The 71,890-nt window shown below is 32.4% G+C and overlaps 6 protein-coding genes across 8 annotated transcripts in view; 3 read left to right on the top strand and 3 right to left on the bottom strand.

The window, feature by feature from the left end:
• Positions 1 to 11,199, top strand: part of LOC112278861 (uncharacterized) — a 12,876-nt gene extending 1,677 nt beyond the window's left edge. Inside the window, exons 3-37 of one of the 2 annotated variants that reach the window (XM_024512717.3) lie at positions 185 to 292; positions 516 to 632; positions 826 to 970; positions 1,063 to 1,313; positions 1,578 to 1,814; positions 2,146 to 2,219; positions 2,373 to 2,490; positions 2,602 to 2,685; positions 2,945 to 3,040; positions 3,225 to 3,326; positions 3,433 to 3,492; positions 3,665 to 3,760; positions 3,963 to 4,064; positions 4,296 to 4,409; positions 4,736 to 4,822; positions 5,182 to 5,310; positions 5,532 to 5,730; positions 5,834 to 5,965; positions 6,175 to 6,227; positions 6,479 to 6,562; positions 6,672 to 6,740; positions 6,922 to 6,998; positions 7,219 to 7,288; positions 7,426 to 7,575; positions 7,756 to 7,791; positions 8,074 to 8,218; positions 8,478 to 8,542; positions 8,862 to 8,927; positions 9,075 to 9,168; positions 9,442 to 9,478; positions 9,621 to 9,678; positions 9,902 to 10,012; positions 10,141 to 10,208; positions 10,330 to 10,396; positions 10,535 to 11,199. In XM_024512717.3, the coding sequence (XP_024368485.1) occupies positions 185 to 292; positions 516 to 632; positions 826 to 970; positions 1,063 to 1,313; positions 1,578 to 1,814; positions 2,146 to 2,219; positions 2,373 to 2,490; positions 2,602 to 2,685; positions 2,945 to 3,040; positions 3,225 to 3,326; positions 3,433 to 3,492; positions 3,665 to 3,760; positions 3,963 to 4,064; positions 4,296 to 4,409; positions 4,736 to 4,822; positions 5,182 to 5,310; positions 5,532 to 5,730; positions 5,834 to 5,965; positions 6,175 to 6,227; positions 6,479 to 6,562; positions 6,672 to 6,740; positions 6,922 to 6,998; positions 7,219 to 7,288; positions 7,426 to 7,575; positions 7,756 to 7,791; positions 8,074 to 8,218; positions 8,478 to 8,542; positions 8,862 to 8,927; positions 9,075 to 9,168; positions 9,442 to 9,478; positions 9,621 to 9,678; positions 9,902 to 10,012; positions 10,141 to 10,208; positions 10,330 to 10,396; positions 10,535 to 10,732 (3,699 nt within the window). In that variant the 3' untranslated portion in view covers positions 10,733 to 11,199. Of the gene's footprint in view, positions 1 to 184; positions 293 to 515; positions 633 to 825; positions 971 to 1,062; positions 1,314 to 1,577; positions 1,815 to 2,145; positions 2,220 to 2,372; positions 2,491 to 2,601; positions 2,686 to 2,944; positions 3,041 to 3,224; positions 3,327 to 3,432; positions 3,493 to 3,664; positions 3,761 to 3,962; positions 4,065 to 4,295; positions 4,410 to 4,735; positions 4,823 to 5,181; positions 5,311 to 5,531; positions 5,731 to 5,833; positions 5,981 to 6,174; positions 6,228 to 6,478; positions 6,563 to 6,671; positions 6,741 to 6,921; positions 6,999 to 7,218; positions 7,289 to 7,425; positions 7,576 to 7,755; positions 7,792 to 8,073; positions 8,219 to 8,477; positions 8,543 to 8,861; positions 8,928 to 9,074; positions 9,169 to 9,441; positions 9,479 to 9,620; positions 9,679 to 9,901; positions 10,013 to 10,140; positions 10,209 to 10,329; positions 10,397 to 10,534 lie in introns of both variants that reach the window. The other variant, XM_024512716.3, reaches the window with a different exon arrangement.
• Positions 11,200 to 14,647: 3,448 nt separating this feature from the next.
• LOC112274347 (uncharacterized) lies at positions 14,648 to 15,976 on the bottom strand. The gene is made up of 3 exons (XM_024503773.3): positions 15,801 to 15,976; positions 15,565 to 15,636; positions 14,648 to 15,405 (listed from the first exon to the last, which is right to left on the bottom strand). Exons 1-3 carry the CDS (start codon positions 15,862 to 15,864, stop codon positions 15,239 to 15,241), a joined length of 303 nt encoding a protein of 100 aa, XP_024359541.1. The 5' UTR covers positions 15,865 to 15,976; the 3' UTR covers positions 14,648 to 15,238.
• Positions 15,977 to 17,394: 1,418 nt separating this feature from the next.
• LOC112279114 (protein NPG1) lies at positions 17,395 to 21,051 on the bottom strand. The gene is made up of 6 exons (XM_024513244.3): positions 20,450 to 21,051; positions 20,069 to 20,327; positions 19,107 to 19,942; positions 18,605 to 18,985; positions 18,352 to 18,499; positions 17,395 to 18,151 (listed from the first exon to the last, which is right to left on the bottom strand). The coding sequence occupies exons 1-6, from the start codon at positions 20,636 to 20,638 to the stop codon at positions 17,814 to 17,816; spliced, it is 2,151 nt and encodes a 716-aa protein (XP_024369012.1). The 5' UTR covers positions 20,639 to 21,051; the 3' UTR covers positions 17,395 to 17,813.
• An 11,429-nt stretch (positions 21,052 to 32,480) lies between these two features.
• Positions 32,481 to 34,023, top strand: LOC112278925 (expansin-B10-like). Its single transcript, XM_090256988.1, has 2 exons — positions 32,481 to 32,954; positions 33,066 to 34,023. The coding sequence occupies exons 1-2, from the start codon at positions 32,795 to 32,797 to the stop codon at positions 33,092 to 33,094; spliced, it is 189 nt and encodes a 62-aa protein (XP_090113114.1). The 5' UTR covers positions 32,481 to 32,794; the 3' UTR covers positions 33,095 to 34,023.
• On the top strand, positions 33,296 to 33,721 carry LOC149989686 (expansin-B1-like). Its single transcript, XM_090256223.1, has one exon. The coding sequence runs from the start codon at positions 33,296 to 33,298 to the stop codon at positions 33,719 to 33,721; it is 426 nt and encodes a 141-aa protein (XP_090112349.1).
• A 25,460-nt stretch (positions 34,024 to 59,483) lies between the features above and the next one.
• LOC112274988 (uncharacterized) lies at positions 59,484 to 64,607 on the bottom strand. 2 transcript variants are annotated; one of them, XM_024504903.3, is made up of 6 exons: positions 63,948 to 64,607; positions 62,974 to 63,353; positions 61,404 to 62,726; positions 61,199 to 61,299; positions 60,624 to 60,744; positions 59,484 to 60,530 (listed from the first exon to the last, which is right to left on the bottom strand). In XM_024504903.3, exons 2-6 carry the CDS (start codon positions 62,974 to 62,976, stop codon positions 60,102 to 60,104), a joined length of 1,977 nt encoding a protein of 658 aa, XP_024360671.1. In that variant the 5' UTR covers positions 62,977 to 63,353; positions 63,948 to 64,607; the 3' UTR covers positions 59,484 to 60,101. The 2 variants fall into 2 exon arrangements, with proteins under 2 accessions (XP_024360671.1, XP_090113112.1); XM_090256986.1 differs by lacking the exon at positions 62,974 to 63,353.
• Between the last annotated feature and the right edge of the window lie 7,283 nt (positions 64,608 to 71,890).

The raw sequence follows: 71,890 nt of genomic DNA, 5'->3' as shown, positions 1-71,890 counted from the left end.
ATAAGTTGCTGCTTCCTGTTGCCACTGTGGAGAATATCTGTTCTTTAATTTCAGTTATTCAAGCGTCTGGGTGTTCGTTTTCTCAATACTATATGCCTGTGATATTTTTCATGTGCTATTTTGCCGAATAGTCTCAATATCTTCATAGAATTTTTTTTGACCAGTTGTTTTTGTCGCATTTCAGCCGGATAGAGCTTTTTCACTTAAACTACAAAGCCTGTGTCCCACGATCGTTGGAGATGTCTGTTGCACACCGACTCAATTCAACTTATTGCGGTCTAACGTTCAGCAGGTCTTTCCCATTTATTGCCTTGTTGGTTACAACGCTGTTGCAGCGTCTGGTGATCTACGTGCCTCTTTTCGGTTTAAAATGAGCAATTTTAATGTTTGCAATATATTCCCTTCCTTAGTATGTCTTAGAAGATATTCGTATCTTTTAGACACAGTTATTTAGAACATTTGTAGTCACCTGTTTCGATCTGACGTAGATATATTGGTCCTATCTCCCTTGGCAGGCTGTTCCTTTTCTCACTGGATGTCCTGCATGCTTGCGGAATTTCCTCAACTTCTTCTGTGAATTCTCGTGCTCCCCTAACCAAGGCTCCTTTCTTAATGTAACTGCTGTCAATGGGGTGAGTGCTATTCTTTGAATTTACGAAATGTTCATGTTCTAATTTATTTTAAAATCGTGCTGTTTGCTTGACAGTGTAAAGGTGTCTTTTGCAGTTGTGGAAACGGGTTGATGTCAGGATACTCTGGATTAAATTTGCTTTGTGTCGAAGCTCATTTTAACATCGTACGTGGATTTGTGTGGCGCAAGGACAGGCAAATAATGCCGTTGCTGCTCTTGAGTTCTTTATCACCGACGAGTATGGTCGCAAATTTTATGACTCGTGCAAGGATGTCAAGTTCACTTCCATGAACATTCGTTCCATGGACTTTATTGGAGGGGGCGCTCAAAATTACTCGGGTACATTTCAGTCCTTCTAGTGTAGCCTAGAGTGTATTAAGTTGTGACTCTTTTCTTACTCAACATCTGACTAACATGTGTTGGTGGTCCAGAGTGGTTTGCGTTTATGGGTAAAGAAGCTGCTCCTTCTTTACCAGGCTCCCCTTATCCGATCAGTTTCCGCACTGATGTCAAGGAAGGCAATCCTGCAGTAACGCCTTTCAATTCTTCCGTTATTGCGTGCTCCGATCCTTCCTTCGAATGTTCGTGTGGGGACTGTCCCTTGGTGAACAGCTGTGCTGAGCCAAATCCACCTGCTCCCTCTGAAACTAAAGGATGTCATGTTCAAATTGCCGGATCCCAGGTATTTATTGAAGGATTTCTGTTCTCGTGCTGCATTGGTGTTTTAACATGCGAATCTGATTGCTTATGGTATTAATTTGTGACCAGTTAGCTCACTTGCGGATTCTCAGTTATCTTCAAATATCACTCACGATATCATTGTGACTCATGTGATGTCGGTATCTTTCGGGATTTATAGTAGCTTTTTTGTTTCTTTTAAATCTTACAAGCAACTTTCAGGGCTTCATTATCACTCTTTTACAATCACCTCTGATTTATCGTGCAGGTTGCATGTTTGACTCTGGCCGTGATCATACTTTACGGATGCCTTGTGGTCATCATATTGGGCTGGTGGTTGATGTTCCGCTCACCACGGAAGGAAATGAGTTCGAAAGAGCGACTCAACCCAGATGCTCAAAGTGATCTAGCTAACAAAGCACAGCAAACTGATGTTGATTCTCAAATTCGCTCTCCTAATGAATTAGACCGACTTGATCCAAAGCATCAAAATCATCCAGCTAAGGTGCAGGTCTACACATTTTCTTGCTATGTTATACTTTCAGTTTTTATGGTATCAACATTTTACAAGAGGCTCACTGTAGCTTTTCGTACTGATTTCGAACGGATGTGAATTTCATTATTATTTAAATCGTGGTGCAGCGTACAACCCTCACTTAAGTAGTTGTGGCTAGCGAGATTACGTCAATGTATCATATGTCCACATCCTGCGCCGTTACATGTGGTAGATAACAATTCTTACTCGGGTTGTATATTTTGGCACATGTCTTCAGCTGGTTAAATTGCAATTATCAAGTTTCGTGACTCTAACTGAACACGATTCCTTTTACATTTAGGAAAATGAAGCCGTATCTCGGCTAGCAGGAGCAGGAGCACCTTTCATGGTAACTTTCTTGTCCAACAGATTCAGGTGCTCTGAGCCTTTCCTGCTGCCCCAGTTCTTTAATTTATATCAGATCTGTTTCCACTGTAGATTGATTTAAGAAATTTTCTGCACTTCTGACCATTCTTGTAAGTTCCTCGGAGTACTGTATTTTGATTCGAAGTGTTTGAATATATACAGAATATATGGGGAGTTGGTCGCCTACAATACGAAGAAGGTCTTGGCAATCGCTATTGTAATAACAGTAGTTCTTTGTTTGGGCTTGATCCGCCTTCGCGTTGAGACACGTCCAGAAAAGGTAATGTGACGCTTTCACCACATTTTATAGCTCAGTCTTCGCGCTGTTGCTTAATCGTGAGGTTTTAGAAGATTGGTCATCCGATACAGTTTGTGGAATGTCCTTTTGTAGCTTTGGGTAAGTTATGGAAGTAAGGCTGCAGAAGAAAAAAAGTTTTTCGACAGCCACCTAGCGCCCTTCTATAGAATTGAACAGGTACGAAACTTTCATGTTTACATATAATTTCTGCAATTAAATATGTACACCTTAGATTCGTATTGAAGTATCTGTTTGAAATTATTTGCACTCTAATTATTCTGGGATATTAAATATGTACACCTTAGATTCGTAACTTTGATTTCATTGCACTCCAACTATTCTGGGATGTAATTCTCTTATGCATATGGTAAAGATATTTGTATTATCTGCAATCACCAGTTATGATTGTCAATTGCCTGATATTTTTGGTGTGCAGCTCATTCTGGCAACAGTTCCAGGAAGCAAGGATTCGCCTCCACCAAGTATTGTGACAGACGCTAATTTGAAGCTTCTTTTCGACCTTCAAGAGAAGGTCTGATGTCGACAATTACCATCTTTCTTCACATGCTCTTATTCTGCAATTTCTTTCTGCATTTCTTGCTGAGGAGACACATACTAGCATCACCGAATGTTGTGGAGCCTAATGCTCTGTATATATTATTCGTTTTGAACACTAAGCCCTACAAGACTTGCTTTCTACTTTGTCCTTTGTGTAGGTTGACAATGTGCGAGGGAACCACTCTGGAAAACTGATCTCCCTTCAAGATATTTGTCTCAAGCCTCTAGGAACACCGTGCGCGACTCAAAGTATACTACAGGTGTGAGTTTTTCTATTTCTCTTAAGTCTGGCTGCCACTTTTTTCCGATTGTGTGTTTTTGTACTTGAAAACTAACGTATTACCGGTTTATTGTTAAAATCTGCAGTACTACCAAATGAATGTTAGTACATTTCAGGATGCCTCTCACGCAGAGTTCTGTTTCCAGGTATAACACCACAGAATTTCCTAATTTTTTCTTCGTCTCCAAGCACGTTTTCTTGGGCCACATGGAATGTATTTAGACGTTGACAATGTCCTTGCAATTTTTGTTAGGAACACTTTAGTTACTGTTTTCGTCTATACATGGCAGTGAAGTAGTTGTATGGTGGTTATGGCAGTACTATTCATCATCTGAGACCTGTCTCAGTGCTTTCGGTGGACCAGTAGATCCTACCACCATTTTGGGTGGTTTTACAGGGAATAACTATACCCAGGTCATTTGATCATCCATCCGTGATTGCTGTGGATTCTTATTTTAGCGTTTTCGTTATCAGTATTTTAAATTGGTTTGACTGCATTCTGCTAACATTATCTAATCAATCGTCCTCAGTTTATTGTAACTTCACGTGCTGATAGTTTTGTACTTAACCTTATTCATCATCCTTTTGTCCTGATAGTGATTGCCGTTTCTTACAGGCTACAGCTTTGGTGGTGACTTATCCAGTTATAAATGCAGTTTCAGGAGAGGGAAATGCTGCTGCCATAGCCTGGGAAAATGAATTTATTCGCGTTGTTAAGGTATTTGACTTATTCCTATTTGCCCCTTGGGTGCAGTCTCATTAAGAGATTTAAACATTTTGCACGATGATCACCTTTTTGTCTATATTGACATGTTCTATCTCTTGCGTCGTTTGTCCCACAAACACAAGGCTATGTATGAACCTTGACATCATGAAACATATTACTCCAGAAAGTATTATTAAGTATTCACAATAAGGTACTCACACTCAAAATTGTGTATTTTCTCAGGAAGAGATTGTGGGAATGGCAATAGCAAATAACTTAACCCTTTCTTATTCTTCTGAGAGTTCAATTGAGGCAGAGCTGAAAAGAGAAAGCTATGCAGATGCTCTGACAATTGGAGTAAGTTAATCGTGACCTATTATTCCTTATTAAACTATCTGCAGTTATGCTCTGTGCATAAGCATCAGTGTGGATCATCTCTTGCCCAATTCGAACGTTTTTGTTTCTGATGTATCAACGTAATATGATATTTATAGTTTGACTTGTACAAATTTTAAGGCCCTCTACCTGTAGCATGCATCTGTTCCATGACTTCATTGTTTTGTTGCTTCAGAACCAAGTCACTTGGCCTCCTGATGATGGTGGTGATTGTGGCAAGTGTTAATGGTACTTGTGGATTGATGCACAACACTGAAAATCTGTTTTTGTGTGCATGTTTTTGGCAGATAAGCTATCTTGTAATGTTTGTGTACATTGCCTTTACGTTAGGAGATTGGAATCCTTCTGTTGCTCCATTTTACGTGACTTCTAAGGTACAAATACTCCTTGATGTGTTTTTTGCTATCTCTTTTGGGGCGTAAGGAATTTTCTAGAGGCCACAGCTCTTTTGAATCCACAGAATTAATTGGATATGATGCAGTGATTTCGTTTTTGGCTATCCACTGTTACGGTAGTTAAGGTCTGTAGATTTTCACCTAGCATTTATTACGATGGTTTGTTGCCATTGAGTGCGGAAAACCTCACTTCATCGTGATGCATACTTTGAATCAAAATATGGCGCACAACATGTGGAAAGACGGAAAGAAAATTCTAGTTGGACAGATCGAAAGATAATCCGCCAAACGAATACTGATACATTTTCTACATCTATGTCTGTTGGATTTCTTCAAAGGTATTACTAGGATTCGTAGGAGTGGCCATCGTGGCTTTCTCAGTACTTGGATCCATTGGGCTTTGCAGTTATTTTGGAGTTCACTCCACATTAATCATTGTGGAGGTCATTCCATTTCTTGTTCTTGCGGTATGTGATGTTACTTTCTCTACCTCGGCCATTCATTTGTTCGTTTGTATGTAAGCCCTTCGTTTGAGTGGGTGGATTTTTGGACGGGGACAAGTCCAGCTACATAAGCCTTGTCATGACTAGGAGAAGCAGAAGTTTCGCACTATTTGTTACGGTGTATTTATTTAAAAGATTGAATTCATTTTCCAATGGGTTCATGTGCGCTCTTCCTTCACTGGCAGGTTGGTGTGGACAATATGTGCATCTTAGTACATGCTTTAAAACGTCAAGACCTCAATTTAAACTTAGAGACTCGTGTAGGGCTCGCCCTAGCAGAAGTGGGTCCTTCTATCACTCTTGCAAGCGTAGCTGAGGTTCTGGCTTTCACTGTGGGAATCTCCACCCCTATGCCTGCTTGTAGAGTGTTTTCTCTCTTTGCAGGTACTAGTTCTTACCGAAGCTTTTGTTGTAATGACTTTTGTTCTACAAATTTATGTGCTGCTGTGTAACCTTCATCTGATTTCATTCTGGATGTAAATTGCAGCGGTAGCGGTGTTATTGGATTACCTGCTACAAATCACTGCGTTCGTGGCTGTTCTTACTCTCGATTTCCGCAGAAGTGAAAGTGGTCGTGTAGACTGCGTTCCCTGCATTCATGTTGGAAGAAAGGAACCAGGTGACGTTTCATTGGGTGAGATTTTTCTCCAATAGAGTAGAAATCAAAACAGACAATTGTTCCAATTTTCAAAGCCTTGTGGTTGAAGTCTAATGCATCATATGAAGCAACTTACAGAGGATGCGCCCAATCCCTCAGAACCAGGATTGAAAAAGTTTTTTCGCTTGTATGAAGTTGACTGCTAAGACTCCAAATATTCTTTAATTCAGGATTACCAAATGAGCAACGTCATAATCCTGGTTTGCGTCAGCGATACATGAAGGTACAGTTTTCAGATGGCAACCTTTCTTTGTTCTTTGGTATTTGTTTATATACTGGTGCACTGCTTTTCAATTCCACTACTCTCGCTGACAATGAGTACTATTGTGAGGTTATGAATGCAAGTATTGTGGATGTAGCGCAAACTCACATGATGACATTTGTTATGATATCCTGAGAGCCCCGTCCAAAATAAATTTATTTGAAGAATGTATTTACCTCACTTGAATGATTCCTATTTTGTGCAACCCGCAGAATTATCATGCTCCATTTTTGAGTATTCCAGCAGTAAAAGCCTCTGTCTTGGCCATCTTCTTTGGTTTGCTGTTCGCTAGTATTGTAAGTCGCTGCGCTCACTTATGTCCTTTGATGCATAAGATTGATAGTTTCAAACTTATCTTCGGAATGGCAGCTTGTGTGATGTTTCCACTTATTCTCTTGAATACAGGCAGTCATTCCAAGAATTTCAATCGGTTTGGAACAGAAGATTGTTTTGCCAAGTGATTCGTACCTTCAGGTTTGTGCATGATCGCTACACATCTTGCATGATGGGTGCACGTTTTATACCATCGTAACTTGATGCTATTGATGTAAAGGTTAAAATTAACAGTACAGCACTGTAAATACACTATGCACTGTGGTTGTCTTCATATCATGCCATTTACTCGTGCCGCTAAAGCACAATTATTGATTTGCAGGGCTATTTTGACAATATAACTGAGTATCTTCGAGTTGGACCACCTGTATACTTTGTTGTCAAGGATTACAATTACAGGTTCTTGGAATCTATTTCCTTACAGTTTGTTCACCATGCTTTGTTCACCATTCAAAATGTTGAAATTCAAATTCATCATATAAATTGAAATCACCGAGGAATTAGAGTGTTAAACGATTTCAGTTTGTCTTTGGTAGAGCGAATGTTAAGGTGTACCAAGTGCATGCATTTCTGGTGTTGATGTGCGAAAGTCTCTTACACATCCTTTGGCTATTTGCAGCATTGGTAGCAACCAGACGAACAAGTTATGCTCCATCAATCAGTGTGATCCGAACTCCTTGCTCAATGAGGTAATCCTTTCAATCTCCACGCAGAAACTCAATTGCTGAGTGTAATACTGCAAACGTAGTTGTATGTAGTAGTATTAATGAGACAACCATATGTTCCTGAACTTGTACTAAACAGGTGAATCATTTTCTGTTCATAGATCTCAAGAGCAGCTTTGTCGCCTCAATCGAGTTTCATCGCTCGACCGGCTGCATCTTGGTTGGACGATTTCCTGATATGGCTGTCACCAAACGCCTTTGGGTGCTGCCGAAAATTTCAAGATGGAGGCTATTGCCCCCCAGTTGATCAGGTACGCTAGCTTGCAATCGGTTCATACGAGTGGGATTCAAGTTTAAGGATTTTTGTTGTTGATGTTACTTGGAATTAGAGTGCAATAGGACATGAATGGTATAAACGCTACATGGACCTAATTAAGTATTCTGTTCACCAAAATTTGAAGTACTATACTAATTTGTGGTCTTGCTTACAGTGTGGACTAAACAACACATGTAGTGAATGCACTACGGTAAGTCAGTCAACGTAGTTTTAGTCATTAATAGTCCGAAGGGTTTCTTTACTCGTAGATTTCCTCGATCTTCAGTCTGGACCAGTTGTGCTTTTCTGTGATGATTATTGAATGCTGTTTTTGGGTTGATCTAATAACATTTCATGTACTTCAGTATTTTTCGACGCTGTCCCTTTGCAATTTCAGTGCTTTAATATATGATATTGTTATGACCTACAAATTTGCCCTTGTTGATCTGCTGATGAATTAATATTTTCTATGAATAAACAAAAATTTGTGCAGTGTTTCTTGCAATCGGATTTAGTTGAAGGACGACCATCAACTGAGCAATTTCGGAGCAAATTACCATGGTTTTTGGCCGCACTTCCTTCTGCGGATTGTTCCAAAGGCGGCCATGGAGCCTATACAAACAGTCTTGACCTTGCTGGTACTCACCTCAACTATCACCTGTTCTACTATACTCTCAACTTCAGAAGTAATGACGCTGATGAGTGAACTTGTAACACAAAAATATGTCCAAATGTCGCAAATGATGGCTCTGGATCTACCCACATATACTTGTTGTGTGCTGTCATTTATTGGTGCTTTTTCTTTGCACAAATATTTCCGAGTGTATTGGTGAACCCCGGAAATTTTCTTATCCTGGAATATATTGCATGTTATTTGGCATTATCACAACTCTCCAGGATACGATAGTGGGATTATAAAGGCATCCGAGTTTCGTTCGTATCACACTCCTTTGAACAAGCAGGTATGAAGACCAGTTTTCATAAGTGTATGCATAGGCCCATGATATTATACCCTCTATTTCTCACTGTAGTGGTGGCCTCGCTCTAACAGTGTTGATATGGAGGGTGGGGTCGTTGTTCTATTCGATGATTGAATTACATATAGTAAAAATTCTGAAAGAGGATTTTTTGTTTGTAGGCCATGAATTGGTGGGTTGTTAATAAGGATCTCGTGTTGGTTTTCATTCTCTTTATTTTGGAAACTTGGTCTTCTTGCTCCAGTTTTTATCTTCTCTTGGTTGGTATTGGCATTGAATTGGGTCCTTACTGAATTTGTTGCAGAGTGATTTTATTGATGCACTTCGTGCAGCGAAGAATTTCGCCAAGAAAATATCCAAGTCTTTAAACGTAAGTTGTCATAATTCACCTGAGTGCATTTGTTTCTGTTCTTGTTTATGTTCATTATGATGCTACGACTTGAAGGTTGTTCAAATAATAACAGCGACGTTTTTCAAATTACTCTACCGTTTTACAAGTGTAATGCTGCTTGTGCAGATTGAGGTGTTTCCTTATTCAGTGTTCTACATATTTTTTGAGCAATATCTGGACATTAAGAACACTACTGCTCTCGGTCTCTCAGTTGCTTTGGGTAAAGTCATCAGTTGCTCCTTTTGGTGCATGCTTAACCACTCACTTAAAAACAATGCTGAGGGTGACACAATATTTCCTTAGATGATCACTGCAAATACATTGGATAGTGTTGAATGCATTGAGTGAGCTGCACTTGAATTGTACGGAATACATTTGTTGTACAGTACATGTGGTATTCCAGTAAAGAGCGAAAACTTGGATATAATCTTGTCCTATTAAGACCAAATTTGAAATGGAATTTAACTTAGTTCTGGTTCCTCGTGTTTTGCAGCGGCTGTTTTTGTAGTTTGCTTGGTCATTACCATGAGGTTCGTTACTGCTCTAATCCTTGATTTTGGTTACCATTTTTCGTTACAAATGACATGATACTTCTTGGTGTCTGATGGAAAATCCAAAATTAGGACTACCAGGTTTTTAAATCTGAGAACTTTGCATGTGTCTGTTGTGCAGTATTTCAACGGCTATAACTATCATATTTGTCATCTCAATGATAATTGTTGATCTGATGGTGAGTTTTATGTCTTCCTATTTCTTCTAAAATCACCATACACCTACCATTTACATGCTTTGAGGAATGTGGTACTTCACGTGTATGCATATTGCTTTAAGAATGAATAGATCTTCCAACTATCGAGTAAGTTGGCCTGTCAAAGCCAGACATCATGCAGTCGTGACTTTTGGTTTACACTACTAATTTTCTCAACTTGCTGATTATTTTGCGCTGTTTGTAGGGCCTCATGGTGATATGGAACATCCAACTTAATGCTATATCTGTTGTGAACCTGGTGATGGCTACTGGCATTGCCGTCGAGTTTTGCGTCCACATCACTCATGCCTTCACTGTAAGCACCTCTATTCTTTTTTGGGGATTTCCTTCGAAGATATACTTCGTTTTCCTGCATCAATAAATAAATGGAAATTCTGGTAATCTAAGCTCATTGGCTAGGGTCATCAAATACGGCGTGTGCAGATGAGCACAGGAGATAAGGGAGAGAGAGCAAGTAAAGCTCTTGTTCTGATGGGAGAACCAGTCTTCAGGTACATTTCCCCAAAGAAAAAAACGTTATTGCATCTTCTCCAACATAGCCGCTTTTTCGCGTGAAGTTCATATTAATAAGTTGTTGAAGTCATTGAGAACCAATTTTTTAAATTTCTGCAGTGGAATTACTCTTACGAAAATGGTGGGAGTTTTGGTGCTAAATTTCGCACAGTCTAAGATTTTTAAGGTCAGTGATCACCTACATTCCTTTCTTTTTAGCTTACCACAACTTGTCTGCTGCTTTTATACCTGGGTACATGATGAAAAACTTGCAAGTCCTGTGCAGAAGAGAGCTAATTTTATCCCTCAAATTGTAAATTTCCAGGTGTACTATTTCCGGATGTACCTTGGCCTGGTTGTTCTAGGCGCGTTGCACGGGCTTGTTTTCTTGCCCGTCTGGTTGAGCGTGGCAGGTCCTGACCCATTAGTTGAGCAAAAACTCCCTTCGCTGTGTAATCGTTTCTGGCGATCTGTCGCCACTCGCCGGCCTGGTTCAATAGGCACCGACTCTGCAGGAAAGTAAAAGGAACAACAAGTGCATATTATTTTGCGTAAATTATCTGATATAGGTAACGTTCTTTGTCGATGGTCGAAGGAGGAATGAGAGCAAACGAACGAAGGTGATCGGTGGTAAAGTGCATCTTCTCACTTCCCTTGTGTTTCAGGGTTTCACTACATTGCCTGTCTGGTTGATTCGCCTCATCCATGGACTATGTGACTGCCTAGCATCCATCACTTTCAGGCTTATATATTGTGAATCATGGCCTTCATTTTGTATACTAGTCTGTTCCAGATTCCAGCTATATTAGGTCTGTAATAAGCAAGCGCGGTTGTTGAGTTTCTTCATGTTGTCTAGCAAGGTCGGTATTGGGTGCAGAATGCTCTTCCCTTAACACGATGACAATTTTGTAGATAGAGTGGTTTTTTGCATCAGAATGAAATCCTGAATGTTACGTGGAATAAAAAGTTTATTAGAAAAACAGCTTTAAATACTGTCTCTCAAGAAATGCCTTTTATTTATCAATTATTTACCTTGGAAAAAATTCATAATTTTTGTAATCACAATGATGAATTAAACTTGACTTTAAATAATTTAATTCCTCTATTTTTTTGTTTATCAAAATTCAGAAAATATATTAAAAGATCAATAAAACAAGTCATATATTCTTCTACTATTTCATTATTTTTTATGTTAATTTTTATTCTCTTATTTTATATTTTAAAAGAATACATATCCAAAAAAAGATTTGATATACTTGAAATATATATTTTTACCACTAAGAAAAATAGAAAATGATAAATTAAAAATTTGGATGAAACTTATTAAAAATTACTTTGAAACTATCGTTGTCACTTAAATCACTTTGTTTATTAAAGATCCTCTTATACAACAAACAAACGAACATAATCCGAATTGAGGACATGAAGATGGCACTAGTATACTACACTATAACACCTTATTTGTTAATGTAGCTTATTATCTTGTAATTGCTAAACTACAATCCAAAGAATATATATAAACACATTTAATACAGTTCTTCTATCAAAAGATAAGAATCTACAACTCTACTAGCAACACCACAAAACTATATACATTGATGAAACTTGTGGGAGTTTGTAACAAAAAATATCATTACATTCACAATAAATTTGATTTTTTTTTAAATCAACACATAAAGAAATACACAAATAAATATATATATATATATATATATATATCAAAATGATTTTTAAATTATTACTATTAAATTTCGTATTTTCACATTTGAAGGCATCAAGTTCATTTTACATACTTTAGAAAGTTATAAAATTAAATTTAAAAAATAATATATACTAAAGTGCTAAGGTCCTCTTACTTCTAATGATGACAAATTGTAGAAGAGCTTCATGTGAACTAGCATGATCTAGTATATAAATTCTTCTATTATAAGTCTATAATCTTCATGGAATAATTTCACTAAAGAAAAATCTTGCACTATTTTTACACCATAAATATTTTGATACTCCCCTTGGCTATTTTAATATCCTCCAAAGTTGCTCATCTATTATTTGAAAATAGATGAGTGGATGACAAGAAGACAAGTGATAATAAAATATTTTATATTCTTAAACCAACCAATAAGCAACTTTAAAACCATTAAAATATAAATAAGATTATTGTATCTAAAAAAGTCGTCTAATTTTATGGTTTCAAAAATATTTATAAAAGATTGATTGTTTTATCTCAAACACAACAAAAATATATTATATTAAGATATTGTAATAATCTAAATATATTACTTGTAAAACTGAAATTAGAATATATATATATATATATATATATATATATATATGGCATTGCAAATGCCACCACAACATAATCAACATATTTTTTTAGTTAATTTTAACTCAATCAAAATAATTATTTAATCCAAAGGTTTCAAAGATATTGAACAAAGTGGCATGTGATGGGATTGCAATAGTAGTAGCAATACAATCTCTTGCAATTATTGAACATTATAGAAACAATATATTGAAACACAATAAAACATATGAGACCAAATATCAATAAATTGTAGATACTATAAAACAAATAAATGCTATACTAATTCTTTATATAGACTAATAGATTGTGGTGATAATAAGATGTTTTTGTTGTCCAAAATGTTACCAAATAAGAAAAATATTTGGTAATTGTAAATTCAAAAAATATACTATGAGCACTTATGCAAACTAATTTTCTCAATAAATGTTTTTTTTTCACAATACTCAATCAAATTATATAATTCTTTTGTTGTAGTGCAACCACTTCTGTTGATTAGATTTGCTGATTATAATTTCTGGAGAGATTGCTTAATAAACAAATAAAAGCTTTTTATCTTTATTATTATCACATACCATTATTATAAAATATAACATAATTTAAAGTAGATCAAAAAAAGAATATGTCTCATTTAAAATTTAAATTTTTTATTAAAATTATGAAAATACAATATATATATTTATAGAAAAATATGCAATAATTATTTAAATTACACTTTTGAAATTTTTAAAATAATCTAGACTAATAATGTTTGTAAAACTATTATGCAAGTTGGTTTAGAATAGTATAAAAGAATTTTTAGTTGTATTGAAAAAAAATTATATATATATATATATATATATATATATATATATAATTTAGTAGCATAATTTTTCTTTTCAAATTATGTCAAAAAAATTTAATTTTAGCCTTGGTGGTAAAACAAAAAAAAGCCATATTACTGCTTCAAATAACTTTTAGTATGGAGATTATTGTTAGATATTAGAAATTAAAAGCCAAATTATTTTTGTAAAAATATAAATATTAAAAAAAATGGCATTTAAAAAATCTAAAATATAAAAATTCTTTACATAATTTTAATAGTATTTAATAGGTAAGTAGTTATAAAATCAGCATGTATTTTTGTTTTTATTTTTTCAAGATTTTATATTATTAAACATACACTTAAAACGATAAATAAATAATTAAATAAAATAAATATTAAATCCTTGTACATTTACCTTGTATACAACTTAAATTTTATCCACTCTAACCAAATATTATTATATATTAGAAAGAAATTCAACAAATTTTTTTTAAAAATTATTAAATTTTGATCCAAAAATTATTGTATTGCACCAAAACACTCATTAATCTTTATTAATATTTTTTAATCTTTTTATTTTAAAATTTTAAAAAATATATAAAAGAGTATATATATATATATATATATATATATACTTCAAATCTAAACTTCTAATTAACTACAGTAAGGTTTTAGACATCTTAAAAACAGTCAAATAATGATTATTTTTACAACTTAATTTATCCATCATAAGCATAAATATACAACTGTGTGGCTTTTAAGTAAATAAGTTATTTTGTACAGCTTGTTATATTTTTTAAAATATGTAATTGTGTTTAGCAATTTAAAAGTATCAAATCATTAAGAGAGAATTTTAAATACATCATATGTTTTATCATCATATGATGTTTCAAGCATTGACCTTAAAGTCAAATAATTATTCTTAATCTAAATTTCCGTAATAAATTATCATGTGTGTACATATCTATATATATATATATATATATATGTATATACTAATTTTTGTGCTAAAACTTTGTTTTAATAGTCAGCAATTAGACTCATACCTTACTTCTATCACAATCTTTATTTTTGTTACTATAATATTTTATAAATAACTTTAATGTTGTTTTTTAATTTCTTGTGTGATATATATATATATATATATATATATATATATTTTACATACATCTTAGGGAGAAAAATCACATTCAATAAAATATTCCAAGAATGCAAATATGACCATGAAAGAAATCCAAACGTTTTAGAATATTTAGCTACAAAAACTAAACTTGTAATTTTAAGACAAATTTGCATCTAAATCCAACGTTATCTTTCTTTAAAAATGAAAATATTCAACGTAAGGAATAAATTCCTTTCATTTTATTGTAAATTATTTGTTAGTGATCTACAAAACATGAACATGCCATTCTTTGTTTTTTTATGGAATACTGTGAAATACACGCTATGCAAACAGTAGGAAAAGCACGTGTTTGTAATGTGGGTCAGGCTGGAAAATGTGTTGTATCTCTTCACAAGAACACACACAACAACTAGAGAGAGAGAGAGAGAGAGAGAGAGAGAAATCCTTTGTTCGATGGTAATCCCTGCATTGCAGTTTAGGTGCAGAAATCACGTTATGGATGGACAAAATTATGGAGACGGTGAGAATGATGGGACAAACACCATAGCCAGGATTCAGTGCACGAGAGCACACCCATGCAGACAGAAAACACTAACTCACAGACAGAATTGAGAGTATGTCTCAGGACTATGTATTTTTACATACTACTTGTGCGTATTCACTCGCAACAATGTCAGCACTCATGGGACCGAACTCCGTCACCCACTTTCAGAACACTTAACTGGAATGGAATTGTCCATAGAGTTCAAGGGCACAAGAATCTCAACGATCAAACTTATTGTGTTCGGCGGTGGCGTGGTCAGAAGCCGCATGACTTAGTGGAGATGCCATTGACGACTATGAAACAACCAGAGACTTCGGGCAGGCAAGCCTCCATGGCCAAGCAGCTACATCCTGCCACTCCCCCCACTTCGCACTCCACTTGTGTGTTTGAATGGCAGTTCGCCCTTATACCTGGCCAACAAGCTTCACAAAAACAACAACAGTCACCACCACCCTCCCTGCTAGATCTCCACATTCCATGTAGCAGACTGATCGCATGATCCTCAGAAACTGCAAGGATCAGGTGACTAGTGTGCTCCAAATCATAAGACCAACTTGCATGAAAGCGGAACGTGGTATTACTCTGCTTCAATGAGCGCCCATGGTGTTCCAGTCCCGCTCCGTCCAAACGAACTCTGCTGCTCCCGGCCATCTCTGCCACCAAATTTAACCACGTTGTGAAACGTCATGAGCACGGTGATGACTAGCATGGATGACCAGTGCATGCCAGGAGACAGGAGTGATTTGTTTTCTTTTAGGGAATCAGACTTCCTACACCTTGACAACGAATGTATACAGAATCGAAAGAGTTTCCGTACGAGCTGTGAACAAAAATGTCATAACCATAAGCGCTTGTATCCATCTCAGTTGGCTGGTGGCCATGATGCGGGGAACGAGGAAGAGCTCTAAATTAAGTCACAAACGAAGATAAAAGCCATGCACTTGTGCGATTACATCTTGGCCGCCTGTGAGCTACAATATTGTGGGTCGTGTTTTATACTGTGGGCGTGTGGCAGTTTGGTACATGAGCTTTTAGTGACCGTATGGGACGGCAACCAACCCTGCAGAAGAAAATGTCGCCACGTAGCGAAACTGAAATGGAAACATTCTGTCAACAGTCCTTTCTCGTGCAATTCACAATGTGCTCTAAGATATGAGAGTACACCATATATAAAAATTCTATCTACCCTTCATATCTACCCATTCTTCATTTTCAATTAGACAAGTGCAGGACAAGGTTGATGCATTGTACATGGCATCATCACCTACTGAAATACTGAATACTCTGAGTTTGTTCACGGAATTGATTTGTGTGACGTTCAGGTCACAGTTGCTTGCTCCGCCACCAATGCAGAATGTTCTATGACTGTTTAGCAAGAACTTAATTCTGTGACAGCTACTGTGAATTCGTTGCGGATAACCACCTTCAATTAAGTCGGATTAGTTGATATGAGTAGCACTGTCTGACGATCCGCTATGTTACCCTTGATCATGCAAGCAATAACTAGTTCGAACTGGTTTCGTTTTCATTTTATTGGGTACAAGAGGGTCTTGGTTATCAACTGTCAATTTGCACAAGGATTCCTTCGGAGTTATCATCGGAAATACCGAGCAGTCTACATTTACCATAACAACGAGCTCATTCCAAATATAAAAAGTGTCATTGCTCTGTCAGGTGATCAAACGTTGTTCGGATTCCGCAAGTCTATGCTAACGGAATCTACTCGCGAACCGGATATACAAGCTTGAGAATTCTGGACTCAGATTGTCTTTCATGATTCTAATGCGAACCATGACATCCACCATGGGCTCCACGAAGCCATGTCAGGGGCACGCCAGTCCAATGCCTCCATACCCTGCACAGTATGTTCCAGTTCGACAAGTTGGAAGAATAGGCTATCTGGAAACAACTTGCAACATCCGCCAAACAGCCTCAAAGGTCTCTGTGTGAGGTATACTCCTGTCATTGGCCCTCAGATCCTAAAATTCAGGCCGATCGATGTAGTTTTCACTAAATTTGTAGGAGGCAGATTAACAATTGCCTTCACTTTCATATAACATGGTAAAGACCAAGCAATTCTCGTTGGAAATACTTTTTTAAAGCCTCGCAACATCGGACACAAGAATATTCACCGCTTAATCTGGACCAAAAGCCTACATTGTATGGCATTGCTCGTATTGCTGGCCAAACAGATAAAATTGTAAGTTAAGCTACAGGGTTCTACCACCAGACAAGAGAAGGATCAACAGACCTAAACCTAATTCAGGGCATTCCGTTTGAATGTGAAAGAGCTTAGCTGTCTAAACCTTGTGATCTGTGATGAATCTGGACAATTAGCTGGCTAGCCACAGCACACTGCAAATAGAATGAAAGGATTTGAGATTGGGGACACATTTCTCCGACACGAGATATTTGACAAAAAATAAATAAAATGCTTCCTGTGAAAGCCACATTAATGAAGTTTTTTTTGTATGTGATTTCTCCTACCGTCGTAAGTTCTTCGAAATCAATCACCCCTCCAAAACCTGGCAGCGAGAGCTGACCTTAGAAAGGGGATCCTACCTTTATGTACAATCAGTTCCACTAGGAGCTGTAAAAAATAATTCTACTTCCAATATGTTATTTTCTTCAATAGGGACCAGACAAATGTTTTCAAGTGTGCAACATGACTGTTTCAATATCAAAGGAGCAAAACATCTACTGAGGTTTCTTAGCTAACTAAGAGCACGTGTGGTCAAGAATTCTCGAGCCGGAGCATTGCTCACTGAAACCCATTCTGAAACCCATTCTGAAGGGGCTCGGCCAAAGTAAGCCGATCGAGTTGATATATTTACCAGAGTAAGGCTGGAGCAATCGAAGAGAACTTTTCAACTGGTGAGGACTGCTCCAACACAAGTGCAGCTTGGAAGCTCTCAGCAGCTTCATGCCTTCGCCCCTCAGCCTTCTGCAACATGCCCATGTGGTACCAGGCCTCCTCATGGGTGGGCTCTGCTTCTAAGGCTTCAGCAAGATAACTCTTCACCACTGGGATTGCTAACACACCATTTACTTGCCAAAGAAGAGCACCAAGCTTAACTTTGCTGTCAACATACGTTAAGTCTACAGCGAGGGCATTTTTATGACATAGGATGGCTTCTTCCAGTAGATCCTGCTCCTCACGAAGCAATCCTACAAGCCCAAACATACATGTGAGATAAGACTTGAGAAACATGAGCAATTAAACAGGAATGACAAAAATTAGACTCTTCTGAAGGTCCTGGATTTCTTCTCTCTATCAAACCAGCACATGATTTCAAGACCAATGAAAGGTTTCAAAAGGGCTTCGGTATGACATCAAGTGCATTACTAAGTCAAGTGTAGATTCTCACCATTGTAATGCCAGTTGGCTGCAGAATAAGAGTCGAGCAGTACTCGAGCTTTCTCAAGACATGTTTCAGCATCTCCCCATTGCTTAAGCTGTATGTACACCTGAGCTAAATCATGCCACACATCTGACTCTTCTACCCTTTGACCCCCCTGCACATTTGCAATCCAATTCCATTCGTTTTAGGGGATATATCACACCATTGCACTTCAAACAACCAGAGTCAAGCAATCAATTGAATTAATTTAGTGTATGACCTTTCCCCTGCCAATGGTACCAAGTTCGTGCTCCTTTTTCTCCTCTTGCAACAGTGCAAGCAAGACTTGATAAGTTTTGACTGCAAGCAGATGCTGTCCCAGGGCTAATTGGACCTTAGCCCGAGTTCTTAACAAGGGCCCCTGCTCCCATGGAGATGTCTCCTCCAAAGCAGACTCCAATATTACATCCGCTTCGGCATGCCTACCTTGAGCTGTTAGCACCAAAGCCAAAAACCTCCATCCATGAACACGTGCTCCAGCTCCCCGATCAAGGCAATATTTGGCGCAATCTAATGCTAAGCTTGATTTTCTTTGATTAGCAAGTTCAAGACCAAGGTCAAAAATGATGGCAGTGTCTCCTTTGTCAAGAGCAGCAGCTTCCTGCGAAAAGAATATGCTGTGAAACTTTGAATTGTAAGAACTAACAACGTTTGAATAATTGCATCACATTGTAAGTGAGATCGCAATTACACATGGTCAGAAAAGTGGAAAAGCAACTCACTTGTAATGCTTCAAGGGATTGTCCGTGCAGCTTGGTTTTCATAGCATCCGACGGCGTAAGTTGGACTTGTGAACTAAGTGCAACACCCTGAATATGCAATGCACAAGCTCGGTATGATACGGCGCCTCGGGGCAGGCTCGACATAGCGCGTTGTGTATACTCGACCCCTTCACCACAGAGCTCAGGCTTACCAGCACACAATTTGGCTGCCAAGAGAAGCGAAGGCACGTCCTTGGGTTTCTCCGATTCCACTAGGGATTTCCGCATAAGGTCTAGTGCGACTGAGTTTTGTCCAGTTCCAGCATAACAGAGCGCCATGCTGTACCACCGATCAGGTCGAGACAAGGTTCCTGGTAGAAGCGCCTCGTACTGGTGAGCAAGTGTCTCTAGTTGGCCACATATCGACAAGGCAAGGGAGAGATGCTCAAAAACAGTGTAGTCAAAGTAGCCTTGCTCTTTGTTCATTATGCGAAGAAGTATCATCAGAAGCAATACGCCCTCTTCGGTATTGTCTTTTGGGGTAAAGGCACCCTCCACGTGGGCCCCCAAGCTCGCACGAGGAGCCTCAACACCCCCGTACAGAAGCAAGATTGCAAAGCTTTTCATGATGTGCACCAGGTCGTGGGAATCTAGACACCAGGAGAAACGCAAAAGCGAACGCCGATATGCTACCACTGCATCGCTGGTCCGATCCATTTCGAGAAGAATCTCAGGTAGCAGCTTCACGGATTTCGAGAGCATTTGAGCGATCCTAGTATTTCCCCATTCATCAGGCAAACCCGCGGGTGTTGCTGTCTCCATCGTATCAAGCACAAGTTTGCATTCTCGGGTAGCGTCTGCAAATGGTGACCTGAAGGTGTGAGCTCCTAAACTTCACGAATCAACGTAGTTTGAGCTTGACAACTGCAGCAACTAGACACAGAGATCAGGACCATAGCAATACTTGTCGGAAATTTCCATACCCGAGAGCCGCCCAAGTTCCTGCAAGCACTTGGCTTTGAGATATAGCGCCTCTAGAAGCAAACTGGCACCATGTAAGAAAGTGCCAAGAGCATCAGTACCCTTTGCAGGTTTTCCTTTCTTCTGCTGTATTTTGGAATCTTGGATGAAAAATCGCAAGCTTGTACCGAAGTTGTGAGCCTGAATGTCTTCTAAAACTTGTAGGGCTCCTTCGTAGTTTCCCCTATCGTACTCTAGACGACCAAGCAATGCTCGTGCCTCCTGTTGAAGTCCCAGACAACAGTGCTCAGATATGCTAACACTACAATCGAATCGTCGACGCAAGAATATCATCGTTGAAAAATCAAAGACCAACCCTGGCGGATGCAAAGGACAAGATGTACCTCATTATTGATGGAGAGTGCCTCTCGGAGGGAGACCTCGGCTTCTCGGATGCTACCTTGCAGAAGCTTCAGCTCGCCGTCTCTCAACTTCTCAGAAAGCTGTCGAGAAACATTTCGAACCCGAAGTTGAGGAGTCAAAGAGCCCCTATTTTCATCGGACTTGAACTGATTATTGCAAGTGCACAGCATGGTTTCAGCTTCAAATACTCTCGCTGACCTGCCGCCTTTCAGTGCGATCAACTCCTTAGAGCTTTGCAGTTGTTGCAACTATCACAGCCAAATCAAAACTACATTCTCAGCATCCTTGCTATTATCCATCATCAGGCACCCTCGTCCACATGTTCTTGCCCAACCTAAACTGTTGCGATTCCATTGTCCTCGACTGGTGTATGAGAACTAAAACAAGTCTTCCACCGAGGCTTGAAACCGAGCAATCGAACCACGCCCGACAATGCAGCCTCAGAAGCTGAAGGTGGGGACATTATCGAGAGGGAAAAATCAATAACCACTCATCTAATCTTCTAATGCAAGATGAGGCCCTCTCTACAAAAACTACACATCGAGTGCCCATCGACAAAAACCACACCATCGACCTAAAACATGCCGAGTCCCTACTCTCACTCAATATATAATATAAATATAAATGTATATAATAACTAAATAAAATTTTAAAAATAAAAAATAAAAAAATAAACCGCAAAACACCCTCCCACAAACCACGAAAACCTCGATCTTCGCCAAACAGGGTTGGCACCTCAAACCCCCCAAGAATCAGAAGAGAGAAAGCGACAACCAACGATTCTCAACACGTTAGCACCTACAAAGTAGGCTTGTATGATGGCATCCCTCCAGTAAAGGAAAGGAAAGTGAGAGAAAGTCTAGGGGGACACACCACACGGAGGAACGGAAAGGGGAAGAAGCATGTGCACAAATCTGCTTCGAAGACTACCCAAAAATACACACACACACATACACACGGGGACCAACAGTGCAACACTACTGCTGCGATGTGGCATGTAAATCAAAACATGGGAGAATGAGACAGCGAGGGACGGAAGGGAAGAAATAATGCAAAGGAGGGATCCTAAGCAGAGAAGGAGGAGGGAAGGAAGGGCCGGCTTGGATCTGGTAACAATAAGGACCCCCACTCGCATGGAATCAAACCAAAACAAAATCAAAATCAAAACAAACGCCCTTTCCTTGCACTGGAGCTGAGTTATGCCCTCGCTCACTGTCTTGCCAGGGAGCACATTACCCACTTATTATTATTGTTGTTGTTTTATGATTATTATTATTATTATTATTATTATTGTTGTTGTAATTAATGTGTGTCTGTTGCTTTGTAATGAGACCCTGCCATGGGCACCCATATCCATCAAACAAAGTGAGCAATTTCTCTTTTGGGATTGAGCCGACAACCTTTCCGTACTAACTTGGTATGTTGCTATTCAATGACATTGTCAGTTGTATTCAAATGTTTTGTGTGGAAGTTTCAGTTTTCTTTCCTTTTTTTTTGTTGGTTATTTATTTATTTTCTATTTGGTTATAGATTGGACTTTCTAGTAAAAGCCAATGCTGTTTAATGGTTCTGCTACAAGTGGTGTTCCATAGAAATAGAATAGTGATGTTTACCTTCAATGAGTTGTGGATGTAGTCGAAGTATTACTTTCATTATTCTTTTCTTGTGCATAGTATGTGTAAATGTTTTACATTCCTCCATCAATATATATATATATATATATATATACATGTATTTCTTTTATGAACAAGAGATTCTTATTTTTATTTTTCTTCAAAAAACATTGTGGTTTGAGATAATTCTGTGAAATGTATGCTTGGTGAAATTATACAATGCACATTCTATTCATCAACATAGTTCTTTTTAACTACATGGATTTAGAACAAATACAATTAAGTTTTCAGATGGTTTACAATATAGTCAAAAAATATAAATATAAATATTCAAGAGACGTCTTGAAGTATTCATAAAAAAGTTATTATTATTCAATCTTAGAAGAAGAGGGGGGGGATATAGAAGGAAAGAAATAAAGAATAAAATAATGAGGGATTTGTTTAAACTACAAATGAGATCTTAAAAAAATATAATATTTTTAGGAAATTAATAAATTTTGAATTTTTAGTTGTAAATGTTTTATAAAATTAGTAATTAATCTGATCCTGTGCACTAACTACTAGTGTCTTTTGTGCATTTAGATAGCTTAAAAGTACACCATGGTAGTGAAAAATATCAATACGCTGAATTATTGCCTAAACAATTACCATCACATAAATTTTATAGCTTTATCAACTTAATTATTTATAAATAATGGTCTACACTTTTTATAGATTCTCTCTCTCTCTCTCTCTCTCTCTCTCTATATATATATATATATATATATAGAGAGAGAGAGAGAGAGAGAGAGAGAGAATAAACATAATTTTTTTAGTATATATATACTACACGCCTATCTTGATGGTTACATGTTATGTCACAAAATGCATCAAAATTAACAATTTTCAAAGAAAAAATTACTGCATAAATAAATACATTTTGATCAAGATAAAGATTTTTTTAATTTATTGTTAACTTTTGTAGCTAATTTATAAAGACACCTTAAATGTTTATGTACAAATCTTTTTGCATTATTTTGTTACAATCTACTATTTCTTTACCTTTTATCATTAATAAAAATAAACAATAAAATTCATTTAGTACCATCTTCACAACTATCTTTTAAAAATTGATATCTTGTAAATACATACATAAATATTTAAATTTGAATTTGAATTTTATCTTTTTATATTTAAGACTTCACTTAAGGCATCTACAAATTATTTTGTCTTATTTAATTTGGTTTACAAACATTTTCAACTAAGTTCTGAGTATTTAATTAGGAATAAACAAGCAAAAAAAAAAATTAGGAATCTATCTCTAATAGGTCCTACTATACAACATAGCTAATGGATGCAAGTTCAATAAACCCTCATAATTTGCTCAAGTCTATTAGGACATTGCAAAACAGAGTTAAGCAATCTAAATTTTTTCCAATCACAAGAATCCACACTTCAATATGAAAAACCTTAACTAGTTATATTTAAGAGTTGAAAATGTTTAAATAAAGTAAAAGGCAAAAAAGTAAGAATTGATAGTAATTTTTTGAACCTTAATAAAGATAACATTTAATATTAAAACAGATATTTTTTTGGATATTACTTAGTTGTTGAAATCTCAAAGCAATGATTTTAATACCATACAGTATGAGATAGAATCAACACTCAAAAACATTATAGAGTTCCAAAAAAAAATTATACTAAATTCTTTACTTTACATAAAATAGATGCTAAATTCCACAATAGAGTAAATGTAACTATTTTTAGAGTTTTTGTTGGATTTTGTTTACCATCAAAACTTAGACAAGTGCAACTTTTTCAAGGTGTAATAGCAAGGTGCTCCAACAAAATGGATTTCATTCAACTACTTTGAGCATAATTTATATAATCATTATTTTAATGTAATTTTTTTAATAATATATAATAAATATAATATCTATAAAAGATTTATGGATCTAATTAAACCTCAATTTTTTATTTAGTTACTAGTGATTAAACCCATTGGCTTTGCCAATATTGAGTACGTTTTTAGCAGCCAATCAAAAAAAAAAAAAAAAAAAAAAAAAAAAAACAACAACAACAACAACAACAACAACACAATATAACATACCTTACTGTGATTAAAAACACATTATGCCTCTTATTGCTCTAGCCAATAGGATTTTTTGACACTACATATAAACATAGGGTGCTTGGTTTTTATGTGTGTGTGTATAAATATATATATATATATATATATATATAATAACGTTTTGAAATTCATATACCATTTTTCCTTATGTAAAAATAATATCTACACTTACATTATAGTTATATGCATTGTTTTATATATATATATATATATATATATAATAACGTTTTGAAATTCATATACCATTTTTCCTTATGTAAAAATAATATCTACACTTACATTATAGTTATATGCATTGTTTTATATATATATATATATATATATATATATATATATATATATTAATGTTATTTATATTTTAAATTATTTGTTAAATACTGATTTTCTATGTTGTAGTCTTTTTAATTTGGTTTAATAGTATTTGCCAGAAAATATTCAAAACCTCTCTTTTAGAAATTTTAGCTTATATAATGGCATATTTGCTATACATAAAACAGATATGTATGATATATAATCTTTAAAATAGTTATAAATTTGTTATTATTAAGGATATTTTTATTAGATTTACATGCAATATACACATAAATATCAACAAAAAAATTGCTCCAATTTTTTGGCTTCTTTTTCATCAGAAATTAAAATTTACAATTAGAGATTGTTAATGTTAAATAATAAAAAAATTCCAATTCTTATAAAATACATAAATTTACTAATAATTTACTATAAATAGTTATAAGACTTTATAGAGTTGATTAAAAGAATATCATAGAAACACTATAATTTTCTTCTAAAATATTTATTTAATAAAAATAATAATCCAAAACAAATAAAAATAAAATATCTCAGAATTTCGTACGCATATTTTTTTTGATTATTTTAACATTGTAAAATACATAATCATAGAAAAAAAATTGCAACATAATCAAATGCTTTATCTTTTTTTTTCTTCTTTAATTCTCTGATTTTCATATTAAATATATTTTTATACTAAAATTATTTCTTCATTAGTTATTTTTACATTCCAATTTTAATTTATTCTTCTTTAATATTGATATTATAATTTTATTTAGCATACAATTTTTAATTTTAAGATTAAATAAAATTAAAATATTTAAACTTCTATTCTTTGAAAAACAAATATTATGATAATTATTTTCTTAAAAACATTTCTTCTACCATTAAAAAAAAGGCACTTCTTTTATTTACTTACATTAAAAGTTGAAATCACTTTATTCAAAAAAATTGAGTTATTTTTTACTGTTATTTTTTAATATTTTATACATCAAAAGTTATATACTATATTAAACATCAATGTATTAGATAGAAAATAAGAGTTTTAGTTTTCAGTTCTTTTTCTTGCTCAATGTGAGTGTTTGCACATTTGAAGAGATAAATTTCTTGTTAAATGTAAGAATTTATGTGTGATTATAAAACTAATATATTTCTATTTCAGAATTTTCAAAAATAAGTATAAGAAAAAAAACAAATTAGCTTGCTAAAGTCCTCATAGCAAAATTGTCAAAAATAAAAATAAATAAATACAAACTAAAGTATTATTAATATATTTATAAATTGTATTTTTAAGTATTATAGTTTGGTAGCGATGAAAAAATGAACTGTATAGTCTGAAAATATAAAGAGATTATTTAAAAAGTTATGTATGATATATTATATTAATAAATCACATAAAAATTATAATTAGTTTTATTATAAGAATCCAATCTAAGTGAAAAATAATATTTATTTATATATATCATAGAGTAAACATTATAATATTTTATAGTTCTATTATCAATATGATACATTACAAATCAAATAAAATATTTGTAAAAAGTCAATGTAACTTCATGAAGTTAAAATATCTTAAAAATGTTTAAAAGATGTCGTAGAATGGCACAGCATATACTGTTAAAAAAAGTAATACAAGAAGTAAAGAATGCATTATTATATGATAAATAAAATTTACTTAGAATTTCAATAATCATTCTTTAGTTATTAGTTTCTAAATCAAATTTATTAAAACATATATAATTTAAATTTGATAAGTCACAATTTAAAAAATTATATAAATTTTTATAATTTTTTTGTAAATACATATTAATATCAATATATAAAAGATAGTATTATTTAATTTTAAATTGATAGTATAATATTCAAATTTTTATAAAAGATTAAAATCACAATAGATGTTAATTTTTTTATTAAGTACAATAAATTAAAATATAAAATCAAGCTTTTGAAAAAATACATCTACAAATATAAAATAAATACTCTTATATATATTTACATATATCAAAATATAAATTAAATAAATTTTAAATAATACATAATCTATGTAGTTAGACATATAATATAACAAGTGCCATAAGATTTTATATTTATTTTCTTTTATAATATTAATATTTTTATGTGGTAATTTTTAAAACTAATAATATTACGAAAATTATTTAAAATAAAAAACTTAAATTTGAACCTAAGAAGATATATCTTCAATCAAAGTTCAAGTTACAAAATATTTCAATATTATGAAGAACATTGGATTAATATATTTTGGAGGTTGATAAAAATATTTTTAATAAGTATTCATATATATATATATATATATATATATTAATTCTTGAAAAAATCCTAAGTTTAAGATTCCATTTAATTTAATTTAATTTCTAAGGAATCAAAAATTAATAATCAGAAATTATTCATTTTTTAATTTTTTTTTTGTGGATCATCGTTTTGTAAATAATAGAAAGGATCATGCATTCCTTTTTGAAAACTAAACTATTTTGTTTGTCACCATGTGTTTCATGTGATATGTATATCTATAGACACACACATACATGTGAGAGACAAATTTACTATTCAAGTGCAAGAATGTGCTTTTTTATATTTAGGTTCATGCATACTTTGTCCACAATTGGATCTTTCCTGCTTGCGAACGACAATTACGTCTGCAGATCCATGCCTTTCAACATCAGTTCTTATTTCTGCAAATATTCTTTTTGAGCAATCCACAAGCAGTAACACCATCCATCATTTCCACCCATCTTTTTGAGCAATTCAGAAGAAGTTACACTTTTTACAGTTGACGTCGTTTTATTGCAATCCAAAAGATTCATAGCCAACAATTAGATTCTGATTCCGTTTTGTTCACTGCAGTCGAATATGACATGAAAATTCAAACATAAGCATATGTATTTGTATATGTATATACTCACAAACGCACATCCTGCTCTGAAATTGGAGTCCTCGACGTGCACTATACCATCAACACTGAAAACCATGTCTAGTTAAAACTGTTGAAGTTCAGAATCCACACTTGAAGTTGTGGAATCCTGCACTAGCTTTTTCCAAACTTGACGTCGATGACAGATGCCCTCAGAAGCCTTCGATCGTTAAAAATTATGGTTCTGATGAGCCTTGTCAAGCCACGGGGAGTATACTAGATCCACTTCCAAGGTTACCGATTGAATATTTTGCTTCGTTCACTTTCTGTAATTCTGATCTCTTAATGAAGTAAGTTGAAGGTTGCAACCTGTCGCCTCTCACGAATTCACTGAGTCTCGATAGCGATCCTCGCCACAGTTCAGGACTGATCTCCAGGCCGTTCCACGTACTTCAGCGCAAAACGAAAGCCAGAGAGCACTGCACCCGGCGTCAACATTGGAGGCAATGTCCTAGTTAAGGTACACACAAGGAACACAATAGTATAGGATATTGTACAACGCAAGATTTCGCGGCTGGTTAATGCAGGTCGCCATACGAGTGCCATGACCCACCATCTTGATTTCAGTGTGGCTGATTGCAGCCACACTGAATCTTGGCACTACCAACGCTGCCGGCACTCCCAAAATGACCAACACCACCAGGAAGCCTGCCATAGTTATATGGATTTCTCAAACGACTGAGGAAATGGCAGCTTGACTTAGCATACATTGTACCGACACATGGTCCGATGTGGAAGCTGGATTCAACCTTGAAAACAAACTCGATCTTCTCACTCTTATGAATCTCTTTCGTTGAGATCGTGCACAGCGCAAATCGTGTGACTGATCAGACCCTTGATTCAGTGCACCATATTGGTTGCGGTGAACTTGCATGTTCCAGTCAATCCTTTCATAGAATTCCAGTCACCCAATGCACACCTCGGCATTTGATGGAATTCCTCATCATCCGTCATGACAGCATGTAAATTGCTACCATATTACAAGGATTGCAACAGAGAAAGCGCCATCGAACGGATCTTCATAAAATTATCATCCCTTTGTTTGAAAATTATAGAACATTTCTTATATTACAGCCACTTGTTGGGCACAATTTCCATATTCTTCATCTACATGTTCCTTAACCATGCAAACTATTTGTTTCCATTTGTGCACACAACATTTTCTGAACCTAATACATCTTCAAAATCTTGGTCTTTAAAAAGTTTACTAGTCATTAATGAGCAATTCTCGACTTGGATTCTTTTGATATATCCCTCATTTTCAAAATATTAATTTGTAGAATTATTGCCCCTTCTTTTTCTAAGACATTTGACCTTGCTTTTGGAATAATAGAGGCAACACCTTTAAGTGGTAACTTCTTTATATTAGGCATGACAGAGCCAAGACCTACTACTCCATGTGCACTCACTTTCATTAGCATGGTGATGATCTTCAACCCCTAATTCATATATAAACAAGTTTTGCATAAAGTTTTATTCTCTATAATAAAAGAAAAATAAAAAATCTTAACTTTGTATATTCTTTTTATTTAATCACACATCACATACAATTGAAATAATTTTAATCTTAATATTAAACTATTAATCAACCATTGACATGTTCTCACATCTTAAGTTGTGACATACACATATAAAGGTATTTAGTGTTCTTGTGATTGAATTAAATGGTTGATCATTCTTGTAATATTTTATAAAATCTCCAAAAATAATTTGCATTGCATGTTATTTAAGTTCTGGTCCATGTTTTTGGTTACTTTTTCTACAAATTCATCATTACTTTGCATATAAAATTAATTAAAGTTTTATATTATAACTTTGCAAAGTTTAATTTTTTAACATGAGAAGATATGGTTTTTTCAAGTTCTTTATGCTTACAATCTATAACCTTATAAATTATTTTTTTATCCACCATATTGTGCTGGTTTGAAGATGTATTATCTTTAATTAATTTTTTATTTTAAACTTTAATCTTCAAATCCATCAAGAAAGTCTTTATATTAGCATAGAGCATGTTCAAAAAAATTTTGTTCTACACCAAGTTGCCGAATAGAATTAGAGCCTTATCTCTACAATGGTCTCTAGAATCTTGAATCAATAGTGGACATAAACTTCAAATCTTTTTTAAGAAAATATTTCTTTAATTAATTCATTTTTGTTTTTGAATTGGTCTTTTTTAATTGTTGCATGGCTAAAGCTCTTTTCCACATGTAGATCTTAATATATACTATTACACAATGTGACATCTTAACAACTAAAAGTTGGTGCACTGCGGTATTATTCATAAATTGTAGAGTCTTTTTAAAGTCTTTAGTTGATTGCACCATGATATCAATATAATTATCACCATAATTACTATTCATCATATGAATACTATGTTCAACTAGAACTTCTTTGCTACTTTTTTATAAAGCCATTGAATGCTTCTTTAAATATAATATTGGATTTAAAATAAAAAAATCAAAGCAATGCTAATTCATGAATTAAAAATAGCTGTGAAAAGTGATGATATAGATGTAAAAATACTATTTTAATAAAAATATAAATTATTTATTATATATGTATGTAAGATTTTTTAAAATTTTTATAATGAATAAAATTTGGTTTTTATACTTCTATGTAAGAAAAAATATCTTGTATAAAAAATTATTTTCATTAGATTCTCACATTAAAGGTAACAACCTCTACATGATATATTGAATTGATAAAGTTGCAATCATACCTTGTTTCAATTGAAGTCTACCTTTATGTGTTCAACCATCTTCATCCTTAAACGTTGTTATATATATATATATATATATATATCCACTACAATATTTTCAAAACATATAATTATTTTCATCATTACACATATTACATCTTTAATATTTACATCATAACTTTCTTCTATAATCTTCTTAGATGTATTTTTTTTCTTTATTGAATGGCTTTTCAAGCATAAATTTGAGACTATTTTTATTTGTATAATCCTTTTCATATGCATCAAGTTCTGATATATTTGCATCCAAACACTTATAGTTGATATTAAAAATAGATCATATTATTTATATACCAATCTAATTTGGATTAATTTTATATATATGTGAGACTTGCACAAAAATCATTTACCACACATTCTACAAATAGCTTTAGTATTTTGATAAAATGACTTCTAAAAACATATACCTTGGAAGATAATCCAAACAAATTTTTAAATATATTTTTTAATTTATTAAAAAGAATCTATACATCTTTTAATGTTGGTAGACTTTTACAAGCAATGTACATAAGTAAATATCATAGTCACATACAACTTTTGAGTTCCAAACATTTTTGTAGTAGATGACAAGAAATGCAATCAATAAAAATCATCATATTTGACATCCTTGCAATTCTTCTCAATAAATTTATTTGTTGCAATTGATCATGTCAAAAATATAAAAAATCTTATGCTTCTAAAATCACTCGAATTACAAATAAAAAGATTATGAAAGAGATGAAATTCATCTCATCTATCTATGTCCTAAATTAAGAATTTAAATAAACTAAAATTCATTGAAATCACTTTTATTTCTTTAATTCTTTTATTGGTAAGTTTAGAAAAATACCTATTTATTTGGAGATATCATATTGAAAATCGAATAATTTATATCTCTCATAAAAAAATTAAAAAATCCATTACTTATTGATATTTTTTTCATATTTAAAATTTTTAATACGAAATTATAATGACTAATTCAAAAAAAACTATAATATAAACAAGTAACTTTTATTCTTGTAATAATGCCTTGAATAATTATGATATATAAAATATTTTTAAATATTTTATTTTTTTATTTTATAAAGGATAAATATAACCACTGAACTTCTAATTTTATAATTACAAACTAACATTGTGGTTATTCAAGGTTGCAATCCATTATATTAAAAATTAGATTTTTATATCAAATCACATTTTCTAATGAATTTTTATATCTATTATATTAATTTAGGTGTAAGCTAAATATATCTTATGATTTAAATATTTTAAATCCAAATGAAATTTTAATAACAAATAAGAAAACAATTGGCTTGCAACATATTAAAATAATCATATTGCTCAATGCTTAAATCATTATATATTGAAGAATAAAAGGAGGATTTTGTCATAGATTTAATGTGCAAAGTAGGTAATATGCTCATAAATCCCTGGACCTGTTCTTTTTTGTTCTATTGTATTTTTAGTTGCATTTTCAAAAATGTGTTTGTTGATTTCTTCTTATGAAGGCATGCTAATTACAGGTATTAAAAACGTATCTGAATATTATAAAAAAATATTGGGTATTTAATTTTTCTGAATTTGTAATTATGAGAATTCAAGCAAATGAAAATTTTAGGAAACAAAAGTTTATAAATTGAAAAGTCATGAATTTACCCGTTAAAAATAAACAAAAACAAAATTTATTCCTTATAAAATTAACTTAAATTCTAATAACATGGTCATGTCTCTCTCTCTCTCTGTCTCTCTCTCTCTCTCTATATATATATATATACATACATACATATATTCACACACACAAACATATCTCATAGAAATAGTTATTAGTTTAAGACTTTTATATTGCCATGGAAAAACCTTGGTGTAAATTTGTAAAACATGTATATACTTGTGATTGAAAAATATTGGCATTTAAAGTGTCAATGTACAAAAATCAGAAGCAAGCAAAAAGTCCACCAAGTATTGATTTCAATCAAACTACGTGCCAGAAAATCCAAAAATTATGTAAATCCAAAAATCAAACCCAATCAAATAAAAAAAGAAATTCTCTACGAGAGAGCCAAGCTACGAAAGAAATGTTCCCTAGCGAGTTCCCAAAACGTTCCCGATGATGTTCCTAGTGGTGTTCTCAATAGTGTTCCCAATGATGTTCCGAATGATGTCAGTGAGGTTCCTCGTGATGTTCCCAGTGAGGTTCCCATTGATGTTCCCTGTGATGTTCTGAATGGCGTCACAGGCGCGGTTCCCAAAAGCTTTACCTCCCAAATTCGATATACCGACGCCGGGTCTATTTTCGGACCCCAGTTACTTGTTTCTCTGGAGGTCAGCGCTAAGAACTAGCGTTGAATTACGCATCGGATCCCTCCGAAACAACCTCTCGGCTGTTAGCTATAATCGAACTATTGCTAATTGAATACACAGAAAGAAGTCGGTTATTCGTCACCTGTCAATCTCGTCGCGACACGAACTCCGATTCCCCTCCTCCCCACCCACTCCCCGCCCCCACCAGCATCATCGTCGATTAAGTGCTGCCGGTGGGACGGTCTACTTCCGTGCAACTTGTTGAATTCGGTGCAAGTGTGGTAGCAGCAGTGGTGCAGCTGAGGAAGAGCAGTGTTCGTGATTGAGAGAGTTAGCTGGGACTGCACCATGGCGACGATGGCTCAGGTGGTGTGGCTGGTTGTGTTGGGCCTCATGAGCCTGCTGCTTTGTGCCGAAGCGGGTTGGTTGGGTAACCAGGGGTATCATGAGCAGTGGGTCCGCGCTCGCGGCACGTGGTACGGAGATCCTTACGGCGAAGGGTCAAGCGGTGAGTTGATGCTACTCACGCTCCTGCAGCAATACTGTGTTGATCTGCACTGTGTCGATGAGTAAATGGCAGCACTAGTCTTCTGACTTTCTTACTGATTTCTTTGTCCAGGTGGGAACTGCGGTTACACGAGGCTCTAGGGCACTCCCATCGGTCCCAAGATTGTTGCCGGCAGTCGCTCGATCTACGCAAACGGGCTTGGTTGTGGCCAATGCTACCAGATCAGGTGCGTTGATCCCAGCCACGGACCCAAGCTCTGCAATTCCTTCGGCACACAAGTTGTCGTGACCGATTTCTGCCCCGGTGGAACTTACTGTAGCACTGGGGAGAATGCATTTGACATGAGCGGAGCTGCCATCAATGCCATGGCGCTTCCGAGCAGAGAGGGCCAACTTCGCAACCGGGGCTTGTACAACCTCCTCTACAAGAGAGTGCCGTGCCGGTACAGAGGCACCAACATCCAATTCCGCGTCGACAACGGCTCCAGCGCCTATTGGCTGAGCATTTTGATCAAGTACGTCGGGGGACCAGGCGACATTGGTCAGGTTTATATTAAGATGGCCAACTGGTTTGCGTTTCAGCCAATGAAACATGCTTGGGGAGCCAACTGGATGATGCCTAGCTACGACGGGAAGCCGTTCAAGGGCCCCATGGACATCAAGATTGTGTCGAAGCTGAACAGGCACTCCGTTGTTGCTAGAGGAGTCATTCCCGGTTACTTCCGGCCCGGAACGACCTACAATTCTAGGGTGCAGATGGCTTTCTAGTTTTACAACTCTCTCGGATGATATTTATCTATCCACGGGCCCTCCCGATCCCGGACACACTGTAAATTGTACGTTAGTTAAGGTAGCAGTAGTCGGTGGTTAGTAAAGAGGCTCCAGCACATGAAGTGGAGAAGGGGTCCGATCTTGCGCTTTTAGATAAGTATAATCTTAAGCAAATTTTGCTCTAGCGCCCCTCTTTGGAGACATTTTAAGCTTTGTCCAAAGAGGAGGCGATATATTCCGGCAAAGTGCTTTTCGTGGTGCGTTTTACTAAAAATAAGTGTGGTATGCATGGCTTGGACTGCTCATTGACTATTTTAATTCGGACATGTTTCGTCCTCCTGAATTTTTAACAACTCTGATCAAACCTTAGCATCCAGACAGCCGGAATCAGCTGTAACATCACCTACTTTAACATCCACATCTTGCTGATGATCGGCAATTAATGAAATTCAGCGTGCAACTGAGTTTCCCCAATTTCTTCAAAGACAACTACATCAACACCCAGCGGCGCGTCCTTGGCTAGAAAACTAGATGTTGAGTATAGATGTCGCATTTAATAGATAGGATAAGAGCACCTATTACACCTCATCGCTGGATTCCCCCCTCTTAATAATAACTAACGATCACATTCACTCTTGGTTTCTAATTTTCACGTCAAGTATCGGACGAACCGACATGGTAGTGTGTGGAGTGATAGTTAAGCATGTTGAGCCAACACAGGCCAAGTCGAAGTCATAGATTTGTCTAAGATGTGATGAAACACTACAAGGGGAAGGATTCATATCGATGTCTGATGAACTTGAAATTTACAGCCGCAGCATGGAGTGAAAGCGTTGAGAAACTTGTTTACACGGCATTTTGATACCAGTATCAACTCAGGCAACGTAAAGACCTGTAATCAGGTGCAACATTAGGTCAAGCTGAGGCTCGAAAGGAAAAATAGTGGACTTGAAACAAAGAATTTTACACACAAAAAAAAAAAGACAGATTCAGGTGGGACCATAATTTAACAATATTATGAACATACAGAAAGTAAGAATATTTCATTTTCCAAAATTTGGTAGTTCTTGCTTCAATATATTGAAATGTATATATTATTTTTTATTATCAAAGTAGATAAATTATGGCAAATAATAAATTGAAACAGGAACGAACTACATTTTTAGCACCAATAACAAAAAATAGTTTTAGAACTCTTGAATTAATTTACTGAAGAATCAAGAAACATTAGTCAACAGCAAGAATAAAATATTCTTTGCTTAAGTTTAATTAATTCACATATTAAAAATACCATAATACTACACATTTAATCCTTTTTAATATTAGACTAATCTTAGATAGAATTAATCATATTTTAAAGTCTCAAAATAGAATAAAAAGATAAGTCTAAAAAAAAATGTTTAATAAAAAAATATAAAAAAGAACATAAAAGAACATATATACAACTTTAATATCTACCTAAATCACTTGTTCATCTAACTTTATATAATAAGACTATGTTTATTTTAATAAAAAAGACTACAAAAAAAATAATATATATAGATAGGTAAATTAAAAATAAAGATAAATATTATTTTATTTATAAAAAATAAATTTTATAAAATAATAAATAATTTTAATAAAATAATAAATAATTTTAATAAAATAATAAATAATTTTAATAAAATAATAAATAATTTTAATAAAATAATAAATAATTTTAATAAAAAATTAATATTATGTATTAAACAAAAAAATTTAAAATACTTAAAACTATTAATTATAACATAAAAAATACTATTATAAATTTATTATAAAAGATGAATATTTAAATATATATATAATTAAATTAAATTAAATTAAATTAAAAATATCTAGCTTTTAGTGCTAAAATTTAATTATTTTATAGCAAAAAACTAAGTCATTTGATAAAAGATTATAAATTCAATATTATTACAAAAAAAAGAATAATATAAGAAACAAAAATTCTAAAAAAAATGACTACATGTAATGAATATGTAGAATAATATTTAATTGATCCAATTGTCTGTATTCTACTCTTCTTATACTCATTGCATAGGACTTTGCATTCCTTCATTAATGTATGTCTTTTTCTTCTTCTTCTTCATGATATATGCATGAATCCTTTGTCTATAAGAGCTTAAACATATCTTTGCACTGAGCAAAAAATACAATAAAAGCCACTAATTCTATTCATATCTATATTTAGAAGGATTGTAGATTATGACTAGAGAATAAAGAGTAATTTATTAGAATTACAAAAGTGAGAATGAATGTCTACAAGATAAACCATATGATCTTGCTAAACTACATTCATGAATGCTAAATTCAAAACATATATAGAAATATCCTTGTTGATGTCTAATGCAACAAATGATAGTTCTAGATGCATCTAATGTTGTAATTTTATCAAATATATATGATAAGAAGATTTTAGTATAAGAATCAAATTTAATCTATATTAATAAATATTTATTATTATTTATATATATATATATATATATAATTCATAAAAGAAAAAATTGATATATTTTGGATTTCAAAATAAAAAAAAATTAATGCATTGGAATTAAAAATATTATTATTTTACATCTAAAAAAATCATTGAATTATAAAGAATTACTAACATTATTAACACTACAAGTAATACTACACATATTCATATTTATTGTATATTTAAAAAAATCAAGAAGAACTTCAAACAAAATGAGAAGCAAATCTAGACAACTTAGACATTACCATCCACTTTAATTAACACTCTACATGAATAAAAGTGAAGATTTATTAAAATTAGATCCATATTAATTTTAATATAAACATAAGCATTGAAGTTAGAATTTAAAAGAAAGTAAAGATTTATTGTTTAGATCTTACATCTGTATGAAGATACCTAATGGACTAATTAATCATATAATAATGCTATGTATTAATCTTAGATTACTTTGCATCTAGACAACTAGCACAACCAAATGTTTGTAAGCTGAGCATAATAGCCAATATTTCCAACACTCCTTCTCGCTTAACATTCTATTATTCATCTTGTTATAAAGTTGAAAAGATATTAATTTATAAATTAGAAATGATAGCAAGAATAGTATGATAGCTAATCATGTAGTTGTACAATTTTATAAATTTACTAGAGAGTGTATCCAAATAAAATAACAATGGTTTTCAAAACATTGTCTAGTAATTTATTTTGTAAATAAATATGCATATTATAGTTTGGTGACAACATGTCTCAAAGTGATTTCTCTTTTTAAAATCCATTTTTATGTAAATTAATACTTTATTTTGATGTGATTAGTCCTTGTAATAAACATAGAATTTTAAACAAGACAAACAAGTTCATATCATTGCAATTGAAATAAAAATTGTATTAGTAGAAATATAAGATTTAAAAAATTCAAATTTAATTTATTTTAAATGCACTTATATTTTAGATGGAAATAAAATATATAATTTAGTTATAAGCCTTTATAGATAAAATGTTTCTTTAATAGCTTCCAAGAATATCTTCTAATTTCTATCTATATCAAGGATATAAATCACAAAGAACAAAAGAATCAATATATTCTTGTAGTACTCAAAAAGAATAAATATTCATTCAAAGATAGTTTAATATTAAGACTAGAATGACTATTGCTTTGTTATTTTTTTGATCAATAAAAGATCTTGAATTTAAATCTTAACAAAGACATGCTACAATGGGCTTGGCAATAATTTAGAATATTTTTTGATATAAAATACTTGAAGTTCTTATAATTTTTATAAATAGTCATTAAACTTGAAGTGCCTTCTAGATAATGGTACCATTCCCAAAATGAATCCATAATTGCAAAAAGCTCTTTATTATGAATCTTGTAGTTGATCTTTGTTGCTGAAAATTTTCTTAAATAAAAAGCTATTAGGTGAAGTTTGTCATTTGTTCCTATTTATATTAGTCTATAATCTCATATCTTTAAGTTTTTGTAATATACAATGATTATAAAGTTCATACTCTTCTATTTATTTATAATAGATTAAAATGTTGTCTAAATAACATACAATAGAATCATCTAGAAACTCTCAAAAAATATTATTTTTAAAATTTTGAAAAACAATTGATGCATTTGTAAGTCCAAAAGACATAGCATTATATTTAAAATTCCCATACTTGGTTCAAAATGAATTTCTCTATTCATCTCCTTCTTTGATATGTATTAGATTATATATTCCTCAAAATCTATTTTTATATAGATCATTGCATAATTTAATTCATCAAAAAGTTTCAATACCAAAAGTAGAGGATACATATCTTTAATGCTAATCTTATTGATTTCTCAATAATCCATAGACATCTGTAATGATTAATTTTTTTTCTTTACAAAGAAGATGAGAATTCTAGCTAAATAATTTGAATTGTATATATAATTTTTAGCCGAGTTCTTATCAATGTACTCTTTAAATACAATCAACTTGTTCTATGGTAAGCTATAAATTGGTCTAAATTATTGTTGACTTATTTCTTAAAAATCAATTTAACAATCATAAGAATGATGCTTCAAAAAAATATTTATGTTCTTCTTTTCAAAAACATCTTGATAATCTTGATACAATTTTAAAATATCACTTAAATTTTTTTTACTATAAAAAATAGGCGTTGAATAAATAGCAATAGGTGACTATTTTTTTACAAAATGCATGAAGGCTTTTATAGCTATCAATTAAAATTTAGATGTATAATTATTTGTTTGAGTAATAGAAATTTAAATTATATTATAGAAAAAATTAAGATTATAAGATATTCTATCTATTTAAGGATTATACTTTACTAATTATAATAAACCTAAAATAATTAAATTAGAAAGAAATTTAATAACATTGAATATTACTAAGCTATTATGAGTATTAACTAAAATTGATTGATAAGAGCGTTATCATTTTAATTCACATTATAAGCAAGATTTTAAAATTTAAAAATATACATAGTAGCTAAACATGATTCTTTTTATAAAGATAGGAGTTTAGTCTTTACTATCATTTTTTCATTATTTTTTTAAAATATGGCCATAAACACTTCTAAGAATAAATTTAAATCACATAAGAATTGTGAATCTTTTTCCATCAAAGAAGTAAAGCAAGAAAGACCACTTCTATCTAACTTGAGTAAATCTATCAATATATTGACAATGATGTAATCTTAGATAGAGCTTAACTTATTGTAAAAATCTACAAAATTTTGATCTTCTTCCATCAAACTTCTCTAGTATATTGATCCTTACCTTCTTCATATTTATAATAGTAAAACCTTTTAAATTCAATTATAAGGTTGATCTATTTGCTTCTCTCAACTAAATAATTTTTTGGCATAGACATTAAACTTTATTATTGATTTCTTACATAGGCATAGAATTAATACCTCTATGGTTGATATTAGTAATGCATGAAATTTCTACCTTAAGAGTGTTGAAAAGCTTAGAATGATCTACAATAATTACAAATCTAATTTTATTTTTGCCAAGTATAGCATCCATAATTTTTCTTGATATCTCTATAATAAAAAATTAAATTTATAAATTTTAATATCAAATTAAAATTTCTACAAAAAATGATAGTCTATTATTTTTATAAAAAAAAATCAATATTAAAAAGAAATAATATTAATATAAAAATAGATAGTTTGCAATTTTTAAAAGACAAGAAAAGAAGTAGATGATCCATTAACTTTTAAAAAAAATAAGAATAGTGAATTAACACTCTTATTTATAAATAAATAAGAATAGTGAATTAATACTTCAAATTTGTTAGCTAGAGAGGAGACTTGATGATATAAAAAAAAACAATAGTGAAGTTGAAAAAAGCATGCTTCAAAAATAAGAATAGATTGAATAAGCAACTTTGATTAAGGCCACAAGAAATTCATGAAGGTGATTGGATATTTTTTATAATATGATTTTGAATAACTAATATAATGCTTTGCAAAAAAAATTAAAATGCTAGTTTGGGCCTTATATGATTATAAATGTTTTAGATAATATTACATATATATTGAAAGAATTTGATAGAACATACATTAAAATTTCAATTATGAAAAAAGGAATAAAAAATTTTAAGCAACGGAATCAAGATATAACATGTAAAGATATTAGAGAGGACATTGATTTTTTTACAATAAAGAAGAAAAAATAGATTATGAAAAACACAATTTTGAACAAGTAGTATGATACCAATCATAACTTTGATTCTTTTTGGTGCATACCAAAGGATGCATAGGTTTGGAAGAGGTAGATGTTGTATTGTGGTTTTGCTACCATGTAAAAAAAATAATGCATATATATATATATATATATATATATATATATATATGTATATTATACATTATAGTCAAAGTCACTTTCTTAGATTTTAGTTGGTTATAAAATATGGTTAGATTTCTATTTTGAAGTAGTTAATTTTAAAAGGCTATTATTAGAGTTTATTTTATATTAATAATATTTTTTATATATTTAAAGCTACCTTTATTAGACATTGATGACTCTTAAAATCTTATTTTATTTCTTTTATTTGGTTTTTAGAGCACATATTATGTAAAATTTATTAGAATAAAGATTAGAGAAGGATTTTGATATCAAAAGTCAAAGTTAGGCTATCTATATGGATGAATGGAGCTGAATGATGAAAATTTCCATTCCTATTGGCCAAAAGTCAAGTCCAATTGGCTTCAAGGAGATTACTTGAGGCCTTACTAGGAATTAGGATTACCCTTTCAAAGACATTTGAACATTGGAGGTTGGGATCATCAAATTTAGGATTTTGGATATGATTTTGGTACAAATTTTGTATAATTTGGAGTTTTAATGAAGGAGATATAGGTGCTCAAAGATAAGGCATTGATTTTGTATCTATTATCACTCTTTGAGGCATAGCGCACACATATGAAGGACTTTCAAGGATCAATTTTTTTATTTAAAAGGTTGATTTAAAAAACTACATTTTTCATATAAAAATCAAAATATTTGAATTGATTTTGAGGAATAAAATTTGCTTGAAGAAAATGCTTCTAAAGTGAGGTTTGTCAATGAACTAATTTCATAAGGGATTTAATTTTAGCTATATCTCAAGCATTTGGATGAATTTTTAGCTAAAGATTTTTTTAAATGTGTATTATTATGTTAGATAGCTATATATCAATTTTTGTGGTATTTGAATTTTGAAATTTTGAAATATAAAAAAATATAGTACCTAGATACTCATAAATTAGGGTTTAGAATACTTTCTAGTATTTTCAAGTTATTAAAGGATCACAAGCAGATCTATAACTGATTATTTTTAATAATAAATCTTGAGGATTTAAACTATATTTTCAGTAAATTTGAAGAAAATAGAATAATTGAATCAAGAGATATTGGATCATAAAATTGGTAAGATGCTCTAGAAAGTCTTATGCATAAAACTTTTTGAATATGAAAGGATTTTTATTAATAAAATATCTTTTGATATTATTGTATTTATTATCTTCTATACTAAAAATAAATCACTTATTGGAGCTTAGCCAATAAGTTAAAACTAATATTTCTACAATTAGATATCCAATATATTCTTAGATCATAAATTATGCCACACAATAGTGCATAAACTAAGTTCTAAAGTAGTATTTAAAATATTCTATCAACTACCAAAAAGATGATTAAACAACTCTTTTGTGATTGACAAAATTTGCTTATAATAATACAATACATTTTTCTACACAAAAAATACTTTTTTTGCTATTATGATTATCATCAACAATATAATGCTTTTGACTTCTCAAAAATTCATAATCTTGTAATAAAAGATTTAAAAAATCATTTATTTAAGCCAAATATAATAATAAAGGTATAATTAAAAGAAGTTTAAGAACAATAAAAGGCCAATGCAAATGCTTATTACAAAAAGAAACCTCAATTTTACGTTGGCGATAAGATATGATTACTTTATTATAATATTAAAGTTAGTCTTACTTATAATAAGTTGGATTATCGTGAACTTGGACCATTTCCTATTTGTGAACAAGTCGATCTTATTGCTTATTGATTACATCCATCAAAATCTATGAAGATTCATCCCATATTCTATTTTTTTTAATCATATAATATAATAAATGTCTTGAAAAGAAGAAAAATTCCACTTCTTCCTATAGAAATGGATAACAATAAAGAATTTGAAATAGAAGTCTTAGATTTAAAGCAGTACCACAATAAGTTAAAATATCTACTTTATTAACATGAAAATGATATTAATCAACGTACATAGGAACCAATAAAGAATCTTGTAAATATAAGAAAGTAGATTAAAGCTTTTCATAGACAACACCTATCAAAATGAAGATGAAGAATAATAAATCTTCATTATAAAAGAAGTAAGATCTAGAAAAGATAGCATTCTATTTTTTTTCTTTGTTTGTAGTTTATATATATTTGTGGTACTAAGAAGTTAAAAAAATTAACAACCAATAGATTCAACTGAAGAGCTATCATTTATTAATTTATTAGACAAGATATTACAATTATCACAACTTTTAAGTTGACATAATCAAGATGAAGATCTTCAAAAATAACATTTTTTTTTGAATAAATGGCAAGATATAACATGTTTGGTATCACGACCTTGGAAGAGAGTCTTGATGTTTGGTGATTTTATTAGATGTAGAAACAACTTCTAATAGTGTTTCAAATGTTATATTTAAAGGAAGTTATGAAGTCCTCAACAACAATCAAATAACAAGATGGTCTTTCTGTTATAGTATAGAAGACTATTAATGGCTGAGAGGACTTATCAACCATCTTCAAAGAAAACAAAGTTCAAAGTATGTCACAAATATAATTTTTTGCATTTTAAATTTTTTCAACATATGATAGCCACTTTTTGTAGAATTCATTCTCAAAAGAAGAGGTAATGTTACAAACATACATATTTACTCCAATAATTATGTATATGATTAAGTAGAAGTAAGTAAAAGTAGATTAATTTTATAATATCTTTTAAAGAAGCTTTTTGAGAGCTTTATAGATGTGGCTTTGATTTTATACATGTTTATAATTAATTAATAGGTTAAAAACTTGGTCAATAAGTTAATTACATATGATACATATTAATAGGTTATAGAATAAGCTAACTATATAGCACATATATAGAAAAATTCTCTTATAAGTTAAGAGATATTTCTTGCAAAGTCAATATGTGTTGGAGGTCTTATAGAACATCACTATGTAGCTTCTATTAAGAGAGTATATATAGAAGTACGAGTGAAGCCTTCTTTACTCTTGTCAATGTTTTTTTTATTCTTAGTCTAATTTCAAGAGTCTATATTCTTCTCGTCTTTAGAAATAGTCATTTTAGTCTTAATATTATATAACTTTTAAAGTGAATATTTATTCTTCTTGAATTATATAAGAGTGTTTTAAGATTTTTTTTTATTTTGATTCATGTCCTTGAAAAGTTCTCAACCTTCTTCAAATATTTTTGTAAAAGGTAACAAATTATTAAAGAATTTTGTAGAAGATAAAGATGAGGGGAAGTTACTTAGGTGGTTTTAAAAAATGTAACATTTTGACTAATGAAGACTTTGAATTGAGCTAGATTATAGTAGCAATATTTTTTAATAGCAAAGTTATAGCAAAAAAATACACTCAATTACCTTAATTTATAGTTTGTATCAAAACTCTTATGATATGTGAATATATGCAATACTCCTAAGAATTTGTAAGTATAAAGGTCAAAACAATGTCCATATAGCATTTCAAATGGTATCTTATTAATGAGAGCCTTATTAGAGCATCTATTAAGAACGTACGTAGTGACTCATATGATTTTAGATCATAAAAATGATAAAAAATTTCCATCAATAAAGATGCTCCAAGTTGCTTTTAACAATTTTGTCTTCTTTTTCTTATAATTCCATTTTGATATGGAATTGATGGAGTTATGAGTTGATATTAAATTCCATGCAAAAAAAAAAAAAAACAAAAAAAAATAATAATAAGATATTTTATTTTTTTTATTTAAAAAAAGATATGAAATATGTTATTCAAATTCTTTTTTAATCATAAATTTAAAAGATTTCAAGTATTGAAATGAATTATTTATTTATTTGTTGCAAGAAAATAAATCCATATAAATCTAATATAATCATTTGTGAAAATAAGAATATATTTCTGTTTTATTGTAGAATATAAGAGACCACACAAGTCATTGTAGAGAAGTTTCAATAGGCTCAAGGTAATGGATTTGGCCTATTTTTAAAAAAATCTTTATAATTCTTACAAAAAATTTAAGATGCACAATTTTTCTTAATAAATGACATTATGGATATTTGAATAATCATTTATCTAGCAATCATGTGTTATAATATTTGATTATTAAGATAGATGAATCTTCTATGTTAGAAGTCATGTTGATTAATGGAATTATATCAAACTTTATTAATTTTAGCAATCTAACTAATAGCAAGGTGAATTAATTTAGTATAAGATATTCTATGACTATTCTTGAGTGGTCAAGCATTTACTTTGAAATCCAATAAAGTATAATGTAGTATAAGATGGAATTGCAACTTCTAAGTTTATACCTTCCATTGCATTGTATTAGAAATATTGATTATCATACATGTTACGTACAAAGTTTAAAAAACTAAATTAAAACTATAATAACTATATAATTATATCAAATTATAATTTGAGAAGTAAATAGAGGTATATTTAGGACATAAGATATCCAACATTATTAAAAATTGAATATAAAATAATAAATACGATATTTAGGTGGACTTAGATTTAATTAATTTTATGAGAAGAAAGGTAATTTTAAGAAATAAGATAAAAGAATATTCTTTTAAAATAAACTTAATATTAAATTTAGATATTTTATAGTCAAAAAAAGAAGCAAGAAAATCTTATCCTTTGAAGAACTATATGAGTGTTGATGGCATATAGTGAAGCACTTAGCACATTGAAGATATTATAAGTAATAATTGATAATACAAAAATATCAATTGCACACTCCTCCAAGAATTAAAAACTTTTAATGTAACAAGTATAATAGACACTAATACTTTTGGGCTTAATGCCCTCCTAGAGCTTTTTCAAATTTGATTGCATGTTCTTAGCTGCAATACGTAAAGATGCCAACTCTTCTTCCAACTCTCAAATCTTCCTAGCACTTCTGCTCTATGTTGCCATATTAAGAACATATGGCTTAGTAGGATTCAAAAGATTGTATTCTACATATTTTTTTTAAAAGAGAGGTAATTTGAAAATAATTAAATCCTCATATAACTCACAAAATTCATCAAGATAATTTAATTTTAGCTACACATGAGCTTATAATAATCTAAAATTAGATAAGTTTAATTAAAATATAACTTAATTGATTATACTATTATGTACATCAATTTCAAATCTAATAAATTTTGAAACCACCTTCTTGGTTTTATACAACAAGAAGAATTTAAGTATTCACTCATGTAAACATTATCACATCTAGATTTTGAAATGATTCATTGGCATTCTTATAGCAAGATATAGGCATTTCAATTATCAAAATATCTTTTATGCTATTGAAAATATTTGGAGAGATACAAGAGTAGCTAAAAGTAATGTATATACTTATACATACAAAAGAATATATAGAAAGAAAGAGAGCTTCTAATTTTTGTATTGATGTAATTATCTCTTGTATACAAAGAAAAGGAGAGAAGATAAACAATTTCTCTCTATTACATTCCAAACAGTATAGCTATAGTATTTATTGTAAATTACAATAAATATTATGGAAAGCACTAGCTACATTTAATGCTCTCAACACTCTTCTTCACTTGTTATAATATTTATATAACATAAAATTTTCATAAGATTATAATCTATATTTTTTTGTGATCTTATAAGTTCAAGAGCTGCTACTTCATTAAAACCTTATCTAAAAAAATCTTATTATGTTTAAAGGTAAAACCATAAGTAAAAGAAAAAAAATATAATACTATTATTTTTTTAATTATTTAAAGAATTCATTAATTTTCTTGCTCAAAAAAGGTAAGTTGCCACATATAAATGCCATAAATAAGTTGGTGATGGTTACACAAAGGAAGAGCTTTAGTAAAGAAATCAATAAGATTATTTGTAAATTCAATTTTCTTCATCTTAAGTGCTTGATAAAAAATGAAGTCATGGATATAACTAAAATATTTTAGATTAATATTATTTATCCTATTGCCTTTAATGAAACCAACTTGTATCTGTATAATACTAGCACTATTATTTTCATATAAGATAGTTGGAGAATCATTATATGAAAGTCTATAAATTATTTGAATGAGTTTATTAATTGATTGCAATCAAATACATTCTTGAGATGCTTCAAGTAAGACTATAATTTTTTTATGGTTAGTTAAAATTATAGTTATAATTTATTTGACTAATTTCCATGATATTATAGCTACATGTCTTAAAAATACATAGTCTATTTGAGATTTAGTTATTACAATATCAAATTTATATCATATATCACAATATTCAACCAATTTTGGATTTACAAATTGTGTGTAGTATAATTTCAAGTCTTTTATATCTTTTAAATAATATAATAAATATTTGATGTTTTTATTCTAATATCATAGTATTGGAAGTACATTGTATCTTACAAGAATATTAATTGCAAATGCAATATCTATTCTTATAGATGTAGCTAAATATAAAAGTGCTCCAACTACTATGAAGTATGGATATTGATCTCTCAATACTTCATCTTCTTCTTTGCACAAATAATATGGATCATTACCATTATGACCATATTTAACCATTAGTATTGACAATAGCTAAGCATCAATCATATTGAATCTTTATAAGATTTTTCTAATATACATTAATTGATAGAAAAAAAATGCTACTATCTGTGAAATGCATAGTTTGAAGATAAATATAATAAGTTATTTTTTCTAGCATTTTCATTCCAAACTCAAAAATAAGTAGGTTTATAGCTACAATACATACAAATCTAATATCTATAAGATTAAGATCATCAATATATATAGTGATGATCACAAAATCAATTTTATCTTGTTTGATAAATAAATAAGGAATTAGTGGATAACTTATAAATTTATTTGTAATTAAATAATCTTAGAGATGTTGATACAACATGCATCCAAATTATTTTAGATTAAACAAGGTCTTGTGTAATTTAATACCACAATGTTGTCTTAAGGGTAGATCCATTTGGAGTTCTTATTTCCAAATTAGGTAGAACTTTCATATAAATATTTGCAATAAGAGAACTATATAGATACACAATTATCACATCCATAAGATGCACGTGAAGGGTAGTATGAGCTGCCATTTCAATAATATATCAAAATATAATTGAATCCATGACTAAAAAATATGTGGATTTATAATCAATGCCAAATCATTGGATAAATCTTTGGACAACAAGACAATCTTTATAACCAGTTATTTGATCCTTAATATTTTGCTTGTATATTAATACCATCTTATATCCTATAGGGTAAGATATAAGAGTGTCTACAATTGGACCAAAGACTTTTCTCTTATACAAAGAAGCATACACCTCCTTAATGATAATTTTCTATTTTAATTAGTTAGAGCAATGTATTGCTTCTTCAATAGTTTGAGGTTGAAGATCCTCTTCTTTGGAAGAAAAAGCTTTTGCAATCATATATGCAAATGATTCATCTATTGCAATAGATGATCTACTCCAAAAGTTGTTTATAGCACAATATAGAATAGGTTATTTTTTACTCAATTTCAATTTATTCATGTTAATTTTGAGATTTTTTATTCTATGAAGTGAAGATATAATTTGCATGGACATATCATCATTAATTGATGGTTCCATAGGTTTAGTAAGAACTTCCACATAAATAATACCAGAATTAACAAATGTTATAGCTTCTTTCTTATATAGTTACTTATTTGGTGTATAAGTCTTTTTAATTTTTGATGTTACAACCTGAGATATATTGGTTCATGGTATTGTAATATAAGCACATGCATTCTAAGCCTCATTAATAAAAACTCTCATACTTGAGTTTCAATATTAAAACTTCATCAATGTATCATTGGAGCTCATCGATGAGAAGGTATATATGTTGGTTTTAATTCACCAAACATTATTTGTATTCTTGGTCTATCAACTAGCACATTATTTTGTGCATATTTTTAAAATAGTAATTTTAAAGAAAATATATTTCTATATCTTAAAGAAGGAGTATCTAATGAATAAAGAAATAGACTACTAAGCCTTATTAAATAGAAACTCATTAAACGGCAATCAAACACCCATAGGTGATATATTGCAAATACGACCTGAAATAAATCCTTATAGTATAATAATTTTAAAAAAAGAAGAATAAAGGCATATTAATGTTGTAACATGCAAAACTATTTAATCTCATATAGATGCAAGTAAATTTACTTGAAGAAGGAGTAGCCAAGTAATGAATTGTATATACTTTATAAATGACTTTGCAAGTATATATTGAGCATATTCATATGGAATATAATATATCAACTCAATCCTTGTTATAGTACAATAGTCTTCAAAAGACTTTGATACAAATTTTTTTGCATTGTCTATATGCAATGTTTTAATAGGATAATCAGAAAAATATGCTTTATGTCAAGGATAAGAACTAGAAGAAGATGTATAAACTTGAAAAATCTATATCAAAAGAAAAGTAAAAAAATATAAATAAAATAGTAAGTATATTAAAAAGAAATTGAAATGGCTATTGCCAAATAACAAAGAAACTAGAGACTCTTAAATCTAGACTAGAAGCAAGAAAATGATTGACAAGAATAAAGAGGGCTTCATTCTTACCTCTATATATACTATCTAATTAGGAGCTATTTAGCGATGTTCTACAGGTCTTCTAATATGTGTTGACTTTGCAGGATCCATATCCTAGCTTACAAAGCAATTTTTCTATGTGTGGGTGTGATTTCTCATTTTACTTATTCTGGAAGAAACTTCCCAGAATAAACCCATATAGGGGAATTCAAACACGGAGAGTGACTAGTTGCTTGAGCGTTCACGTTAGGGTCACACAATTAATTACCTCCAATGTATCATCACTATTTCCATTGTCTAAGCACATAGGAAAACGATAATCTCTCCTTTCACCTTATCACTCTCTTCCTTGCAACAATTCAGTCATACCAATAACTGTTATTTCCACCAATATATCTTCACTCTTATAATCTCCAACTGTAATACCTCAACATCACAGCTTCAGCACACAATTACCCTCATTCCAATTACTGGAATTCTTCACACAGAACTACCATTCACATTACAGTGTTTCACACAACCACAGATTCACTATTTCTGCTGAACTACATTTAGATTTCAGCATTCAATCTCTCTTCTTCTCATTCAATAACATATAATTCCATTCACACTTTCATTCCATGATTCACTTCACAATATTCAGAAACTCTCAATACTCTTATTTCAAAGAACATAACAACAAAAGAAAAGAGGTAGCACCAAGCTTACCCCGGCTCACACTATCACAGTAATGGCGGTTTCTTCTTCTCTCTCATCCTCCTTATCCTACCACAAGATACCAACTGCTACATCTCTAATGAAAACTGCTTTTCCTAACTATTCATCCATTTTAACTACTGAACTACCTTTTTAACAGTCATCTATCCCTGTTTACACTATAAACTAAGTATCTACAAATCAGCAAATAACTACTTATTCTACAGTGGGCCACATAATTAACTTGTTCTTCAAACTACAAACATGTATCACACATGGCCAACTTGTTGACCACGTTTTTAATCTAAAAAGTCAAAAAAAGATACCTATAAAGTCAAAGTAATATCTATAAAGCTTCTAAGAAGCTTGTATAGAAGATATTATGGAATTGATCTACTTTTACCTATTATTATTTAAATCATATAAATAATTATTACTTTACATGTATATGTCTGTGACATTACTTTCTATTTTAGGGACAAGTTTGACAAGGAGCGGTGTTCATAAGTTGAAGAAATCTAAGATGCAAAAAATTGTATTTGTGACATACTCTGATCTTTATTCTCTTTGAAGATAGTTGATAGGCCTTCTTAGCCATCAATAGTATCTCATACCAGGGTGAAAAGACCACCCTATTATTTAGTCATTGTTGAGGCCTTAGTAACTTTTTTTATATAAAACATTTGAAACACCTTTACAAGTTGTTTTTACCTCTAATAAAATCATCAAACATCAAAAGTCTCTTCCAAGATCATGATACCAAACACATTGTATTTCATCATCTATTTAAGGAACAACATGTTGTTCTTGAAGATCTTCATCTCGATTTTGTCGTCTCAAAGGTTGTGAGAATTATAATGTCTCATCTGATAAGTCCACAAATAAAAGTTCTTGAACTGAATTTGCTGATTTTTGGTTCTCCATCTCCTTAGCGTGACAAATACTTAGAAGCTACAAAAAAAAAATAGAAAATAGAATGTAATCTTTCTTGTACCTTGTTTCTTTTATAGCAAAGACTTATTATTTTTCATGTTAATTTAGATGGATGTTGTCAATGAAAAGCCTCTACTACCTTTGTTGCATTTGCAAGATTCTTTATTAGCTCCCATGTGTATTCATTGATATCATATCAGTGCCGATGAATAAGATATTTTAATTTATTTTGGTGCCACCTTGAGTCTAAAATTTCTTCTATTTCAGACTCTTTATTATTGTTCACTTCTATAGGATGAGGTGGAGCTTGTCTTCTTCTTGCTATATTCATAGTCTTGTATGGTTCAAAAAGAGACACATGAAAGACAAGATGGATCTTCATTGCCTTTGGTAGATGTAACTAATAAGCAACTAGATTGATTTATCCATAAATAAGAAAAGGTCGAAGCCTGTGATAGTTCAAATTATCACAAAGACAAGTAGTTTTGATATTACGATAAAGTAACTATATCTTTTCACCTACATTGAATTGTAGCTGTTTGTTTCGATAGGCATCCACATTGATCTTTTGTTATTCTTGAGCTTCCTTTAATTGCGCCTTCATTGTTGCATGTAGCTTTGACAAACAATTTGTGAAACCTTCTATCGCAAGATTATCAACTTTTAAAAAGTGAAAAATATCAAGTCTTGGATAGTAACCATAATTAGCAAAAAAAGATTTTTGTTACATAGAACAATGCATCGTATTATTATAAGCAAACTCTGCTAATGGCAAGAAGGTTCTCCAATTGTCTTGTTGATAATTGATGGTACACCTTAGGTATTGCTCCAAAACTTGATTTATGCGCTCTGTCTGTCCATCGGTTTGAGGATAAAAGGCTGAAGAAAGCTTTATGACTATCTTTAAAATCTTAAAAAGAATTTTCCAAAATCTTGATACAAATTGAGTCCCGATATTTGATAAAATATCTTTTGATAATTCATGATATCGATAGATATTATGAAGGAAAAGCTTGGCAGTTTCTTCACCTATGATAGATTTTGTGCATGGTACAAAATATGCCATTTTAGTAAAATAACCTATTATCACAAATATAAAATCACATGATCTTGGGATTAGAAGATTTATAATAAAATCCATAGAAATAGAAGACCATGGTTGTTTTAGAATAGGTAATGGTTGAAGAAGTCTATAAAGTTGATGTCAAGGAGTTTTTGACCTTGAGCAAATGTCACATAATTGAACAAAGTCTTTTATAGCCTTTTACATTTGTGGCCACCAAAAATCTCTAGATATTAGCAGTAAAGTCTTATTGTATCTAAAATACCTTACTGCTAGAAAGTCGTGACATGCTTGAAGAATACGTAAACGTGCTTCTCTTTCTAGTACATATAGGCATCTTTTGAAATAAAATAAGTTGTTCTTGAATTCAAACTTAAAAATATCACAAGACTTAGAAGGAGTATAATTGATATCATCAAGAAGAAGATCAGAGGACATACTTGATTGAATTTGTTTGAAAAAAATTAAATCAATAGTTCATGTTGATTTCACTACTCGAAGATGAGATTGTTCTGGCTTCAATAAAATTACCCTTTGTTGATCAAAAGCTATATCTCTTTTCTTTAGAGACAAGATACAAATGCCTAAAAAGAACATTGGACAAATCTTGTTGTTTTTCTAGCCAATTAGTGATATTGAACTCAAATCTTCACAAAGACATGCTCCAATGAGCCTGGCGACAATTCAAAACACAAGTTAATATGAAATTCTCTAGATTCTTGTGATCCGTATATAAGGTGACTAAATTGAAAGTACCTTCTAGATAATGATACTATTTTTAAAAAGAATCTATAATTATAAGAAGTTCTTTATAGTAGATTTCATAATTAATCTCGAGTGCTTAAAATTTTCTAGAATGAAAAGCTACTAGGTGAAGTTTATCATCTATTCTCCTTTGTGATAATACAATGCCCAAAACAAAGTCCAATGCATCTATTTCTATTAAGAATACCTTTGAAAAGTCAACATAATATAAGATTGGTGCAGAAACAAAGATTGTCTTCAAAGATTCAAATGTTGCTTCTACTTCTTCATTCCATTGAAGTTTTTTTTTACAAGTCAAACATATAAATAAAGTTGCAATTTAAGAGAAGTCTTTAATAAAGATCTGATATTAATTTATAAATTTCAACAAACATTAGATATCTCAGACCATTTTTGAAAACTTCCAATTCATAATCATTTGAACTTTCTTACGATCTATCATAAGTCTATCATTTGACGTGATATAACCTAAAAAGTCAACTTGAGTAGTGTAGAATATATACTTTTTTATCTTAACATAGAGTCCTTCATCTCTTAATTTTTATAAGACACAACAAACATAAAATTCATATTCTTCTTAGTTCTAAGAATAGATTAAGATGTCATCAAGATAACAAACAAGAAAACCATCCAAAAATTCTCAAAAAAATATCATTTATAAGATATTGAAAAGTTATTGGTGCATTTGTAAGTCCAAAAGGCATGACATTATATTCAAAATGTCTGTACTTGTTTCAAAATGTAGTCTTTCATTCATCTCTTTCTTTGATGCATACCAAATTGTATGCTTTTCATAGATCTATTTTTGTATAAATCTTAGCTTGATTCAATTGATCAAGAAGTCCAGATATTAAAGGTAGTCGATACCTATTTTTGATGGTGAGCTTATTGAGTCTTTGATAATCAACACACATCCACAATGATCTATCTTTTTTCTTCACAAATAGAATTGAGACTCTTACTAGAGATTTGGAATGGCATATGAAGTTCTTGGCTAGATTCTCTTCAATTTGCTCATTGAGTTTGGTCAACTTATTTTGTGATAAATTGTAGATTGGTCCAAATGGCAGTTGTACTCTTTCTTGAAGGTCAATTGAATAGTCATAGGGACAATGTTTTGGAAGAGTATCTACATTCTTTTTCTCAAATTCATCTTGAAAATTGTGATATTGGCTTGGAATACCACTTCAATTCTTTGCACTATTAAAAATAAATGTGGCATAAATGAGACAAGGTGATCCTTCTTTTGCAACATGCAAGAAAGCTCTTACACCTATAAACATAGGTTTAATTGTACTAGACTTGTGATGTTCTACTTGATTAAATACACTCTTAATTATATTTTTAGAAAATTCAATAGTATGAGAAATCCAATCTACTCAAGGATTATATTTTTTTAACCACAATAAATCTAAAATGATTATACTAGATGAAGATTTAATGATATTAAGTATCACAAAGGTATTATGACTATTGGTTATTACTTCTATGGAAAGAATTTTACAAATAACATCTCCAAAAGACAACGGATGACCATCTATGACTTCTATAAGAATAGGTTTAGTTTTCTTTACTAAAGATATGTTAAGTCTTTTAGCTAATTCTTCATCTAAGAAGCATGTTGAGGCTCCTAAATCTAACAAAGCAAAGGCTTTATAAACTATAGTACCTAAAATAATATTTAATGTAAAACAAAGAGATGGTTTTAAGGAGAGAATAGGACATTCATTAGGTATTATATAAGGTTCCAGCCACACAGTCCCTATTGTAGCAAGATAAACTTATTTTTTCATACATTATCTTCTTTGAAATTTTTATTCCTCATTTTATAATTATGTCACTTCTTTGAAAAATATTGAGCACTATGCTTAGGTTCTCCATAATATAAGCATAATCCTTCTTGATGGCGATAAGTCTTTTCTTGCTTAGTAAGAGGTTTAAAACGTACTCCATCAATTTATATATCCTCTACTTCTGAATATATGTATTCAGAAGGTATTGGTATTGCCATTGAATTATAATAACATTGAAGCCCACTTGTCTAACTCTCAAATTGAAATTGTAAAAAGTCAATTATTACACTTAACAGCAAAATCAATTGCTTTACTTAATGCTTGAGGATCAAGTAAGTTGAGCATTAATTTCTTTTCCTCATATTGTAATCCATAAAGAAATTGGCTAATTAATGCAGCATCATCTCACTTGATATTAGTTGCAAGTTGTCAAAATTGTAAAGCATATAATGTTATAGATGAATTTCCTTGTCATAAAATATGGATCTTATTGATTGCAACTCGAGTTGTATCATGTTTTCCATACATAGATCGAAACTCCACTAAAAAAAAAACTCCAAATTATCCAATATTGGATCTTGCCATTTAAGAAAAGATGAAAATTACAATAATACTAAACTTAAAGAAATATATCAATGAATGTAACTTATGATCCTAGAGTTGCATAGCTTTGGGGTTGAAGTTCAATGAAAAGTTATACTTGATTGATAAATCCTTGAAACTTTGACCTTGTGTTATTAAACTTTTCACGCAAGGAAACTCTTGGTTCTTTAGTACCAGAAGGATGTTTCATCATAAGAAAAAGGACACAATTAGGTGCATATATTGAAGCACCTTCAATCATATCTATGTCTTCACTTCCTGCCATTCTTGTTGCTCCTTGTGGTGGTAAACTGAGTTAATGCATCACAAGCATTAACTCCCTCAATTGCTCTTACATTCTTCATTTCAAAAAGCTCTACCATGATAATACTTTGAAAATAAATATCTAATATTGTTCAAGACAAGTAAAAGACGGGACTTGAGAATAAAGAAGATACTAAGAACATTATTAGTTTAGAAGAAGGTAATTTGTAACTTCTAATATGTTTATATCATATCAAGAAAAAGAGGTAATCCACTCTTAATCAAAAAAAGACAAAGCTCTAATATCGTAAGTATATTCTTGTTAATCTATCAAGGACATGAATTGGAAGAAGATGCATAAACTTCAAAAAACTATGTCAAAAGAAAAGTGAAAAAATAGAAATAAAGTAGTATGTATATTAAAAAGAAATTGGAATGGCTATTACCAAATGACAAAGAAACTAGAGACTCTTAAATCTAGACTAGAAGCAAGAAAAGAATTGACAAGAGTGAAAAAGGCTTCATTCTTGCCTCTATATATACTATCTAACTAAGAGCTATATGGTGATATTTTATAGGTCTTCTAATATGTATTGACTTTGTAAGATACATGCTTTAACTTACAAGGCAAGTTTTCTACCTATGGACCACATAATTAGCTTGTTTTTCAAGCTACAAACATGTGTAGCACATGGCCAACTTATTGACCACGTTTTTAACCTAAAAATTTAATTAAAGATATCTATAAAGTCAAAATAGCATCTATAAAGCTTTTAAGAAGCTTTTATATAAGATATTATGGAATCAACCTATTTTTATCTATTATTATCTAAATCATATAAGTAATTATTGCTTTACATGTATATATTTGTGACACTTGAATATAAATAAGCATAGGTATATGATTAAAAAATACCATGTTTTGAATTGATGATAATGAAATATGTGATTCTTCGTCTCATGCATCAATAAAGACCAAAAAATAATAAAATGGTCCAAATATTGGATTAATATGACCACAAATATCACCATACAATCTTTTAAGGATTGGTGGTAACTCTCATTAGAGTTTCAAAATTAAAAGCCAAGCAATCATCTTGTCTTACATATATGCATGATATAATTTTACATAATTTACATCTAAGGTCTTAAATTTTGCCGAATTATATGTGGAATTATCTTCTAAAATAATGTAGATCCTAAATGTTCCAATTGTCCATGCTAGAAAAAAACATAATTCTTTGTAATAGATGATACAAAGTTAAATATAATAAGAGGCTGGATTACAATTTAATATAAACTATTTATTATAGTAAAGGCTTTCTCAATAATTTTATGGTTTTGTGCAAGAATCAAAATCTCTTGCCTATTTAGAATGGCAATTGATAGGTGATAACCATTGACATCGATAAATATCCAATCATCTCATATTTATGGCAAGAATGCATCTTTAATTTTTATTTTCTATTGTAATTAGTCGTAGAACTTTTTTTCTTTCCATATAGATAGAAATGGTCATAACTATGACTGCCTTGGTGATTATAAGCACCTATTTCATTTTTTTTTAATTTTTTCTTAAACTTTAAAATATTAAGTACATGAGATTTTGGAACCATTGTTCCAATAGGATGAGCTTCTGCATTACATAAGAGTAGGTCATTTTGTTTCTCCGCAAGAAGTAGATAGGACATGAAATCAAAATGACTCTAAAATTTTATGTTCTTATATTGTTGTGCAAGCATAATAGATGCGGGAGGAAATGTAAAGAGAGTTTATTCAATTATTTTTTCTTCAAAGATGCTTTATCTATACAATTATAGTCATGACATAATATAATATATTTTACTATTAAAAGAATTTAAATTTAGAAAATCCAAAATATATAAATGTGTCCAATCATAATATACACATAGAAGGAAAATGGTCTTTTGATGATCAAACCTGGATTTAAGATTCTCCTAAAGCTTGGTTGGATCTTCCATTTTCAAATATTGATGTAGCAATGCAAGTACAAGATGATGATGAAAGAAAAGAAGTACTTTCCAATAATTAGCAAGAAAAATAGAAATACTTACAATAAGAGATTCTTCAAATAAAATTACATTCAATTATTTTTTTGTAAATAAATTTATTTTTTTTATTTTTTTTCATAATAAATAATTATTTTGATTAATAGTCAATTATAGAAATGGAAGAGCTTGAAAATGTTGGAATGTAGTGGTGATAGTTGGAACCATAGTAGAGGTCGTTGAAGATGTTAAAACACTCATTATAAATAAATCTATGAAAAAAATACAAGATTAAGTAGAAAAAGCTAAGTAAAATAAACCTTGAAATGTTAAGCCAAATAAAATGATAAAGTTGAACTTAAAATCAAAAATATTAATAATTTGGAAAGATTTTATTTTTATTTTTATTTTTATTTTTTTACAAAACAAGGGTCTACTATGGACTGCGACAATAGTTGCAGATGGTGGTAGTAGTGGCAAAGGATAGTAACAATTGGCATTGGTAATAATAGACAACAAAGGTAGGTGGTGGAATACGGTAGTCAGTGGCAAGACTTGATAAGGCATAGCAACTCGACAACAAGGTGTGGCAGCTTGATAGGACATGACAATTGGCAATAAGGCACATCAGCCGATGATAGAACACAGTAGGCTTGTAAAGTAGCAAACAAGACATAGTATGGCAATAGCAAGGTACAAAGAGATGCAACAATAAGTAGTAGCAAGCACAACAAAGTAGGATGCAGCAACAAGCAAGCAGTAGAATACAAAAAGATATAATATTAGAGAAAAATAAAATAAAATAAAATAAACAAAGGACAAGGTGCATACAAGTTTTTAAGAACCAAGACTAGTGCATAGGAGCAATCATGCTTATAATATGTTGACAATTTTTGGAAAGACACAAGAGTAGCTACATATAATGTGCACACATACACACAAAAGAGTATATAGAAGCAAAGAAAGCTTTTAGTTTTTGTATTGATGTAGTTATCTCTTATATACAAAGAGAAGGGAAGAAGATAAAGAGTTTCTTTCCACTATATTTCAAATACCATAGCTATAGTATTTACTATAAACTATAGTAAATATTATGGAGGGCGCCAGCTATATTTAATTTTTTCAACATATACAACTCTTCAAAACATTGCATATAATCTTATACCACCTTTCGTTCAACTAATTCTGACTTATCACGTCGCATAGATAACTATAAAAGACTAGTAAAGATGAAAAGCTCACCATCAAAAGAATCTCTTTTGCAAAGAAGAAGGGAACTGCAACAAATACATTGTATAATTGATGTTCTACCATTGAAAACAAATTACTAAATTCCACAACTACAAAAGAAAATTCAATAAATATTTTGCCAAAATGGATCACTTAAATTGTATGTGCTTCAGTTAAAATCAGCAATATTCCCTTCCACAAAAATACATTCAAAGTTTATAAGCTCCATCACAATTTATACACCAACTTCATCCTTGTTGTGGTCTTGTGCCGCTATAGCAACTTTCAAAATCTCCCCTTCCCACTTGATTTTTTTTGATTTCATGTTAAGTTGTTTTTTGAAAAAAAATACTTTAAAATTAATAAAATTAAAAATAGAACTTGAATGCAAATAAAATAATTTAGATGATTTATAAAATTTAAATATATTTATATGTATAGAGATATATATAAATATATATGTGGAATTGTTAAATTGACTCACTCTTTTTGCTAAATTGACCCATCTAAATAAGAATTACATATAAGGGATTAAGCACCTTTTTACAAATCAAGCAAAGATACAAAAGTGGAGCCCACTAAGCACCTTCATTACATCAAACTACCAATCCACATTCACAAAACAATGAACTTGGGCATACGTTTCATTGATCCATCTCATTGGATTGATTTAGTAAAAGTTTGAACTATATTTTTTTCACCAATTTTGCATCTGTTTAAGTGTCAAAAAAATTATTTTATATTTGTTTAATTAATGCATACTTGTGTTTTGTATCAAAATCTTAAATTTAGGAGTTGTAATAGAATAATGTATGAAATTGTGTGCATGCATATATCTTTGTTTAAAAATTAATCATGGATTTTTTTTCTTATTCTCCTTTCCAATAACTACTCTTAAAGCACCTTTTTCCATATTTGCTTACATGTAAGAAACAGCATCAAAACCCTAGTGACTGAATATTGAAAAAAACGTGTTTTGTTCAACCTCAGGGTTGGGTTCTGAAATGCAATCTTTTGCTTCTAACGTGCTATTGTTTGCTTCTAGGTTGTCAAAAGTCTTGATAAACTAGGAGAGAAAACTGAACCTTCACAAGCAAGACATCAATATAAGAAGAAACTCTAGAATTATATCATATTATATGTTTTTCATATAATCACACTGTGTATAACTGTAACTGTCATTGAGCTTGGTTCGTAAGAGAGTTCCGTAATAAATCTCAATATTCCATGTTAATACTAATGTGAAAAGAGTCACTCTGTAATGTACACTGTCTGCACTCTTCAATCAACCGCCTTCACTGTACTGGTAGGTGCAACAACAAGCTTTCAACTATTATTCTCATGAGAAAAAAAATCATCAATTCGGAACTGCTAGTCTTCAACCGAACACCAACAAAACCATTACAATACCCTCTAAAACTGATGCAAGGATATAAGTGATTCGTGCATCAAATCAATAATTCAACTAGATCTTCCACTTCAGAAAGGTTTTTTCTAATCATTTCGGCAATGCGTTCACGCTGACAACAATCTTTGAAAAGGAGCACGCTGCTCACACATAATTCACCACCAAGAGGTCAATAACCACGACCTCGCAAGAGAGCTTCACAACCGCAATTTATTCAAAACTAATATGTCCATTCCAAACCACCATTGATCATTTATGAGTTGTACTAGACGTTCACAACTTTCACAAAACCACTGGGAATTTATACCCTCATAAAGATGAGAAAGACAGAAAGTGGCTGTGAAGAGGAACGTCACGGAACCTACGAGCTGTAAAATGGCAGATGTAACTAGGAGGTAAACAATACACGAAGCGGCATGAGCTAGAAGAACAAAAACCAGTGCAGAAAATAAATCAACTGTGATTCATAAAGCAAGGTCACGACATAGGTAACTGAGAAATTTTTCTACAAGACATAGCAGCCATTGACGAAAGCTCAAAAACAACATCAACCGCATCGAATTCCCAGATATTCGACGTCATGGCAAACAATTTGTAATTGCATCCTCCTGCAGGCTCGACATTGATCTGGTTCTCCGAAAGACGGAAATCAGGCTGGGACATCCACCCCTGTAACAGAAAATGAAGGCTTAATGTACAGGATAAGCGAAAATAAATGGTGCTAAACTGTGGTGCTAACCCAGCCAATGCACAAATAATACCAGTTAGATCCATCTCGCACTCTAACCCACCACCACACCCAAGCTGTTCATATTCATCCTGCGGGCTCGGTCTTCACTTTAGAGTCCATATGTGGCTCAATTGTAAGATCATTATCCTCCTCTTTCGGAATACCCGCCATAATTTCATCAAGAGGGAAATCGAGATTCAAACTCGGGAACCTTTCCAATGGTTGAAGTGGTCCTTCGGTCGCAAAGGAAGAACCGATGTTCGACATCACGTCTTCAAACTTATCTCCATCAGTCGATGGTTGAACAACTAGCGGCTCTGCCTTCACTTCAATCTTTAACTTACCGCTAGCTGTTTCTGTCAACCCACCTCCAAAGTCTCTATCCTTGAAAGACTCCTCAATTTTGTTGGGAATCCCCTCGGAAAACCTACAAGCCAAGCTGTGTGCAGTTCTATGCTGTGAACCATATGCTACCCTCGTCTCAGAGGGTACCTTTTTCTTTCCCCTAAGAACCTGAGATCAGGAGTTCAGATCATTAGGCCACTCACAGAGTATCATAAAAGATCAAAGAAGAGCATCATTGGGCTGATGCGTAAGAGAGCTTACATAATTTCCCTGCTCGTTCCTGTAAAGAATCAAGAGATCCCCTTCTTTCAGGTGATGCGACTTCACGAACTCTCCAGTATTCTCGAGCAAGTACATCCGACTCTTGTTGTTAGGCCAAAACCTGAAACAATTAAAACCAGACTTATCTTAGATTGCGAGTGCTGAGTCAGGACAAATGATATCCAAGATTATAATCGTAAACTGGTTTATAGGGACGATAACTCATGTCAGAAAATAAAAAAATAAAATAAAACTACACCAACACCTTCACAGATACTTAAAAGAAGATCAGGGAAGGCAGACAGTGGGTTGAAAGCTTAGAGCTTTCAAGCGGACAGAACTTCCTGAACCATAGAGATCCTGAACTACTTTAACTTTTAACAAAACCACACACGACAAATAACGAAAAGGAATAAGGACGCCGACATCAACATAGAAAAGATGTGAATTAAGGTTTTAAATTATGAACTACGAAAATTAAAATTGAAATTGAAATGGACAATTTGGACTAAAACTTTCAGGACCTGATTCATGTAAGTAGCTATATGGCCCAAACAGCTGCAACGGAAACGCACCTGTATCGAATGTTCCAACAATATCCGGAGTCAAAGTCTTCCATAAGTAGGGAAACGCCTTCTCTCAAGGCAAGAATCGGTAAGTGAACCTCCGCCTCTTTCTGCAAATCACACCAATGAGATGATCAATTCGCTAAGGGCAACGAACAGACGGAAGTGAATCAGTAAGTTAACCAAGCGAGAATGCAAAACAGAGCTCACTAACCTTAGGAAGGATGATGCGTCCAAGATTTCCGACATCACTCGGTCGAAGCTCCTTTTGAAGCAAAAAGGTCAACATGTCCGTGGTATTACCCTTCTTTTCGCTTTTGACAGAAGCTCCGAGTGGCATCTGTGTCCCAGGATGATTCCATCGCGTGTTCATGAAATCCAATGCAGGAGGGGAGGCTGACCATAGGCCACATCCTCCTGAAGTCACTGTAGTTCCACTAGTTGGTGACCGTCTGTGACTCTGTTGCACAGATTGTCTTTGCCGCGATAATCGGTTCCTCCTCGCTGCCCTTGTGCTTGCAGCCAACGTACGATTCAATTCATTCTGTCCAGGATTGAAGGAAAGACCAAACTGTGAGCAAGGCGCCTGCTGTGTTAAAGTACCCAGCTCAGAAGACATTCCTTGTAACACGACGGCATCAATAGGGCTGGGGTTTGTCATGTTTGATTCGAGTTTAGTAGAGTGAAAATCCTCCGATACACTACCCCTTGCATTTAAGAAAGTGCCCTGACGAGGATAAGCGTCGGCGCGATAACTACTGTCAACCTCGCCCTCAACCATCAACCGGCGTGACTTGCTGCACTGAATGACTTGGTTCAAATCTTGTGTATCGTCTGAAGACTGAACAGTGTCGAATGTGCGACGCAAATTGTCGCTTCTTTGATCACATGCTGCAGTTCCTAAGGTGAGGTTACAAGTGGGGATATTGTTGGCCAGACTAGGAGCAAATCCGAAGGTGGGGTTCATCTGAGGCGGGTTTAACTTCTCCAAATTCTGAGACAGAAATAGCTTATCGCAATTCTCACCGTTCTGTTCCTTCACCCATGCCATGATATACGCCATGAGCTCCTTCAGACCCTTCTCTCCTCCTCCTAAACTCTGAATGGTCTGGTTGAGAACGCCTTCATTAACAGTAACCTTCTTGAGCATAGCCCGCACATTACCATCCATTAAATATGAAGACAACGACGCATCTTCCGTGCTGTCCACGGTAGATGTACCAGCAGAGTTGCAATCGTTGGACGTGCCAGAAGAATAAGACGCCACTGGAGATCTAGCTTGTGAATAGAAATCCCCAATGCCTTGGATTTCAAGGTTGATAGTTGGATTAGGAAATCCAATTCTGGATAACCCTCGCATGTCAAAATTCTGGTCATCTTTGTTGCATGCAAACGTACTGGCACAGTGTCTGTAATCTTCAAGCCCAAGAGGTATGTCAATCCAACTGCGTAACCCCGTCGGCTCCCTCAAAGGCTCCGACCTCTTTAACAACCCCAACCGATCTTGCTGGTAAGCTTCCACACTCGATAGGAGCACCTGGTACAGAAACACCGCACCGACAAGTAATGAGCATCTTTACATCATCTGCATCCAGAATCTTTAGCAACCATGGCAAGACAGAACATCCTCATGTCAACTTGGAATAGAATAAGGTACACAGATCCTCGAAGCCAAAACGTTAGAAGCGAGAATTGTGATGGACCCCGCAAGTCAAGCATTCAGCATATTTAGCATTATCATGACCAGGACTCTCTAATGGACTGCAAGTGGAAGATATCTCTACCATCTTCGGTATCTCAAGCTCATAATAGCCTCCCTCGCCTTTCTGACATTATCCGGGAGCGCATTTGATGGGAATCTTTGCTGACGTCCCACTAGAGATATCGTCTTGGAAGAGGTGAGTGCAGAACTATAGCTCCTCTGTTCCCGAGCGGCAAGTGCATTCGGTGGGAAGTTATGCCACAGTTGAAACTTCTAAAGCCTCTCTGGAAAATCCAAGTGCAAAGCATTTGCCATGCACTATCGAAAAGAAACCAGAGGAAGATTTTCCTTCCGAATCAGCCCAGTAGTGCTGAGGATATCGAATACAACCTCGCGAGACTTCTTTTTAACAGATAATCGTGAATATCTGAGGATTATCACTGGGAACTTCAGCTGTTCCGTCTAAAAAAGAAAAAGAAAAACACATGACCGAGATGTGATCAATACCATGGCCCATAAAACAATTAAGCATCTTCCAATTCAGTACAACACTCCTTAAACTGGACACAACAGGTCTACAAGTCTTTGCGAAAGGATTCTGCTACGGTAGGATCAGGCTATCCAACGAACTCTGTTAACACTGAAAAATTTGACAAGTCCTTTTCTCAAAGCTAGACGAGACGCTATCATAGACAGGAGGTATAGCGGCTCTCAATAGAAACCCTGGTTAAGAACCATTATCAAAAGTGCTTACATATTTTAATCCCTACAATCACTGACTGGCAACTAGCCACTGTAGATAATAATTGAAACACAATCTGGTTTCCAAAAAACTAGAGACAGTATCAAGGATAATAAAACTTCCAACAGAAGCTACGTCCATGTCCTGCAGAATATTTAGCAGGAAATGCGCATGTGATATAGTCCAATGTTACGGACACAAGTCCTAAGGACAAATGTTGCGAAGGTACAGAGAAAGGTGGACGGTAACGCCAACCGAAATAATATGCCCTTGCAGATTCAAAGAAAGATCAGGACAGCGAATGCACAGGTTACCTGCAAGTGAACTACATGATCCTCATCCAAGGGCTTGTGATACTCGCACGTCAACAACGATGCAATCTGTAGACTTCCGTTACCAGTTTCATGGAAGTCACCGCAAGAATAGCATCAAGTGCTCCAAAAAGTTCACGTTGAGCGAGAACAAGAGCACGGAGGGAAATTGGAATATAATTAACGAGAAAGCTTCCACCAAACTACGACCCCGCACCACAACTGGTCTTCTTGATAACAAGCCAAACACCTCGGGGGGTGCTCTATCACACTAGTTACAGATCTCGCGCTTATGTCAACGGCCTTTTAATCAGGCAAAGACGCCGCCACCACCAAAACCTCCCTGGTCTCGTCACTATTCCCGGCTTCACGGCCCCATCTTCCAACAACAAACACCGCCTCAGGTCACCAATCCTGTAATCTTCGATCGAAATCGCAACAAACAAGACGGGCAACGACGGTGGAATAGCACGGCAAACCACAATGAAGCCCCTGAGTAGCGGCCTCCCACACCGAAATGGGAGCTCCCGATCAACAACTTCCCTGCAGGCTCACTCTCACATTACAACAACAACAACTTGCCTCCCCATCCTCTGTCTCTGTCTCGGTCTCGCGCGCGTGCGCGCGCCCGCGCTCTCTCTCTCTCTCTCGCCCAGGGCAGACCAGCTGCGTTACAAAGAGGTTCCATACCCATTCAAGGGCTTTGACGGGGACCTGTCCAGAGACGGGCCCCCTGGATCCGGAACACCTCGGGCAGACGGGTCAAGCCCCACCCGTGCTCGGCGGGCAGCAGGCAGGGGGCACAACGGAAATTTAAAAAATATACATGTGGATTGTGAAACTGACCGTCGCTGTCAGCAACGGACTAGGATTTCGATGAGTAAGTTGCAGGTGTGAACCCGGATTTTTTACTGTCTCACCAGAATACTAACAGAGGTTGTGCTCACTGTTGATTTTTTCTGTGCTGCTTGCTTGGATCTAGGGGTTGAATTGTGTAATGTAAATTTTAATATCAAAGATTTCATTGAAAAGTCGTTGTTTCAACTTGGCTTGGGAATCAAGGTTGAAATGTATCAAGTGGGATTTGAATTATGGGTCACATGTGTGTGCAATGCTCTTTAACTGTTGGTTCTTCAAAAAAATATACATACATATATATATATATATATATATATACCAACCTCAAAATCAAAGTCTAGTTAAATTCCTTTAATTATCTAAGGTAAAATTACTATGAGGGATACTTCAGAGCCTCCAATTGAATGAACACTCCCTAAAAGACTTCCATTCAAAGAACAATTTCTCAGTTCCAAGTGGTTATTCTTTAAGGGGAATTGTTAAATTGACCCAAGCATTTACCAAATCAACCCAGCTATCCTGACCATCATTATAAAATTCTCCATTGTTAGATCCACATTGGTCAAAAACCAATGAAAAAATGGTTGGATCCTCAACCAATGATGATAAGTGGGTCAATTTAGTACATGCTTGGATCAATTTCAACAATTCCCTTCTTTTTCTTACTATTCATTGTTAGTTGATTTAAAATAAATCTTGATTGCAATTTGAATCTTAAGAATGTCCATTTGTAATTCATGTCGTGTAATTGATCTAATTTGCAACACATACAATTAAATTTTTGGTTCATTGTGAGATACATAGACAAGATTGTTCATGTTTTGTCAACTTGTCAAATCTTGGCACTTTTTGCCTCCAGCTCCTCTACCTACATTGTTATTTTTCACTATCCATTGTTGCACATATGGTAAAAATAAATTAAATGTGTAAGGAACTCATACAGAACACTTGGATTTTGATTGTGTTTTCCCTTTGCAATTTATATATATATATATATATATATGAACAGGTGACAAGGATTTGTAATTTGATTTTGATTTGTCATCATTCTACAAATGTAATATATATATATATATATATACATACACACACATACATACAGAGTCGGTAAGTGGTCATTCACAAATTAAATAGGATCACAAGTACAATTTTACAACATTAATTGGAATGTTTGCAGTGATTAGATTTAAATAAGCTGTTAGATAAAAAATTATATATATATATATATATATATATATAGTTGTATTGTAAGATTGTTGGTTGTGCACATTCAGTATGTTTGGAAAAGCACTCCAAAACAAAAAATCATGTCGAAGTATGTCTTTGTAGCAAAAGACATATCACCAACAACAAATTCAAAATACATAAATAGATGGGCAACCAATATCATGTGCAACCACATCCCATTTACCGCATTCAGCTGACTAACCAATCAACATAACTGGTTCAAGTAAATAATTAGAAAGCAAGACACAGGTCAGCTAGAAAATGGGACGAAAGGAGTTTGGGTTCCCACAAAAAGGCCTCAGAAGGAGGGCCCCGTTCACACTAGACCCTGGATCCAAGCGTGGCCGTCCCTTCACTCCCTCAAGGGCAGCACCTCAGTTGCGACCAAATCCACGGAGCAAATCCTAATTCGCAGAACCACCTCTTCTCGGTATCCATAGCGGAGGAGCTGATGAGGAGTGGGTGATGCGAGCGTGCCGCGAGAGGAGCACCGATTACGAAGAGGATGGATGGGTTGCAACTCTGCCCGAGTCGACGCATTGTTGTCGGAGACAGCGAGCGGGGGGTTTTGGATTTTGCGGTGAGAGCGGACGAAAAGGGAGTGTCAGGTTTTCACCTCAGGAAGCGGTGCGGGGGAGATGGATCCTGAAAATGGAAACCGGGATGCGATGTGCTGGCGCTCCTCAACGGGGCCAAGTGGCGCAGCCTGAGAGGCCTGCACCCAACCACTGAATGTTGGTGATAAGGTAGCATCCAGAAATGAAAGAGATACAAGGCAGAGCGATAAGGGCCAATGGATGGCTTGCAAGTGATACCTCGACACTTGGCACGCCCTTCCCCATGCTTATGCATATGTTCAAGCCGTGGCCTTAAGCACCGAGGCAAAGTTTTTTCTGACTATTATGATGCTGCTACTCGAAGTTCTGCTTTTGAGCTATTCCTTGGAATCCGAGAGAGACATCCCTTCGACGTATTTCCCCTCTGTTTTTTCTCCTGTTCCTTTAGGATTCATTATAGAGCTGTTCCTTTGGATTTATTTATTTACTTATTTATGTTGTTTGACACAAATGTAAAGACTTTCATTGCAAGTAAAAGATGTATTACAATGGGTCGACTGTATGTAGCCTGAGGGGACTGACAGACTTAGAGTTAGTGGTAGTTAGTGCTATCTAGCTATAAGTTAGTAGAGTAATCATTCAACCATGGCCTGTAAGGGGCGGGAAGTAAAAGGCTGCTATCCAGGTTGGAATACAAATCCCTGAACGGGCCCACATAACATCCAATGTAGGTGGCCATCTACCATTATTGCAAAAACTTGTTTAGTGCACCATCAATCTGCAAAGCTTTGGATGTTCTTGGCATTTTTGTTTGGCAAGTATTTGCTTTGGATTAGGATCCACTCCTAATCCACTCTTCCATAGTTGATGAAGCTAAGCCAAGTTTTTTGGAATAATTTTTCCAATGGCCAATAAATATGGTTAAAGGGTGCATTATTTTGTTTAAATTATAGAGACCAGAGAATGATTGTTTGGAGTGCAATCCAAAGTTGATTAAGAGTGTAGAACTTTCGTGGAAATCAATCAAAAAAGAACTTGGATTTCAGGTCAACATTGCCTATGGACTTTGGGTTTCTCTCTATGTGAGTATCACATTCATGATACGGATGTTTTATTGCCATGCTTTGTGCATTGAAGGGCATTTCCAAATCCTATGGAGAATTAATTCTTTTAATTCTTTAAGACAAATTGATTAGAGTATATTAATGATTGCGCTTATTCTTCTTTACCATAAGTTTACAACTATTGTCTTCTGCCATACTAGCCACAGGAGCCCTACTTTTAACATATGATCTTTAACTCACACAGACAACCATTGTAATCTTAAGTCCAATGGCATAATGTATTGCTGCTTATGTTCTATTACATTGGAGGCAATATATCTTTGTTGCAAAATGATTCTACTAAATTTAGTAAAATAATTCATGAAGAGAATTGAAGAGTCCTTGTCCAGCTAATGATGCTTCTTGGGGTATGAATTTGTATATGTCTGTCCATAATATTGGAATCTACAAGCAATTTTTACCACTTGTATTTGGCAAAAAGTATCTTAGATGGCAATAAAATAAAGACATTTGCTATAGATTAGACAAGGAGGTGAAATCTTAATGAGGCATTGTAATATTAGTAAGATTAAGAACATGGGTGAATTGCTTGTGATTAGCCATTCTCTTGGAAGGCATCCAATAGAGATAAGCAGTTTGATCACATATTTGAACATATATCTAGGTAGACTATTGAAATCTCCTACAAGACACATCATCCATTTTTAGTTGATCAAATTAATTTAGGTTGTGTTTAGAAGTTATCTTTAGAAATGTCTAAAGTTTTAGATAATCATATCCTAAGCTCTCTTTTTGGAGGGCAAAATATCATATTGCTTTGTAGTTTCAACAATTGAGAGAAAATAATCTATGAGGTTGATATCTCTAATATACGTAAGATTTACTCGCTACAACTATAATGTCTTTGTTTTAAAGAATCCAACATTGATCTGGAAAAAAAATGTCGACCATTATAGTGACTTACTTATAAGCTCATCAAAGAAGCGTGGTTGAACTCAAATGATAGCATTTATCAAAGGCCGTCACAAATAATCAATTTAATTCTAAATCTTATAGCCTTATTTAGCTTAAAATTTAGGTTGAATAAAATAAATAAGACTATCTATCCATTAATATCCTGAGTAGAATTAAAAGTATATGAATTTAAAATAGATTAGTACATGAGGATTTGAGGAGTTGAGTTTGCACCCCTTAAGAACCCATTTAGTCATAAGTAAAGTTAGGACATCCTGCATATTGATTAGATCTACACTTTAGCTCTCCTTGAAGTAGCAATATTACAGCCACAATATTTTACTTTGGTGCAATACATTGATCCTAACAACATGAAACTTTGGATATTAGTCTTTGTTTTGAGTTTGCAATTTTTGTATCATCTTCTAATGATGCAAAAAAAAAAAAAAAAAAAAAAAAAAAAAAATGGAGGAGAGAAGTACTTTGTTGGCTATCACCCTCCAACCTATGGAATTAACCTGAGCTATATTCCAATATCTCACTTTCTTATCAATCTTTTATTTTAAGATATCATTGACATTTTTTTGTAAAAAAGAAATGCCAAATAAAGTTCATAAAAACTTAATAATAAAAACATCATAAACTTGGATATTTTGAGTTGATTATTCTAAAGAAGGTGGTTGGAAGAGGTGACATCTTTTTATTAACTGCTAGATTTGTGCCAATTGATGATTAACGAGGATTCAAGACAAAATAACTTGAAAGTATGTACGGTAGCTCAAGCTGACACTTCTTTCTTTGCTATAGTGAAGGATGTATTGTCAACATATCGAGCTATAAGTTGTTGACAATCCTCTAATTGTAGCCATATGCTAGAGATCTGGTCCTCTAAGACTTCTTTTTTGATGGTTGCATTTAGTAAATTGATAATAAAAAGAAAAGATAGGATGTTAAGAGACACCTTTAATGCATCCCTCTTGTAATTTTCAATATTATGGATAAAATACCATTTACTTTGATGATGGCATTAATATCATGAAATAGTAGCAAGATTAAAGTAATAAATTTGTTGAAATAAAAATGTGCAATTGAGTATATTGTATGCCTTATTAAAATAAAATTTTAAGAAGATGAATGGTTTGTTGGTATAATCGGTCCAATCAATGATTTCATAAGTTAAGATGATGTTATCTAGAAGAAAGCCAATCAATAAGAATATGGAATAATCATAATTTAATAGCTTCATTAAAATTAGTTGAAGATGCAACAGAAGAGCTTTGATAAAAAAAATTATAAATCATATTTAATAACATTATAAACCACTAATTTATAAGAAGGTGTTATTCCTTATCTTTATGAAGTAGGAAAATAAGTTCTTTGATGACTTTGAAAAAAACATTGTTGTTTTTACTTGCATCTCTGATCATCTAAATGTAATCAAAGTTAATCACCTTTCAATATTTTTGATAAAATTCTAAAATCACTTTGTTGGATTTCAAGGCTTATTTAGCTAATGTATCTTTGAAGGTTACTTCTAACTGAGCAATTTAGCTCATAAAAAATGCTTACGAGTTAGGAAGAACATATCAATAAAACAATCTAAAACTTATAATATTCTATTTTTGCAATCAATTAAGGAGGTTGCAGCAATATACAATGCTTAGTAGTAATTATTGCTAATGTGTTTTTAATTCTCTTGATTAGTGAACAATGATCTTTTGTTATCCTTGTATTTGATAACATGAGATATCTTTGAATGCTTTCTCTTAGATTTAAAAAAATCTTTTGAACATAAATCCTTGATTTTTTTTATCATTTGATTTGATTTTTGATTTATTGACCATCAACCAATCTCAACTCATATACTTCAAGCATGTCCACAATAGCATTCAAATAAGATTAGCAGGCTAGATTGGATCAAAATGCTTCGAGGTTGATTTCCACACCAAATAGTTTGATATGCAAGACAATTTCAGCTTGTATAGATTCTTTGGACATCAAAAATTATACTAATTATAGAAATTTTAAATACAACATAGTTTATTCCTGAAATCTAGATTTTTGTAATACTCTAAACTACTTTCTATGTATTGAAGTATCTACTATTTATTTTATACAAGGATTGATAACTTTTTCTAATTGATAGTAAAAACATCCTCCATATAGATAAGTAGGTAAGTGATAAGAATAGTTGCAATCACTATCTATAAAGTATTCAACCATTGGCTAAGACTCTTGCACCAATGGACTAAATTAAATAGATGTTGTCAAATCTTGTAAAAACTCTTACTCTATCATGTCATTTAGTATCTAAAGTAAATGTGACCTTAATGTTATTTAAAAATTAATTTGCTATACATAGGATAATAACAAGTTGCCCTGATAATTATTTTTTGGAATTTGTTATGAGTTTATCACATATTGTGGATTTGTTGATTTTCTTTTCTATAACATTTCAATTATTGCAGAGTATCCATCTATAGTCTAAGAGGAGGCTAGAAAGGAGCTTGGTCTATAACTCTAACCTTTCTCCAACTTTAATAGAAGTATAGACATTGAAAATTAATGAATCTCTTCCCGAAGTACCATTGAGTTGAATAGAATGCACATGCTTGTACTAGAAATGCATAAAGTTTATAATTTAATGAAGGAGTTGTGGAGCAACTCAAAAATAAACTCTCAATGTATCTGTACCAACTTTTTTTAATTTGTGGTGGTATTCCATATCAATTTTTCTTGCAAAAAATATCTATCCCAAGTTAAATTAATATAGCAAGCGCAACAAGTTTATTTCCTCACAAATTATATTCTTAAAAATATAAAAAAATCAGCATTTGAAAAAATTGACCAAAATAATTATGTATTATATTTATTCACCATGTATTACAATTATATTTATAATTATTTTATGTAAATTGAATAAATATTTAATTTTGAGAGAATTTTCAAAGTTAGTAATGTTCTTGATTGGTTTAGTTTTTGAGAAATATAACTATATTTATACATTTGAGGTTTTCTTAAGTTTTATGGTATGTGTATGAATAAATGTTTAGTAGAATGTTGATGTACTAGTTGTGAATATATATGCATATATTGAGGTCAATCAAATGGTTATATCAAAATGTGTGAAGGTTTTTGTAGGTTGAGGTCTCTGAAATTGGATTTTGAAGGTCAATGAGTATTTTTAAGATTTTTAGTAATCTGTTAATTGGATTGCAATGATTTTTTTTTTGTTTAGAGACTAGACTTTATTTCCAACAGTTTAAGTGAATTTTGAGAGAAATTC

The sequence above is a fragment of the Physcomitrium patens genome, chromosome 2 (assembly GCF_059467195.1).
Source record: "Physcomitrium patens ecotype Gransden chromosome 2, ASM5946719v1, whole genome shotgun sequence".
NCBI lineage: Eukaryota > Viridiplantae > Streptophyta > Bryopsida > Funariales > Funariaceae > Physcomitrium > Physcomitrium patens.
This window is presented reverse-complemented; position numbering and strand designations above follow the sequence as displayed.

Coding starts and splice junctions, on each gene's coding strand:
- LOC112274347 (XM_024503773.3), bottom strand. CDS start 15,864: ATGGCCACCAGCCAACTGAGATGGATACAAGCGCTTATGGTTATGACA. Junction 15,637..15,800: donor GACATTTTTGTTCACAGCTC/GTACGGAAACTC, acceptor ATTTGGTGGCAG/AGATGGCCGGGAGCAGCAGA. Junction 15,406..15,564: donor TGGGCGCTCATTGAAGCAGA/GTAATACCACGT, acceptor GTTTTTGTGAAG/CTTGTTGGCCAGGTATAAGG.
- LOC112279114 (XM_024513244.3), bottom strand. CDS start 20,638: ATGCTGTGCACTTGCAATAATCAGTTCAAGTCCGATGAAAATAGGGGC. Junction 20,328..20,449: donor CACTCTCCATCAATAATGAG/GTACATCTTGTC, acceptor GGACTTCAACAG/GAGGCACGAGCATTGCTTGG. Junction 18,986..19,106: donor AATCCCTTGAAGCATTACAA/GTGAGTTGCTTT, acceptor TTCTTTTCGCAG/GAAGCTGCTGCTCTTGACAA.
- LOC112278925 (XM_090256988.1), top strand. CDS start 32,795: ATGGCGACGATGGCTCAGGTGGTGTGGCTGGTTGTGTTGGGCCTCATG. Junction 32,955..33,065: donor TTACGGCGAAGGGTCAAGCG/GTGAGTTGATGC, acceptor TTCTTTGTCCAG/GTGGGAACTGCGGTTACACG.
- LOC149989686 (XM_090256223.1), top strand. CDS start 33,296: ATGAGCGGAGCTGCCATCAATGCCATGGCGCTTCCGAGCAGAGAGGGC.
- LOC112274988 (XM_024504903.3), bottom strand. Junction 61,300..61,403: donor GACGCATCATCCTTCCTAAG/GTTAGTGAGCTC, acceptor TGTGATTTGCAG/AAAGAGGCGGAGGTTCACTT. Junction 60,531..60,623: donor GGAACGAGCAGGGAAATTAT/GTAAGCTCTCTT, acceptor TCCTGATCTCAG/GTTCTTAGGGGAAAGAAAAA.